Source organism: Jatropha curcas, chromosome 3, assembly GCF_041381405.1.
Source record: "Jatropha curcas cultivar XTBG-Jc1 chromosome 3, XTBG_Jcur_1.0, whole genome shotgun sequence".
In the NCBI taxonomy this organism is placed as follows: domain Eukaryota; kingdom Viridiplantae; phylum Streptophyta; class Magnoliopsida; order Malpighiales; family Euphorbiaceae; genus Jatropha; species Jatropha curcas.
The window spans coordinates 1,783,685-1,853,345 of NC_143153.1; the positions used below are offsets into that span (position 1 = coordinate 1,783,685).

Sequence of the window (69,661 nt, forward strand, 5' to 3'; positions counted from 1 at the left end):
ATTATAAAGTAATGTTAAATTATTTTGGTTTGAATGATAATAAAATTTCTTACAAAAATAAGATAACTGTGATTAGTTAAATTATGAAATAGCAAAAAATAGATTATATTACTATTTTTAGTTTGACATGTCTTTTATTTACGTAATCTACATTCTACAAGAGTACCATAAATATTTACAAAAGTATAATGCAATGAAATTTTTATAATAGCCAATTAATATCAAATACTCCTTCCGTGACATTTTATTTGTTTGTTTGTTTTTTTATATATTTTTTAAAATATTTGTAAAGTTTCTAAATTTAAATATATAAATAATTATTTTTTTCATAATAATTTTTATAATTGTTCATTGAATGAATGACATTTAGTATCTTAATAAGTTATTAAAAATAAAGAAGGACAAAATAACTTTTGTTGACTAAATTTTTAATATACGTATTTTATTAAACCATATAAATAAAATGGGACGGAAGGAGTATATTTTTCTTCAACCATACAAACAAAATGCCCTTCTATCACGCACCTTCCTCCACGCAAAACACACATTTCATCACCGTTACATCCATGCAATAAAAGGGTTTGAAGCCTCTACACTTTTTTTAGCCATAAAATCAGCTAATTCATGGAAAGAACGCAAAATATACCTAAATTTCACTTCTTGCAACGAAGATAAGATCCCGTCAAATTGTAGAATTCAATCTAATCGAGCCAATTTCAGATTTTGATCTCTTAAAAATATTTTCGAATCAGTTTATATAGATTAAAATTATATTTTTCTTTTGATATTTAAAGAAGAATAACAAAAAATTTAATCTTAATCGATGAAGACAGCATTATATTGAGTTATCAATAACTTCCATGAATCATTTCTTTAAAAAAAAAAAAAAAAAATTCCATGAATCTGATAGTTATCCATTAATAAAAATTATTAAAGTGTATAGTTTTATTTAAATTAATGGGGCAGCTCATACAGTAAACTTGATTTTTTTTTTTTTTCAAAAAAAAGCTTCTTCTTTGTAATGATAACATAGTTGTAATTTTTGACTTTGATTTATACAAGCCGCTCAATTTGGTCAGCCTCTATGGTCGGCTTCACTTTAAAAAGACCTTCACAAACTTTTAAATGAATAGACTAACCCACTGACAAAAAAAAAGGATGGTTGAAATTAATACTATAAGCTAAGAATATTGTAGGTTTTTTTTTTTTTTATACTACATGTCTCCCTGATTTATTAGGTCAAGGCTAATTTTATTCGCTATGCGTCGGGTCGTACAAGAAATATTTCTACGTCGATAGAATATTGTAGGATTTAATTAAAAAAAAGTATGGAAAGAATTATTTATTTATAAATTTTTAATTTTGATATTAATTAGAGGCAAACTTACTACAGTAAGTAAAACCTAATTCGTAATACTGTCTTACCATTAAAGTAAAAACAATTCTTTTCTTTGCTTGAGCATTAAGATATATGATTAATTTAGAAGGTTAAAAGAAGAGCTACAAATCCCCAAAGAATAAACAGATATTAATTAAGGAATTTGAAGATCCTCAAACCTTATTCTTCTGTCTTTAATTTCTTTTCCATCAAACCAGGAACCAAAGTATAAAGTGAAGAACAAAAAAAAAAGAAGAACAATCTATATCTATCCGAATTAATTCAAGATTTCAGATTTCTTCTGAGAAGAAGAATAGCATCAAAGCATCTATTTTTTGAATAGTAGTTAAAAGGTGGAATAATAATAAAGTGAATTCCACTTGGACATTCATCAAAAGAAGAGAATAGAATCATTACAAAGAATGGTAGCAATTACATTTAATAATATCAAATTTCATAACCTCTATATTCCTTTTTTTCATTACATTCAATATTATTAAATGAGAAGTTGTTTAGATTTAAATTTGTGTTAATTAATAATTAATCTAATAATATAATTACCTTCATATCCATTTCTTCCCTTTATGAGTGTTTCACGTTTTTAAAAACAAAAGGCACTTGAAAGGTGAAAAAAAAACATAAAAATAGCAAAAGCTTCCAAGAATGAAAGATTGATGCTAAGCAATGATTTTGTCCAAGAGGCAAAGTTTCCAACTTTCCTAGCAAAACCAAACCATGAGAAAAAAAAAACCCAAAAGGGTTTCAAAGAGACAGAGAAATTGAAATATGTCGCTGACCATACCCTTTCTTTTTAGGTTTGCCCTAGAAATATAAGTGCATATATGCCCTAAACCCATGATTTAAGAGGGTGGGTATTAGGAGAAAAAGCTGGTTTTTATATTGTACGAAACCCCTTTTAATGGGTGGTCTTGTAATAGCATGCTTAAGGCATCATTTTTATGGTCCATTTGGCTCGTTAATGCATCACCAATTCTATATCATGATGATGTTGCCATAACTAAGAACATTCTGAAGGCAACCCTTCTTCAATTGTTGCCTATAGGGACTACAAATTATTGTCAATCATGTAATTGTGTTTTCTTTTTCGTTGATTCATTACCTTGCACATGTAGTTTTATAATTTAACTCAGTTGTGGTGCAAGTGCAAAAAATTTAGCTTAGGTCATTTCCTATGTTTTTACTTGGTTATAAGACCATTTGTAAAAATAATAGTGTCTTAATACATTTTGTAATTTTTGAATAGAGACAGAAAATTGCTTGATTTTGCCTAACTCAATCCGATTTGATTTAAATAGGATGGTTTTTTTAACATCTTAGATGTTTTGTTCCAAATACAAAAATCGAGGATATTTCTGACCATATACTACAAAAACGAAAAAGATAAAGTTAGAACACTTTTTAAAGAATTATTAGTATTATTAGTTTGGTTCATAAGCTTGGATATGGGTCCGGTCTAAGCAAATAATTTTCAAAATTATATTAGGAGGACGAGGACAGGACGGAGTGGATATATATATATATATATATATATATATATATATATATATATATATATATATATATATATATATTATTTTTTGTTATAACTAAACAAACAGAAAGTCCACTAAATAAGATAATGGACCTGAAATCAAGCCCTTTAGGGACCAGACTGCAATTATTTAACAAGCCCATCAAAAGCCCTGTAGTTTAGTAACACAATCCAAATGGGCCTTTAAATTAGTCTCAAGCATTGGATTTCCACACTCATCCACAGTCTTAAATATTGTCTGCCTCCAATTGGTTATATTTAATAATATATTTTTAATAAAATTTCTTTATATGATTAAAAATGAATGAACTTAAAAATAAGTATTAGTATATTTCTGTTGATGCGAGAAAAGTTATGCTATGAGTATTTATAAGTTAAAATTAAATTATTTAAACATATACTTATAAGCTAGTTATAACTTTCTCAATTTAAAGGTACTTTATTATTTGTTTATTTGAAAAATAAAATAAATTAAAAATATAAAAAGCACAATATAACATATCAAAAAATAAATTATGAATTAAAGATAAGTCTTCATCCATCTCATTATTACAAGCCTAGCGCATAAAATCTTTATTCAGCTCCATAAAGCCCATTGGCCAGTAGTCCTCTCAGCCATTAACTTCGACCCATAAAAGGAAGACTGAAAAAACTGGGATTTTAGAGTTGCCATATTCCCGCCAACATCATGCACAATTGTAGTCGGATTCTTAGGAAAGTCAACCACACGCATCATGCAACCAAGAGCTATTGGACTGAGAATTCCGGGGATTGGGGAGTCTTATCCGATCATCCCACTCCGGTGTAAGCTTCTCCTTCCTCCTATGTAAGGGGTGTGAGTCCATCATTCCTACGCATGGTGCCATACCATGGTGATCCTATGAATAAAATAAGACTATTGGAGATAAGAATAGCATGTTGGATGGTATTTGGACTAAGAATATGATAGAGGGACCTGACGTAATGCTCTTCACAGTCCCGGGGCCGGTATGCTGGACTGAGCCTTAGTGAGCTAGGATGCGGGCATTATGTTCTATCAAGAGGGACTAATGTCTCCATATGGACACTATAGGCCAAAGGCCTATAGTGCGCATCTCTCCTCAAGTAAAGGTTTCAGTATAGACAGTTCTATATTGTCCAATATGCCTTAAAGCTTTGAGCTCATACTCGGTTGTGCGAGACCCTTATATATATATATTACATAATGAGTTCTGTAATCGGATATTATGCAAAAACCTCCGAATTTATATCCTTTTGAATAATAAAATTAAAAAACTAAAAAAAAAAAATATTAGATATTTCATGTTGGGATGATATTGACAAAATATATAAATGTTCATAGTAGCAATTAGTCCATTGACAGAAATAAGCCATGTGGTAAACAATAAGATTGGAAAACACTTTTGATGCTAATTTGAAAAAAACAAAAAGAAAATCCTATGATTTTGTTGTTGAAGGAATCTTTGACCCACCCAAGTTTATGATAAGATAAGGTAGCTGAATATAGTGGAACAAATAGGCAAAACCTGATTTTGAATTAACTCAAAACTTTATTCATCTAATTTAACGAACTATTTTTGAAGCATTTTACATTTTTAGTATTTTTTTTTTTTTTTTGAATATCTTAAATTTTAGTAGTTAAGGAATGAGAATGAGATTTTTATTGTACATTTATTTTTTTTTCTATTAACAAAAAGGTTGATAGTTTGTAATACGCATTGGAATAAACCATGTAACAAAAATTTTTGAATTTTTCCTCTAAATCGCTACTATGAGACATAGTTTTTTCCTATAAAATATCATTTTGGCTTTTATGTTATATATTTTCTTTTGTCTATTATATTTTTTCTCTCTCTTCTTTGGTTCATTTTTGCTCTTTAAGCTATAAAAAAATCAACTCCAATAATCGTACCAAGACATTGCATTTCCACCATACCAAATCAAGATTATTTAATGAAAATTTCAACTTCATTTTTTTTCTCTTTTTCCATTCTTCTTTATTTATATTATCGTGTTATTTATGGAAAATAATATTTGATAATATTATAATAATATTTATTTCACATTTGATTCAAAATCATATAATGTGTTATTTATTTCTAATAGTGTAATAAAGATAATCATACGATTATTATAAAGAATAAGCCTTCTTTAATAAATTAATTTATAGTAAATATGTTAATATGGATATTTTGTACTAAATAATCTGAATAGATTATAAATTTTATTCCCTATTCTATATATATATTCTAAATAAAGTTTCTATATATATATATATATATATATATAAAAAACTAAAACTAAAACATGATCTTGTGATGGGGTTTGATAAGTCTGTCGTCCATCCAAAAAAGAATAATATATTATACAAAAGTGGGTATAGACAAAATGAAGTTGCTGGGAGAAAGCAATTAGGCACTAATGTTTTTATTAATAGGATAAAAATCACAACTCGAATAATGATAATAATAATAATATATCCATCTATGACTTGTTGTGATATTGCTAATTGAGGATTATTAGCAATTAGCATTAATCTAATCTGCACATATTTTGTGCTCAGAGCATATATGCGTTTTATTCAATAGGTGGAGAGATCCATTGGAATTTGGATACTGCCTTCAATTCCTTTTCTTCATTGGAATTTGTATTTTTCATACGCTTCCACTTTGCAAGTCATTGTTTTTTTTTTTTTTTTTTTTTTTTTTTGTTATATTTGCAAGTCACTTATTGTACTTTAATAATACTGCACACTTTTCTATATTAATTGAATATATACTTTATTTGTTAGAAATTAAAATTCTTATAATTTTATTTATTTATATATTTATTTTGTAGAACCAGGAGGGAATTCCCTTTGAGCTGCAGAGTATAAAAGATTTTTTTGTCATCCCAAAAGTCGAATTTGTTTGAAGTCGTTTACTATCCTAATCAATATATTGTAGGTTTGACAATTTCCATTTTTCTTAAATGTTTTTCATATATAATGGTCTTAAATTTTTAATTAATTATACTTCATCACTAATTTTAACAGTATTGAGAACTATTTATTATTTGCATAAATCAATTTTGATTAGAATTCAGGGTACGGAACTATTTATCTTCAGCTAAGGGCACAACTGACTTTGCATATAAACAAAGTTGTGTGGGGTATTTATATCAGTCGCCAAGTGCACTCTATCACTCAGCTAAAGAAATGGAGAATCCTTTCTTAACCATTGCAGCAATTGCATTTTACTTGAGTGTTAGCAGCCACATGGTTTTCTATGGGCATGCAGTTGAATCACCCAAGTACACATTGATACACTCTGAATCAGATTATGAGATCAGGCTCTACAAAGATATCTTATGGATGTCTGCTCTTCTTCAAGGAACCTCTTCCTTCCAGTTCCAGAAATCTACCAAAGATGGCTTTCACAGGTTTACAAATTAATAATTAATTTAATATTTTCTTTAATTACACATATTCTAATATACTTGTCTTCTTCTATCAGGATTTACCAATACATACATGGAGCAAATCTGAACTCTTCTCAACTACCAATGACTGCTCCCGTCTTAACAAGCATCACAACATCAGCTTCTAACACTTTATACTACGTAAAGTTGTTTCTATCTAAAGGCAATCCTCCACAGGCAAATCCTGAACTGAATTTGCAATTAGACAGATGGAAAGCTCAGTGTATAGCAGTTAGAAAGTTTCCAGGTTTTGCTGAAGATAATAATGTTAAGAAAGAAATGGCAGGGTTAGTGGCAAGTCTAAATAAACATTTGACTACTACTGGACAGATGGCTGCTTTAGATGGTAACAGTTCCTATACCATTGCTCAGTACAATTCTTCACGAATCGCTTCGGGAAGATTAAATGAAGTGTGGATTGATGTTTCAGGTTTTAACGTAGAGGGATGTTTATATTGATGTTCTCTGCATCGTAACGTGTTTGATTGTGCATACAAGAGAAACAATGTAGGGATGAGATAGTTTCTCTGTTGTTGTGTGCCTTGTTTATCTGTTTTGAAAAATCGAATAAAAATAAATAAACATATTTAATACTAATAATAATATATTTTTTACATTTTTGAATAAAATGAAGCCAAAAAAAACTATAAATAAAAAGGTCGTCTAAGCTCTAATAACACGGCAATGGAAAAGTCCAATGTAAAAACAAATTAAATTATAAATTATTAATATTTTTCAATTGCAACTTATTCGTATCTTCTCTTTTTAATCAGTTGTCCTCTCTATGATTTTCTCATCTATATAAAATGGAATATGCCAATTGGGCAAAATTCGAAGGAGATAAAAGAAAAGAAATATGAATATTACATCTGTGGTCTTGTCTGAACCACATATAATTTACCATCCCTTATCACGCCTTCAATGTCTTGTGGAGATCCATAGAGCTCCTCAATTACACTTCCTGCACGAGCAATGTCAGAGAGTATTTTTTGTCGAAAGTTGCCGTCAGTGATCAATGGATCAGTCGAGTAATCAAGCACAACTTGTTCTTCTTCATCCATTGGAACACTGCATAGTAGATTGCTTCTAGATCAATTTGATATGGTTTTCAGGAGCCACAAACTATAATTTGGGTAATTCAACTTTATGAAACTCAATATGATTAAATCATAATTCTATCATTTATAAATAAATTCTATACTTCAAATTCATTTATATAAAGAAATGCAGATTGTAACCGATATAGCAAAGTTTCACAAAATTTCCTGCCAGTTGTAAAAGAGTTTACCTATCGTAAAGGCCTGCACCAGCATAACCTTCTAGATCTTCACCGTTGGAGTCAGATCTGAAGATGATAGAACGTCTTATAAAGAGGCCAATGGGTTTACTTGGATAACCTGATAACTGAAAATGCCAAAGATTATTAGCCCCAACGGTAGCATATTCGTAAAATATTATAAATGATGGGACTGCAGGTTGACTCGGAATTTTTGCTTTACCCAGAAATTTGAGAAATGAAATAGCTACTGTTACATATACAATGACTTGAAGGAATAAGAAGAGAATAAGCAATTTCTTTTTTTTTTTTAAGATTTCATCCTTCCCCTAGTAATTAATAGAAAGATGTTTACCTGAGGAGAGTTCAGATCTTTTTTCTTGCAGACAAAACTCAGAGCACGACCAGGATAGGCTCCTACTAGAGTTTCCCCGAGTCCCTTCACTACCTATAGTAGCATAGATTGGAAAATCAATTCCTTTCATTAGGGAAGTGTAAAAAGCACATCAGAAATAAAATACCTCAGCATATATCTCTGATGAATCTCCTGAAGATGGATTGGTTGTGTGGATAACAAATGCATAGTCGGCATTTATTATCTCCTGTACCAGGACAGCCATGCAGAGGTAATCATGGTCTAACTTTACTTTCCTTGTGCTGAAGTATGCTCTCTCATTCCATTTCGAAGCCCAGACCTGATATGGAAATATGTCAAATATCATTATCATGCACAAAAAGGAACTTAAATTTCCAAGAACTTTGCAAAGAACAATCATGGTCAGAGCTTCTCAAGGCAAAGAACAAGAAAAGCACACACGACAGGAGCAAGGAGATACTAACTATACTTTTGAATATTTGGATCTCTAGAAGGATCTTAGTATGGCAGAATCATGATGCTAATTGTAGTAACGTGATTAAAGTAGAGGAATAACTCTCACTTGTTATAAAGACATATGGATAAAAACAAACTGGTGAGGCAATCAAAGTGATGGTCATTATTTGAGATGCTCCACTCTGGTAAAGCAGTGTACCTTCTTTATAGCCATCCATGCTTGCTGCCACCGCTGTTCACCTTCATCTCCAGGCCAAGGCATGCCAGAACTTTTCATTTTTGTCTTCAGCTCTTGCACCTGAAATTAAAGATTGCCTATTAACTATCATTTCTAAATTGAACCAACCCCAATTGAAGCCCTGGTGTATTTCCATTTCATTTGACTTCCATTTCATATTTACCAATAAAAATAAAATGTTCAGAAACAACTTTGTTCTATGGGTGGTATCACAAAAAGACAGCCTCACTAAATAGGCACATAAAAACACCTGCAAGTTGAACCAAACCTGTTGTGTGTGGTCGATATCTTGGAAGGAAAGAGGATAGAGCAAGGGAGCTAGAGAACACAAAGTTAATTGCAAAAGGCTTTCTTTTAGAAAATTGCATCTCTTCAAAATAAATTATGCGAATATTCCTAGGAAATTTTAGGTTAAGCTAGTAAGAAATACGTTTCATAGATGATATCAAAGCAGGTCATACATGTTAGGTGAAATGTATATCCATTGTTATCAGTAGAAAGAACATACCAACTGAGGTGGTGCTGTTAGCTGTAAAACTGTCTTATGAATCTCCGCAAGAGCACTAAAGTCTTCCTCTCCTAACTTTTTCTTCAACTGTTGCAACTTCTTAGCCACTTCCTGCCAAGCAAGGAAAATGGTGGAGGTGGAAGAGGGAACTTGTCAGACAAGAATACCCAGAACAATTACTAGGGTGAAACCTTAGATCCCAAAATGTACACTGTCACATGCATTCAGCAAAAGCCATGTCAAAAAAAACTAAAGTTTCTGGTATAAAAACTTTCACTAATTTCATGAGAGTTGATTGTCCTAATCAAAATATGAGAAGTTGCTGACAACTAGCACGACTCAAATCAGCCAAGCTACATATTGAGGGTAGTTGATCTTGCAAATAAGCTACATATTTTCCTAGAAAATACTTTGAAGCATAAGATCCAAGCATCAAAAAATGTTTGCTCACTTTTACATGATACTTTATGGGAAACACTTACCAATTATCATCAAGAAGTGCTTGTCAAGATAACAAATCTGTACAGTATAATGAAAAAAAAAAAAGTGTAAAATGTGCATCTCACACATTGACTTCCTGGCTCTATGTTAGGCTTATTAGGTCTACCCGGTTCCTATACAGTGTCCGATTAACCCATTCCTATTTAGTTACTTAAATCTTTCCAAGAAGAATTTATCCTCATATGGCATAACCACTACAATTGGACAGATATAAGAAATAAGAAATAAAATAAAATAAAATGGAAAAAACTAATTAAAGAAACACCCCACCAGTCAAATTTGAATTGGTTAGCTATCAGCCTATAACAAACAACAAATCACATCATCTTGGAAATATTAAAACATTCTGAATTAGCATATGGTAAAAAATTGTTGCTTCACAGGAAACTAAAAATGCATTAGAGCAACTGGAAATTTCAAGATAGATTACCTGATTTGAACCATCTGAAAGAACCTTCTCGAAAACTCCAAAAGGTAATGCAACCGATGTAGGAATCCCAATCCATGATGGGACTTTTCCTTTTAGATGTGAGATATTGCGAGATTTCGCACCAACCTAAGGAAATGATCATCAGGCAAAGCATACCGATTCAGTAATTGATATTGAGAATGTTTTTTTTTATCTATTAAAGCACCCAAAAAAATAGAAAAGAAAAACGAAAAGTTGGGAAAGAAAGATATCCTAAAACATAATTTTGGATACCATTTTTCCTTACCATTTCACTGGTGAACTCCTCAGATGATATGGCATACCTGCCACAGAACTCCTTCTTGACCAGCTTTATAGGTGAAGAACCAACTTCTTTCAAGTTGGTTGAACTTGATGCTATCTCACCCTCTTTTAGTTCACTGAAATTTAACACGAAAAAGATTGAATTTCAAATCTGCAATTTCTTTGAGGGTCAGAAGCATTTATTGAATTGCAAACCATGAGACACAAAGACAGGCATCCCAAGAAAAAATAAGTCAGGGTTACCTATAGACTACATCTGCCGATGTGGGTTTCAGGGATAACAATTTCCCTTCATTTGCACGGATTTTGTCCAGAATGTTGTGATCAAAGCATGTGGCAAAGCAAACCTGTCGTTATCAACATGCACATCTCAACAGTTACCCATCCATTATTTAGAGAAATAATCACAATATAGCATGTAACTACCTTGCTATTTCTTGCTCGCACAGAAACATGGGATAGGACATCTGGCATGTCTGGTGTCAGAACTGCAACTGCACCATCTGGAATTTCTTCTTCTCCTGTTACTCGTCTTGCCACTAAAATCGTGGGGCGGTCATAAGATTTATTCTGTACTGTGAGTAACTCATCCACAACAACAACGTACCCAGCAGCTTCAACTGGACTAATAACCTGCCAACTGTTTCAGGCCAACCAAATTTTTAAGTGGCATACAGTGCTAAGAAATCCCATTATTTAGGTCCCCTTTTATACTATCCTTTATTTATATTAGTTAGAACTCTATCCCATTAATACTCGAGATAATGAATACTGCACCTACTTTCCAAGATGAGCAGTCTTCCGAAGAACTGGATCAAGTCGATTGAGAAGTGAGGACAAAGCCGCAGCTGATCCAGCACGAATAATTTCTTCTGTGAATATGTTCACCTATAATCAATTGAGAATAGCATAAAGTCCAAAATAGTTTATACACAATTAAAGAAAAGAATTTTGAGTTAAGATAATTAAAAACATACAGCCCACTGGTCCACACAAAGCCGTGATCCAAGATACTCTGCTGAGGGTTGCAAAACTTGCTGATACCACTCAGCCTTGCTAGCTAGGGCAAGGCGAGTTCTGTCAAGTACTGATTTCGCATACAATGCCCAGTGATCACTTTTACTGTTGGACATACTTAAAGCACGATTCCATCCCTGCACAAGGAAAGAAATATTAAAGACCACGGGAAGTGGCCTATTTATCAAAGAACACTGGAAATGACAAATCATATGGACAGACATAGTAAGATGTTCAACAAAAGGTAAACACTACAGCTGAGGCATCAAAGATTATTAAAATTCAACTCTACCTTCATGCAATTGATAAGATCTTCATTGTTATCCGATGAAAGTGCAAGATTTTCAAGAACCAGAGTGATGAAATGCATAATTTTCTGCAAAATGAACAACAAGAATATATAGGTCAGAGATGAAACTAAAAAAAGACATTAAGAAAAATTAAGACAATAATTGATCAAGAATAACATCAAAAAATCTTATAATTGTTGATGACAAATTTACCTCTGGCCCTGCATCATTTAATTCCTCATAACCTCTCTCGATGGCTGTCCTGACAGCAGAATCAAGAGCAATATCCAAAAATAAAAGATCCTTAAGGCGATCCTTAGGCTTAAACAGCAGTGGCCTAAGCTCCTGACGAGCTTCCAGCAAACCCTGCATTTCAAAAATTAACAACAATTGGTAAATGTTAGACTACATTTGCAAACAGTAATATCACTTCTGACTCGGCGATACTTAAATTTGCCAGTACCTCAAGAAGTGCTTCAACATTTCTATCTTCAATATGTTTCAGAACAAACTGAAGCAATTCCTGATCGAAAAGATACAGAGTATACACAGCTGGGTTTCAATAATTCTCTCTAACCAACAAATACACAAGGAAATAAAGTTGAAAACATTACTGGAAATCCAGATGGCAAGCCTGAAATGGGATTTATCTGCACTCCAACCATGAACCCTTGACCCTGAAGAGAATTGGGAATAAAAAAAAAATCTTTTAACATCATAGGAGAAAACAATCGAGTGGAAAACTTCAGCCAGGACAGGGCACTACCTCAGCTCTGTAGCCCATACAATTTGCAATAGCAGACTCAAGATCTGCACCTGAATGTACAGCCTACAATCAAATTGGAATAAAATCAACATTTTGAAGCTGATAATGAATATTAAAGGAATTTCAACCAACACCAGAAGAAATCATTTGATCTGAGGAACCATAAACAAAAAGAGAACGTTTCATTACTACTATTTCCACATAATCATGATTGATATTGCATGTTAAAATATGTGAGCTATGTATATATGCATATACATGAAGCATATGGTTTCTTCACACTATTTAAAATACATAAATAGATTGATAAGACGAATTATATCATAGTAAGCACAAAGTTCCATTTTCTAAAGAATACATGCATATGTTTCACAGAATGCTTAAATATAAAGATATAGAATACAACTGTGAACAAGTTAATGGCTGAATACATAATTTAACTGTTGAACTTTGACAAAAAAACCTTTTTGGCATTTTGAATTTTAAAAACAACCTTGTGGCACCCTAAATTTCAATTTTTGTAATAATCTCACACCTCTTTACACTAAACACAACATTTTTTAAGGTTTTTGGCCTTGATATGCAAAATATTGATTTGGTATATGGTTAATATAACTTTTGAAATGATAATATTTACATTTCTTAAAAATCCAACAAGTGTTTAATCGATCTAATCTTACAAGTTGAGGGGTTCAATGGGTCAACCAAAGTGTTTAGAAGATACAATAAGTTGAAGTGTTTAATGGGCCACAAGGTTTTTCATGAAAAGTATACGGGTGAATTTATGTATTGTGCCACAGGTTAACTACAATTTCAAGTTTAACAGAAATTTATGTAGAAACTGAGAAAATCATCAAACTTGTACTTAATGGTTTAGATAACCAACCTTCAAAGTTCTCATATAATTTCCAAGATCACGCAAAAGACCATCCTTTTGATCTCTTCTAAAGTTCGGCTCAGAATGGATAGCACGATCATAGCTTAAAAGTCGTTCTTTCGTTATTCCATTTTCATTCAAAGTTTTCCAGTATACACTGATGTCTAAGTCACTTTTAATGTAATCCATTAATGCCTGCAGGAAAAAGTACTTATGAAGCTTTTAGATTGTGAAAATCATTTAATTTAAATTTCCAAATTTATAGTTTCAATACCTGGCAGATTATGACATCATCAGGACTTGTGTTATTATGCAGCTTCTGATGCCATTCCTCCATCATTCCACCTTTGCAATCATTGTTTCTCTAGAATCAATGAATACTCACTCATATTATTCAAATGTTAAAATTCCAACACAAAGGAAATCGTAACTGTGAGCACTAGGCGATAAAGACAAGCTTAATCATTGACCTGGATAACCAGGATTTCATCCCGAATACGCTGTCCCACATCACCTTCACCTCCTCTGCCAACAGTAGACAGAATCATCCGCAAAAGCTCCCGATACTGTGGCTGACTTGTGTAAATATTCTGGAGTAAATCTGTCAGCCTATCCTGTGCCTTACTGATCTCACTGCAACCAATGAAAGAAGAAACATATTTGCATGTGAAGAATTATCATGAGTAGTTATAATAATGAATAACTATAAAATCATAACTTTTTCAGTCCAAGAAAGCATCACAGAGAACCCACTATTGGACAGGTTGAATTACTTTACGGTCATGTTTTCCAAGAATTGGAAAAAGCAAGAAATTTCACATCTCAAATGTTTGAATGACCCATAATGATTTCAAGAAAATTAATATCCCAGTTTACCGTGGTTTGACATTGTAGTTTTTGTTCCAAATAAGTTGCCTTGTGGCCATAAACCTCATCCAAACTAAGATCCCTGCAAGACCCAATTCACCAGCATCCTTTGCTGTCTCCATCAAATCTGCTGCAATATTAAATCTGAAGAAAGAAGAATACCAATTACTTCTAGACCAATCATAAAATAAGATATTTTCCAAAATCCAGATGAGCCCTGACATCAAATCAATAAATTTATGCAGCATAAACTTTAATCGACCAGAGTAAAATTGTGACAACCATCATGATGAAAGAGTTAACAGAGAGGGAGAAAGAAGAACTTCACAGTTATTAAAATAATAAAGTTCACAAAAAGGTACCCAAAAGTCTCATGAAACTTCAAAAATTTTTTCTGAAACAGTTGGAAAATAAAAAAAAAAAAGTTTGGGTCTACCTTTTTCTTATCAGCTTACAAATAGTAGTTGGGGAAAAATAAATAAAGTAAAAGAAGTATTAACTTCATCTTCATCATCGCCAACTTTTTGCACCTAGAATTAGACTGTTACCAATTCTACATTGAACGTATTTGTCAATGTGCACATAAATTTTTTATTAAACAATGTAAACCATTTTGCTATCACAGCAAGAGGGAAATTCAACCATCATAAATGAGCTAACTGATTAAGAACAAGCGTAATCCATCCTAGAGGGAAGGTTAAGGCGAGTGCATGCTGCGTCGTAGTTACTGATCTCTTGGATTAACTTGGGCGGACATATAAAGCCAAACGACATATGCCTACTTGTAGGAAAACAAGTTCAGAAGTAAAACAGAAGAGAATAATTATACGGTGATTATTTGTATAGAACTACTAGTTACTTTCAACATTTCAACAGGGTTAAGGACAGGAAAAACTTAAAGCAGATAGATTTTGATTTTCCTCACTTTCCCATGAATGTAAACGGTGCACTCATAGTATTGCTGGGAAGGGGAACAAAAACATAATAGAAGCATCTAAGACAGAGATCGCAAAGAGAGTTCAGAGCATAAAAGCTGTACAGTTTCAAACTTGAGTCCGTTATCACACAAAATGCACCATGTGGCACAATTGGAATACTCTTCATGCCATTGCAAGCTTTACTTCCTTTTTTTGCTTCCATTTGGCAAGAATCTAAGCCACAGTTCTGGGAATTGCTAACTGCCATATGATCCTAAATAACAATAAAACTAGAGACTATGAGTCCCTAGCTACTGAACGCAACGTAAATGATCCTCTGGATCACTTCCACAATCACACGCACATATAGTATTAACACCATACACAAGTACGTGACACATGAATGCAATACAGAATGAACATTTGGGATGAAGCCAAATTCTGTGCAAAAACTGTTACATATTCATATTATGGAAACTTCCAAAAAATATCATGAGAAATGAGAGGTCCTGTCAAGTCAGTAACGCTTGGTAACACAGAGAATTATGGACAGATTACTGACCGGTGCATGAAGGACTTCTGTGCCTCACTCTCCATCTCTGCAATTTTATCCAACAGCACTTTGGCTGTACCTTTTCCATCAGCAGCATCCTTTTCATTGAGAATAGTTCAGTTAATTAATGCAGAAAGGCGATGAAAGAAAAAGTAGAAAACAGTAAATTCTTGCTGAATACCAAACTGATAGGAACCTTTTGGACTGGCTTAGATCCACCGCGGAATTCAATATAAAAGTCTGAGTTTCTATTCTTTATCCAATTTCCATTAGACAAAAGCACGAAAGGCATCCCTACAAATATATCTTCTTCGATCTCCATTTCAATGGATTGGAGCTGAAAATTAAATTGAGAAAATTCTAGTGACATGATAAATTGAGAGGGTGGGTTCTGGAGCCCCATAGAACATGCAATGACATTGAATTGAATTTACATACCTGGTGAGGAAGTTCAGCGGAAGAAATATTTGCAAGTTGGGTTTCAGCAGCGTCATCTAGAGCAACTGAACCAAGAGGCAACACACTTGACGGTGGTGCCTGCAAATATACATACATTTGCAAGACAATTAATAAAAATGCTGCCAGTAACTTAATAATGGAGGAAAATGATGCTTCTAATTCAAAAGACCAAACCATCTTGAAATTAACAGTTCCATAGAAACTTACCAACCACTCTCCACTCTTTCTAGATAAAGCCCAGTGAAGAGTGACTGGATCTTTGAAATCAGTGGCAACATAAACCTTTGTCTTACCAGCAGGCTTGGTCACAAGTACCTAACAAATGTGAAAGAAGCATTAAAGTTAGAATAACTCGTGCAGGAAAAAAAACCTTGTAGTTCTTAGGAAGCAAGATGTTCATCAATAATAAATCTTTATCCGATTCTCACCAAAAGTTCTGCATCACCAAGCTTGAAGATCTTCTTGTTCAGAACAGCACCACCATCAAGTACTTCCTTTGCCTTTGCAAAAAGCTCAATTGCCGTCAAGGCCTTTGGTTCCACTGAAACTTCTTCCACTGCAGATGTAGTAGCATATTTGGTGATAACCTGTGCTAAGTCCCTCTGTTTACGCTGAATCCTTTCAGTGCTAAAATATCCTTTTTGCAGCGGCTGCTTTGAAACCTTGGTCTGGACTTCTCCTTTTGTAATCTTCTTCCTTATGTCATCAAGAGAGACACCTCTTTCCAGTTCTTTTTGCAATTCTTGTCTTGCTTCCTCAAACTCCCTCTATAAAAGCAAAAATCCATTAATGAATGTTAATGTATGAGCAATATCTCAAGCAAAATTGTGCCAATGAATATCAAAGTAATTGCATTTTCTAACAATCTCAATACTCATGCAAAACTACAAGTGGGCAACTAATAATGTTCACTCCCTCCAGCATCAGTAATTAACAAGAAACATCAGAGAATCTAACAGGCAAAGTAGAAAGTAAATTTACCTGTTGCTGCTCTGGAGAATAATTGGGTTTCCCAGCTTTTTCCCATCTAATATAAGATTGAATCTGTACTAGATCATCAGGTATCTTACTTTTTGTTAATGGTTCCTTAATTTCATTTCTATCATTTTTGTTGGTCAGCCTTGCTCGAAGGTCCTCAACAGAAATGCCCCTTGCTACTTCCTCCAATAGCTCAACACGTGCAGCTTCATATTCTTGCTATGATAAGAAAAAATTATTTGTCACAGGTAGACAATAGCATAAATTCCAAAAGATAGAACTGCAATTTACAAGCATAATAAAAGAAACGAAACTGCAATTAGTGTTTCTATCCATCCACAAATGAAAACCACGTTTTCTCCTACTATTGTCCTATTAAGACTGATGTTTAGAAAGAGGAACAAATATATAACGTTTAGCATCACAATCTCGCTATTTACCTTCTCTTGTTCAGGGGTATACATTTGTTTACCCTTTCTTTCCCACCTCAGATATGCTTGAACTTGTACAAGGTCTTCTGGAACCGAGATGTTTGGAATCATTACATTCTCTCTTGTAGGTAACTTAATATGAAAGTTCTTGCCATTATTCTTAAACCTGTAAGGAGAAACATTTGGGGGGAGGATAGATATAGCACATCAGTTCTGAGCTGTATAAGATGTATAGCCCTAGAAAAAAAGTTAGTAACAGAAGCTCACCATTTATTCCGGGCTTCATCAAATATGAGAAATTCTAAGCCTTGTATTTCAGGATCTTCAATATCTATTTTGAGGTGAGAATTGGGACCCGACTACAGAAAAACAATGCATAAAATGACAACCAGTTAATTATTCATTTATATATGTCAAACCTTTTGTTTTATTATTTGTTTGAATGAAGGACAATTAACGAAACAGCATGTTCCACTCTTTGGCACCCACCTTGACAAAAGGACTCCTAAGTGCTCTGTTCTTGTAATTTTTGGTTCCATCTGGGCGACAAGAGGGAAGTACCCAGTTTCTGAAAATATGAAAAGCAGCATAAGCAAGAAAGACAGATGCCCCAAGTAGCATCAATCAAAAAATAGAATAAATCATAATATAGATATGTGGCACTTGCTACCAAAGTCGGACTTACTCCTTCCTGTCATGTTTACCACCCCAGTGTAGGAGTAAAGAGTCACTACTATAGTTTATCTGAATATTTACTTGTGTGGGAGAACCAACAGTAGGATGGTTAACAGAAACCTGCTCAGTTAGAAAGAAGAAACTCATGTAAGTACAGCTTCTGCCTATAGCAGATTTACAATAAGCTAAAATACCAACAGTTGGAATAAATCATTGAAGCATCATTCATTTGTCAAGGGTAAACGATATTATACCTGCAATTCAACATTTCCATCAAGGTTGAATTTTCCTACAAGCTGCAGCAAGGAAAGTATTTTATTAGAACCACGTAGTGTGCAGAACAAGTAGTATGCATATGAATCATCCTCTCCCTCACTAGATTATTACATTCTTAGGCACAGAAATGTAAGTCCAAGAGGCAATATTACTCCAATGCTTTCCGAGAAAACTTAAGGTAAACAAAGCCACAAAATGACATTCATGATCAAGATAGTGCAAAGGAACAAAACAAGAAGATACCAATAGATAATGCAAAATATTTCGCACATATTTGGTTTATATTGAAAATGGAATGGAAATGGAAATGGATGTCTAAGTCCAAAAAATCTTGTTCCAGAGTTTAAATAAACTCTGTAAATTTAATGGTTGTATTAAGAATTATATTTTAAAAAATAAAATAAAAATTTCCAGATAAAATTCAAACTATTCAAATATAAAAATACAATACAAAATTTGTATTCTTTATAAATCAAAACAGAAAATTAAATCTTATTCCAAGAATTGCATTCCGTTCCCCATTCTAAGCAAATAAATCATGGCCCAGTTCATTCAATAAGATAACATCTGTGATCTGTCTGACTCTGATGAAAAAAATCTTTCTAAATGTCTACGGTCATCATTTTATTTTAAGCAGATAACGTTTAACACTTAATATTTGATGTTTCTCATCTATATTCCTAACTTTCAAAATATCCTAATTCATCAATTTTCTGCTCTTCTCGGGGTTGTTTAGCAATGAAATTGAAATTGCAGCTCACAAAAGTTATATAAAAATCCATTTCATATAAGGTAAAACACAATTAAATTCTGAAAATACTAGCACTCTTATCGTCTCTCTCACGCACAATCATTAAAATTCCAAATTAAAAACTATCAATAATAAGCATTTTTAAAAAATTACCTCGGCTGCAGGATCCATAGCTAACACAGCACGTGGAGTGACCGTAGCAGGACGAGTCGCAACGGCTAATTTTGATTTCCGCACTTTTAAACTCTTTCCATAAAAGCTCGATGAAATCGGCGACCTCCGTATTTGCGGTGGCGCCACTCCTTGAGCAGATTGGAATAAATAGTTAGCAGGAATGCCAGAAGAATTAAGCTTGCTTCGATGTTCTAGAACCGGAGGACGAACCAAACTCTGTTGCAACAATTTGTGGCCTATAGTGTTATTCATGTTCCTTGATTCACTACTTCACCTTGAAGAAATTCCAATATTAAACAATAAGAAAAACCAAAGAATAATTAAGACAACTAAACAACAACTAGAAATTCTAACAAGATTCATGAATACCAAATTCAAATACTCTGTCAACAGAAGTTACAGTGTATGTAAGTCAATCAAAACTTATAACATTCTAATTGATTTGTTCTTCCTTTCTTCCAAAACATTTTATTTTCCCGGCAAACCAAACAAAAAATAAGAATTAATCGATCAATCAATTTACCTAGATTCAGACTCCGGTGAAAGGAATATACAATCTAATTCTTAACAAGAAACTTCTGTAACTAAACTAAAGAAGTTCTGAAACTCAGGAATGGCCGCTTAATACTGTATGGTTTTTGCTGATTCAGTGAATGACTATTGAAATTAAGAGCGAAAATAAACCGAAAGATTGGCGCTTTATCGTGATTATTCGCCTCGTCTCAGCTAATTATACGGCCACGTAAGGAAAAGTAAAAAGCTCCGGGGCGATATAAATGGACAGCTAGTCACGTGCCAGAGATAGCGCGACTAAAGCATGGGATTCACCAGTTGAATAGCATGAATCTTGATATTTAATAAAGAAGTGTGGTATTAATCAATTGCCCTTCCTTTCCATTAGATTTTCAAAATTGACTGTTTCGCTTCTAGTATTTTCATAATTTTTTTTCTAATATTTTTGTTTTCGAAAAGTTCTTTATTTTAAAATTTTTGTAATTCTTAATGTTAGATATATTTTACTGTTCATGTACCTAATTTATAATTAACTTTTACTTTTAAAGATTATTACTATATATTATTATTTTATTTATCATTTATTGGTGAAAAGTATTCATACTTTTATTTACAATAATATAATTATTACATTTAGTGATAGAGAGATCATTGTTCGAAGTCCACTACCGCTATCAATCCGATTTCTCGCTAAATAGGTCTATAAAAGTAGGTAAAACGTTCCCTCTCGAATGTTTAAAGGGCTTCATATTTAGGATTTAAAGTCGAGATCTCTGATTAAAAAAAAAAAATCTCTATCATCTCATCTCACACTGAAGAGCAACATTTAACATTTAATGGAAGAGATCGTATAACACCGAATATTGTCAGCATGGCATGAGATATGATCTTGATGTCAAAATCAAGTTGGCGTTTGAATTTTGTTGCCAAATCTATTAGTAGTAGTACTTGTATATTTAGTGGCATTTAAGTAAATTCCTCGATGGAAATTTGTAGATGCACTCGATTTGTACTCATTGATAGATCCAATAAACACTAGATTCATACATTATGTTGTGACATAAAATAATAATATCTTACTGGTTTTGGAGGCAAGTAGTAGTACATTATAACACGACTTATCTTCTTAAAAAAAGGTAGTATTATTATATGATCTAACGTCCACAAAATAATGTTGAAAGGAAAACTCAGTCTTAAATATCTTTGCCTTAATTTATTATCTTCACAACTTTTATTCACAATTAATAAATTAATTCTATAAAATTAATAAAAATGAACGTGTGAGGGAAAAAAGAATACCATCAAGCAATATTTATTATTAAAGAATAATCCGCACGTGCAATAACACATGTTTTTCGTGGAATTGCCAAACTTTTCAAACAAAAAGCCGTATTTGTTTACTATATATTTTAGTTTTTCTCGATAAGTTTGAGTGCTTTTAACTCTTGTTTTCTTGAAAACTAATATTCTATAATACTATTTTTAATCAAATCTTTTATCAATATATTGAAAGTCCAACGTTGCCCACTTGAGATCCCTTGTTATGATATTATTGTATGGTGGGATAAAATTTTAATGTAGTTTTTTTTTAAGATAAATTATAAATATATATATTATTAGAAATATTATGAAGAAAATTAATTTATATGCACAGTTTAATATTAAAAGTATAGTTTTTATGTGCATATTTTTAGTATTACTTCTATTATGTAGTTTATATTAATTTCTAAAAAATTAGACATCACAATCATCTCTAAATTTATGCATTCCATGATCAAATATTTATATTATATATAAAAATAGAAATGAGATTGAGGAGCAATAATGGGATTGTCGATATTATTCCTGTGAAATTTCAGATATCTTAAAATAATTTTAATTGTAATCAATTAAATAATTTTAATCTGAAAATATATATAATATTTTTATAATTTGATTGGATTTATTTTTACTTTTTAATAGATAAATATATATAGGTAATTAAGCATTTTAAAATTTTAAATTTTTACTATTGGTATCTTATTATATCTAATTATATTATGTTATACTATTACGTAAATTATTAATAATAATTTAATAATTTGCAATAATTTATCATTATTATAATTTATAATTTAGCTTTAACGTTATTATTTTAAATATTATATGTAAATATGAGGTGTTTGAAATTTTTTATATTTTTTTGAATTTATTTTAAATGAATATATTTAGATGATTCAAATTTGGATTTACAAAGGATATGATTAAATTTCTTTAATTACAAATTACACTCTAATTTGGTTGGCCAAAAATTAAGATAAAAAAATTATTATTTTTAAATATTTTGAATTTTATTAATTATATTGATATCGTATATAATTCAAATCTTATATAATTCAAATCCTATTTTTATTAAAGAATATAATTTTATAAATAATTTTTTAAATGCTTTCATGATTTTAATTGGCTAAAAAAATAAAAGTAAAAATGAAAATTTATTATTATTTATAAATATTTAATTTGATTTATTAGATTGGTTTTTTATTTTATTGTCAAAATATATTTATTTACTAAAAGAGATTATAGTGAAAATTTTTAACAAAACATGTAAATTAATTATAAAATTTATAATAGAAGCTATGCGATGATTTTTATAAATCAATTTGATTTTTCTTTAAAAAACAGAAAATGAAAGCAATTAATGTACAATAAAAAATATATGAACCGGTACGTTGACATAAGAAAAAAATAAATATTTACTGTATCTATAAAGTGTAATGTATTTTAAAGACTCCGTCTAAATAAGAATTTATATTTTAATATTATATAAATAAAAAATTAAATGAATATAAAAAATGAGCATATAACGAGCATAACCAACGTAAAATGCACGTCATAAAAAAAATAATTTATAAAAAAAGCAAAAGGTATACCCTTAATGTCATTCAATAAGTTATAATGTAATGTAAATAAATATAGTTTTAATCACCGTTTGATAAGCAGTAATGGAATAATAATTAAATACATTTTTAATTTTTATGACTGTAAATGGGCCTAGAGTCCAACATAGACACTTGCCCAACCGGGCAAGCAATTCTTGATTCCCCTCTTTGGACTTTCTGCCTAGAACTAGAACCTTATGGCATGCAATATGCATGCTGTCTTGTATGTACACTAGCACGTGGGCCCCAAACCTTCTGGACTTTTTTACTTTCTGAATGATTGAACATTTGGAGCAATTGGATCTAAGCATGAGAGACAAAAATCACCAATTTAAAAGCTAAATAAAGGAGTTAATAACCAAAAAGATAATAAAACTAAAGTATTGCTTTGTAAAAGTGATTTTATTCTTTAATTTGATCAGGTGTTATGACAACAAGTTCAACTAATATGCAATACTGCATAATTTACAGTTGTGGTTAAATGTTAAATTCACCCTCAAAACTAATACGTTAAATTTTGTAACACTCTTAAATTTAAGAAAGATTTATCATATTTCTGAAGTTGGATTTTTCAATATCAATCATACACTTCGTCACGTTGATTATTATTCTTTTATAAATGATATGCTCTCTTATACATTTTGATTTATAATTAACTCATTTTTATTATAATAATATTATATTATCACTCATAATAGCTTGTTTGGCTGTGCAGAAAAATATAAATATATAAACTACTGTTAATTTTTTTTATGAATGTTATGAAGATTGAATTTCTTACTTACCAGGTGAATATTCTATCAGTAAATTATTGGGAGTTTGTTTGATATTAATAATTAAATTACCTTTTTGAAAATTATTATTTTAAAATTTATTAAGAAAAATAATTTTAAGACTTTTATAGTTAAATTACCATATAAAATAAATTTTAATAATTTCTAACATATATTTTTAATAAGAATATTTTTCTTTCAAAAAATTATCTTTTATTTTTAAAAAACTTTATATTTAAATATAAATTGAGTAATTGTTTGATGTTTTAAAGTCAAATACTTTATTTCTTATGCTATATCATCAACAATCAATAATTATTGAAGGGATTAGATAGAGCTTAGTCATTTCTCTAAGGTTATTTATGAGAAAAGATAATTATCAATCTCAAAACCGATTAGTTTGGTATTTGAGTCAATGGTATAATAATTTCACCATTATATTTGGCTTGAATTAATGATATCACATTGAATATAAGCAAATTAAGAATATTTTTTTGGCACACTAAGATATAGTCTAATGGTAAGTGCATATACGACATGACAATAGATTTAAGTTCGAATCCCCTCACAATACTTAAAAAAAAAAAAATTATTTTTTCTGGATGGGTGGGATATTTGTCTTTTTCTCATTTATTTTTTCTTTTTTGAATTTTTTTACTCACAGACTTAAATAGGGGTCATCTTCAACTTCAAGCATGCATGTACACATGGTTCACATTATATATTTGCTACAATGCTTTTAATTTGCTTATATTATTTTGAAAAGAAGTCTTAACAATCACATACATGCTTAATTACTGCTCACGAGAGGTGGTTTGATAAGGTGACATGAATACTTTATCTTTTAATTATAAATATTGAGTTAAAGAGCGTGTTACCTTTTATAGGTCTGCTAATGTAAATCCGAATTACACAGATTAATGGACTTTGGATTATTAAAAAAAAAGCTCAATTGTTGATTCAAAATATTTAATAAATGGTTAATTGGAATAATATTTGAAATTTTTGTGATAAACATTATAAAATTAAGACTAAATGCTAATATTTGAATTAATTTTATCCACCACCCTCTATTAATTGATAGGTGACCACAACAATTAAACCGAAAAAATATGAAGCAAGTTCCAATTGAGAAAATGTAAAAATAACAAAATATATATTTTTAGGAAATAATATTTATTGGTAAAATTAGTTTAAAATGTTACATGAACACACCATGAATAATAATAATCCATTCTCAAATAAAAAGAAATAAGAAGAAAACTTTTTTTTTGGAAAGGAAGAATAAGAATATTAATTAATAATTACATAATGAAAAATAAATCAACAATTCTAATTAATTAACACAAGGCAGCAAATAAATAAGTTAATTAACCTCCAAAATAAAAAATTAAGTAATCAATTTATTAATTAGTGGTGCAATAAAGTGACTAGGGCCAAGCAATTAGAAACCATATGTTCTAGTATGACATTAACCTTAGTAAGTGATGTCTGTTCATCCATTTCTGCATACGCATCATCGCAGGTTGTATAGTAACTAATGGCAGCAGATAAATTTGTATTAAGAGTTCCCTCATCATTATCTTCCAGGCTTTGAATGGATTCTTCAAGATCTGAAATGGCATCATCGTACGATTCTTTACAGATATCGTTAGTATCGCTCTGTTCGAGCAATCTCGCCATCAACAATGCGTGTTTTGTTTTTAATACTACAAGTTCTATTGCTTTCTTTATTGCTTTAGCTGGGTCAGTAATTCCCTTCACCGTTGCCCTGCAAAGGGGCTTATAATCTGTTGCTTCACATAAGTCGCCGGTGGCAGTGGCGGTGGCCGGAAGGAGGAGGAAAATGACGGTGGTTGTTGCAAGAAAGACCAGTGGGAAGGAGCTACGGGGATTTATATACATAATCATTGTCAAAAGTTAGTGTGAATTTTTTCCCACCTGGAGTCTCTCTGCATTCAGGGGCTCAATTTTATTTTCTTTCTTTTTTCTTTTTTTCCCTTTTGTTTTTTGTAAATTTTTTTTTTTTTGAAGAATTGAATTTGTAATATATAAAAGAAATTTGTGTGGGATTGCCATTTTTGTAGAATTTGATTAGTTTGGACTTTGTGGATAATTAAGTTTGTGTTCTGAATTTCACAGGAATACCATTAATTACTTTTTTATTTACTAATTAATTGGTTTAGGTAATTTCTTTTTTCTTTTAATTTTTGTTAAAAAAAAATTGTTTTGTGAGGTTTTCCTTGATCATAGGTAGCATTTTTCAATTCAGAAATTTTACAACTGAAAATGGAAGAGTATAATAGGATTTAGACTTTGAATATAAGAGGTAAAAATAAAATCATAAATAAGCAAATAATTAGTAATAAAAATTAAAGTGATGTTCGGTTCGGTTTTTTTTTTTTTTTTTTTTTGTAGAAAAATACAGTTTATTGGTTTTGCTCAATGACGGGCATGCAGTTGGTCAAAATAACTTGACCCAATATACGAGTCCAAGATACGGCCCATTGAAATTTTAATGCACAATATAGGCCAGGAAAAAGCCCATGTTAAGGTAACCCTTAGACAATATTTTGTACTAATCTCAAAAAAAAAAAAAAAAAAAGAAGAGCCCCATTTTATTAAATTGGTTTTTATTTTTCTCATTAATTAAGTGTATTTTTTTGCGAATATTAGAAAATGAAAGATTTGAATCTTGACCTATTCTCGCATGCCATACGTATTTACCATTAGCCTTAATGGTGTGAGTAGCTAAAAAGCAACTGATAGCCCAAAGAGGCCCTAATTTCTAATTTTGTACATGTAAATATAGTAACACAACTCATTTCTCGTTGAAAACTTGTAATCCACGTGGAATCATATGGTATTAGAAATGCGACTTTAAAAGATCCAAAAGATGATAATTATCACCACTTGACATAATTATTATTTAAACGATGTTGAATATTCCAAACCTTTTAAAATTAACAAAATGAATCCATTAAGAATCTCATTGAATATTCCAGGCCATATTATTTTCAAACATTAAATAGTTTTTCAACGGTTTTTTTTTTTTAAGCTAGAGATCAATTGTCTACTTACCTTGCCGATGTAGCCTGTTATTTTTATACCTTCTCATAAATCGGTTTTATATATGTATTTAAATTTATTCCTTGCAAGTAATGTGAAAAAGGAATATACAAATACAAGACAACAACATGTGACTGGATCAACCATAATGAATTGTAACCTGTCATAGATAAACAAAATGAAAAGCAATCAAAAGCAATGGCAAGTTGGCAACCACATGTTAGTCTTCGTACTGAAGTGTCTATTACCGAGTCAACAATGAATACTTTATTGCCTTTCGATCCAAAGTCAATGCTCAGTGCAGTTCGGTTCATGAACGTCCCTTTCCAATTACAGATTGATTGTTTGAAACTTGACACAAAACAGGCAAATAAAAAGCAACCTTTGAAGCTCATTGTTACACCCTTTTCAGAACTTTGAATTCCACGCACATTGTCACCTTCCCTCAAGTCTCCGACAAATGGGAATCGGCGCAACTGAAAGCTCTAACCTTTGTTCCCAAACGTCGCCTTTCTAACCTCCAAAGAGTTCCACGATCCACCAAGTCACAAATATGGAAGAATATTTAAACGTCGTTGAAATTTAGAACTCACCCAATTCTTCAACTGCAAAATCAGACTCTTTTTATAATTTGTTTATGAAAAACTAATCAAAGCTACAATCTTTATTAAAATTCCTTCAAAGGGTAGGGAAATGGAAGTGGAAAGTGCAAGAAAATTTGCTCTTCCTGTAGATTCAGAGCATAAAGCAACTGAATTCAGATTATTTTCTATAGCAGAACCACATATGCGAGCATTTCATCTTTCTTGGATCTCTTTCTTTGCTTGTTTTGTTTCTACTTTTGCTGCTCCACCTCTGCTTCCTATAATTCGCGATAACCTCAACCTCACAGCCACAGACATTGGCAATGCAGGTATTGCATCCGTTTCTGGTGCAGTTTTTGCTAGGATTGCTATGGGAACAGCCTGTGACCTTTTTGGTCCACGGCTTGCCTCTGCTTCACTTATTCTTCTAACAGCACCAGCTGTTTACTTCACTTCCATAGTTTCATCTCCTGTTTCTTTTCTTCTAGTACGTTTTTTCACTGGGTTCTCTTTAGCTACTTTTGTGTCTACCCAATTTTGGATGAGCTCCATGTTTTCAGCCCCTGTTGTCGGCACAGCCAATGGTGTTGCCGGTGGGTGGGGCAATCTCGGCGGTGGAGCAACACAGTTGATTATGCCTCTCGTGTTTGGGCTGATTAGAGACATTGGAGCAGTGAAATTCACAGCTTGGAGGATTTCATTTTTCGTTCCGGCATTTTTTCAAATGCTTTCAGCTTTTGCAGTATTGATCTTTGGTAAGGATTTGCCGGATGGGAACTTTAGAAAACTACAAAAATCAGGAGATAAACACAAAGATAAATTCTCCAATGTCTTTTATCATGGAGTTACAAATTACAGAGGATGGCTTTTAGCATTGACCTATGGGTATTGTTTTGGGGTGGAGCTAACAATTGATAATATAATAGCAGAGTATTTTTATGACAGATTTAATTTGGAACTTCACACAGCAGGAATTATTGCAGCAAGTTTTGGGTTAGCAAATATTATTTCTCGACCATCTGGAGGATTGATATCCGATATAGTGGCCAAGAGGTTTGGTATGAGAGGTAGATTATGGGCTTTGTGGATTGTGCAGACATTAGGAGGTGTCTTTTGTATCATTCTTGGAAGAGTGGGATCCTTGAGTGCTTCCATTGCTGTCATGATCGCTTTCTCTTTCTTTTGCCAAGCAGCTTGTGGGCTTACATTTGGGGTTGTTCCTTTTGTTTCAAGAAGGTAATTTTTACACATTCAAGTAACATGGAAACTCATTTTCTAGAAGTATTTTCTTCAATTCCATTAACATGTCTCATTTTTCAGGTCACTAGGAGTGATATCAGGAATGACAGGAGGTGGTGGAAATGTAGGTGCTGTTCTAACTCAATTAATTTTCTTCAAAGGATCAAAATACTCAAAAGAAACAGGGATTACACTTATGGGTATAATGATAATATTTTGCACTCTCCCAATATTTTTGATATACTTCCCACAATGGGGTGGAATGTTTTGTGGTCCATCATCTAAAAAGGTTGCTACAGAAGAAGATTATTACATGTCTGAATGGAATTCAGCGGAAAAGGAGCAAGGATTACATCAGGCAAGCTTAAAATTTGCTGATAATAGCAGAAGTGAAAGAGGCCAAAGAGCAGACTCACAGACCATCTCTCCTAATCTCAGTACCCCATCTACTAATGTCTAATATAGTCTATTACTAAGTTTTCCAACAATGTATGTTCAGTAATTTCAACCTCAAATGCTAAATCTACTCAAAGCTTTCATTTCTTTTTAATAAGAGGGTGAATACTTTACCTAATTTAATATCCAATGTATCAAAAATTTACATTTAAATATAAAAGCAATTATCAATGTGAACGGAAATGTTTTCCTGTTAGGCAGAAAAATTTCCCTAATGAGCGAAAATTTTCCTGCCAGTGCCAGATGAATTCTAAGTTCAGCAGAATGGGCTGGTACCCATTATTCCTCCAATGGCCTGCGAAATTTGAAATGGGCCTTTCTTTCACTTGGGCTCGGCCTGATGAGTTAATGCTTTATTGGTATTAGGCCATCTTGTGGGCTTTTTCACTCCACCGTTCGAGCGACACGAATGTGTAACGATCGCTTCTTTATTCCGGCTATAATTTAGCAACTGCTTATAACGAACGTCGTTTAATTAAGAACAAACAAACAAATTTATGACAGACTCCTTCATGCTTCAGAAGAATCAATTTCAAAATCTCTGTCGTTTTAAAATATTAAAAACAGACGACTTTATAATATTCATTTCAAACATTGAGATTTGTGAAGTACTGAGAAAGGGGGTTGTTACTAATTATACTAATGAGATCTGTATATCACTTTTTAAGTTTTACCAAATATGGACTTTTGAAATATGCTTGATCTTGTAATTCTCTTCACCCAATAATCGCCTTCCAAGGTCTCTATGTGCACGGAGCAAAACCAATTCTTCAAGAGTAAAAATATTCTGTAAGCCTTCAGGAAGAAACCTCAAGTTCCAACAGTAGGTGAATGCAAGACGTCTTAGACTTGGAAAAGCTCCATTGACTATATCTGTCCACTCCACTAGCAAATCCTCTGATATCTCAAGAGATTCAAGCTTTGGAAACCCACTTGCCTCACAGAACTCTTTGCCAATGCACCTTACTTTATAAGCATTCCGCATAAAAAGAAGCTTTAACTTGGGAAGAAATTGAAGAGTACGGGCTTGGTTCTCTAAGAGGTCGGAATAACCTAAATATAACATAGTGAGGTTTTCCATGGAGGTAAGCCAAACAGGCATTTCAAAAAGGCGACCATATAATCTGAGATCTTGAATAGAAGGTGGAGGGGAAAATGATCCCAAATCTGGCAGAAATGAATCGGGAAAGTATTCCTCTGCTTGTAGCGACAAGGAGATAAGATTTTCCATCTTCGTAATGGCTGGAAATAGCTCAGTGCTATGATCCTCAGACACTCCTAAAATCAAGTTGTTGCAATTGGGTTAAGGAGCTAAGTTCACCAAGAATGCCTCCTCCTGCATATACACCATCTAACGTACGAAGATATTTGAAAGTTCCAATCCCGCTTGGAACTCTAACTCCGATATTGTCCCTGGTCTTGGATATCATGAGGTGTCTCAACTGTTGATAATTCAAGACTTGTAATGGCAATTCTTTCAGCTGTCTACTTAATATTATATCCAAAGTTTGTAGGTTTTGAAGATTTCCTAATGTCTGTGGAAGTTCATCCAGATATGACCAATCGCAGCACAGATATCTCAGGTGAACCAAATCACCCACTTCTTCAGATAATCTCTTTATGTTGCCGCGAAAATGTAACACCAATAAATATTGCAGCTTGCAAATAGTTGCCATATAGGCCCGAGAAAGGCCTTGAGAATCAGAGCCATTGTTTGTAATCAAAAATAGAGACCGAATTTGGAGGGTTCCAAAGTCAGGAGGAAGTGGAATGTGCTTCCGATCATGTTCTATTATAGCCCGAACAGGTAAATTCGCAGCTTTAGCAAAAAATTCCACTTCATCCACCTCAACAAGACATAATATTCTAAATGGGTCAGGAACTATAATTTTATTCCAATCTTTAAATTCTGCCCATCCATAGTCCAATTTTGTTAGCACTAGTAAACCTAGATCAATCAACTCCTCAATAATGTTATTTGCTATGTTATCTATGATTTCTCCTCCTTTTTCTGGTATTAGAGATTCAGCCAATAAAAGCTGAACCATTTTACCCTTCCCTATAAGAAAGCGTCTCCAAGTAGTAACGATAGCACAATAGTCTAAACAGGACACGAGATAATCAGGAAGACTTTGATATATTGAAATGCAATCAGTTGAAGAAGAACCACTCTTACCTAATCTGTTTAGTGCTGTAGGAGACAAGTTGTTCTCTCTTCTTGGCATCTCCGCGAAATACGTTTCAGTTCGATTCTGCGATTTACGAGTGAAGTAAATTTGAGGCATAGTTATGGACAGCTAGCAACTGTAGTGTTTGCAGAAACTGAAATTTGAAAACCTAGAAACTAGGATAAGAGTGGGTTTCTCTAATTCAAAAGCAGTAGATGAAGATGCGAATGCCCAAGTCAACCGTCAACCCACCAAGTTCCTTTGCAACCGGGTCAGAACGTTAGGTGGGCAATTAGCCAATCACAGTCACAGCACGGAGCTGGACAAAATAACAATAATAAATAAAAGAACTACGCAAATTTGAATTGACCGAAAGGATTTTAGGCCCTTATATTGTCCAAGTCCAAGTACCATAACATATGGGCTTGTTATTTTAAAGTGCTGGGCTCTTCGATTGGGTTAATTTCTATTTGCAGGCTTTCATGATTCATGAATAACAACATTGTCTATTTCCACATACCAACATTTTATTTCTTCTAAATTTTACTCCTTCTAAACAAAAAAAGAAAATAAATTTTATTTTCTTTCCTTCTTTACATCCAAACACAAGGGTAGAAAATAACTATAGAAAGAAAATTAACCATTCCTCATTATTTTTCTTTCCTTATTATTTTCCCTCCTCCCCTTTCCAAACAAATTGTAAAAAAAAATTTTTTTTTTTAAAAAATTTTATCCTAAGCATTTAGTACTTAGGTGGGATACTGTCCTCTAATGGTCCACCTAATTTGACTGCTCTGCTCTTTTAGAGAGACAAATAAAGAGCTGGCTTGTGGAAATTTTGCACCGAGCAAGCCTCAAACAAATCTATGACATTCTTGATCCCTCAATTCCTTCGGGAGTACTTAGCCACTTGGTTGTCCGTTAGCTTTTCAATTTTTCATTATCACATAGATTGAATTCTCTAATTGAATAATTATTTGCTAAAGGTATCTTCGTGTAAGCTTATATAATCCTTTCTAGCACAATTATAATTATACAATTCCCAATATCCATGCACGGCTTTAATATAAAGAGATTAAAAAAATTGCAGGTGTATATATATATTAGCTTTTTTATATGTTGCCTTTTTATTTGAAATACAAAGAAAGATGTTGATGGGCATGCGCAAAAGGGTCTGGTGGGCGGTGCACGCACTGTTCTTCAACAACCACGACCACAACCACCACCACCGCCATAAACTTCATCAACTAACTCCTCAAAAAAGGTACATATATGGGGGCCATATAAAAGGAGTCGGAGAGCAGTTGCAACCAAGTCCAGTCGTTTTTAAACCAAAAAGTAAAGGAAAGTGGGACAAAAGGTTTATATGATTAAATATGCTTACAGCAGCTCCTTTATTCTTTCGCTAAAAAGCAATCTAGTTCTGCAGTTTGCTTAATATATTTAGTTCTTTTTGTTCCCTTTTATGTATTCTGTCTGCATAGTTTGACCATACAACATTGAAATAAGTTAAACATTGAGAACTTTTTTTTTTTTTTTTCCCTTTTCTTTTTCTGTCAGCTGGGGATGAAGGTTTGTGCCTCCCACAACCCTACTTATGGCTTGCCACTCTCCTAGTTTGAGCTTTCTCTTTTCCTCTTCTTCTCCTCTCCCTCTCTCTCTCTCTCTCTCACGCACACACACGTACAAGATATTCTAGAGTCAGTCATGATGCAATGTAAATATAATAATTAGTAGAATGACTAGGGAGAGGGATCTTTTGCTGATTAATCATAAAATAACAGAACTTTTTGTGCAAATTGCCTAGGAGTTAGTATAACTTTAGTTTGTTTCCTAAAGAATATGGAATCTACATTTACAAAAAACATCTACTATTCTTTGGATTTTGCTGTTATCTTTCATTATTTTACCATAACTTAATTACATTAATGGCTAAAGAATATGGAATCTAGCTAGTATGTGCAAGAAAATATAAAAATATTCATATACTTCTACTTTCAGTCAAAAGAATTTCCAAATCAGCTTACGCATACTGAAATTAAACCGAAAATGTTCTTTAGAAAAAGCAGCTAATTAATCATATTTATTAAAATAACTATTACAAATCATCACCTTCCCACATTAAAAAGATTGCAGAAGGGAAGCATCTAACAGAAAACATTCGAGCTGGAAAAAGAGAAATAAAAAAAGAAAAAGAAGAAAGAAAGAAAGAAAAAGTATATTAAATTCCTCCCTGAAACATGCAGAAATATTTCTTTTAATAATTTATAATATAACAAAAAATTGCGTATAATTAATTTTTCTTCAGTATTAAATAATGTATTTAAATTAAATTTTAGGTACCTGCCATGTTTTTATTCTAGCTCCGGCTAGGGTATTGTGCAGTGTGATCTTTTCCACAACAATGTTAGAGACACATGCAACACTTTTATCCTTTCCAAGTCCTCCTACACTGTGATTGTAAGAGAAGCAAAATAATATAGTGTTATTATTATAATCAGTTAATTTGTATATATATATTTATATAATTTGGATAATTTTTTCTTTAAAAAAAATAGAAAAAAGAAAATTACCTGATGCCATGTCCTGGACCGCAGTTAATATGATGGACATGGATATTGAAGCAACCAGTTTGTATGGAAATACAGTCATCTCCTGTCAAAAGTGAGAATCCCATTAATATATATTAGCATATGAATTAAACGCAGTAATATATTTCATTAATAAAATTCTGCTGCTAGGCTGGTCTACTTGTTAATAATTAAAAAAACTGAAAAAGTTGGCTGGTTTTGGTATCCTTTTTGTTCATGCTTGTCTCAAAAGTTAGTTTAGATACAGTTATACCGTTTAACATATATTTCTTCACAAATGGATAACCTTTTCCTGTATGTGGGCAGAACTGGATTACTTTTTCTATGCAATTCTAACGTGCCATGCACCATCCACTAACCCAACCTAAATTATGCATTATCACTCTATTAATCAGGGCATGACCTAAAAGTGATTTAGGTTTCTCTCTAGCATATATATATCTTTGAACCATAGCCTTCAAATTTTATAAATAGAACCAAAATTTTTACAATTTGATTTAATTAATAGAGTTTTTTTTTTGACATTTATTTTCAGAGTTTTATTCCTCCAATGGCCTGCGAAATTTGAAATGGGCCTTTCTTTCACTTGGGCTTAGCTTGATGAGTTAATGCTTTATTGGTATTAGGCCATCTTGTGGGCTTTTTCACTCCACCGTTCGAGCAACACGAATGTGTAACGACCGTTTCTTTATTCCGGCTATAATTTAGCGACTGCTTATAACGAACGTCGTTTAATTAAGAACAAACAAACAAATTTATGACAGACTCCTTCATGCTTCAGAAGAATCAATTTCAAAATCTCTGTCGTTTTATAATATTACAAACAGACGACTTTATAATATTCATTTCAAACAGTGAAATTTGTAAAGTATTGAGAAAGGGGGTTGTTACTAATTATACTAACGAGATCTGTATATCACTTTTAAGTTTTACGGAATATGGACTTTTGAAATATGCTTGATCTTGTAATTCTCTTCACCCAATAATCGCCTTCCAAGGTCTTCATGCACGCCGAACAAACCCAATTCTTCAAGAGTAAAAATATTCTGTAAGCCTTCAGGAAGAAACCTCAAGTTCCAACAGTTGCTGAATACAAGTCGTCTTAGACTTGGAAAAGCTCCATTGACTATATCTGTCCACTCCACTAGTAAATCCTCTGATATCTCAAGAAATTCAAGCTTTGGAAACCCACTTGCCTCACAGAACTCTTTGCCAATGCACCTTACTTTATAAGCATTACATATATAAAGAAGCTTTAACTTGGGAAGAAATTGAAGAGTACGGGCTTGGTTCTCTAAGAGGTCGGAATAACCTAAAAATAACATAGTGAGATTTTCCATGGAGGTAAGCCAAACAGGCATTTCAAAAAGGCGACCATATAATCTGAGATCTTGAATAGAAGGTGGAGGGGAAAATGATTCCAAATCTGGCAGAAATGAATCGCGTAAGTATTTCTCTGCTTCTAGCGACAAGGAGATAAGATTTTCCATCTTCGTAATGGCTGGAAATAGCTCAGTGCTATGATCCTCAGACACACTCGTAATACCGAGTTGTTGCAATTGGGTTAAGGAGCTAAGTTCACTAAGAATGCCTCCTCCTGCATATACACCATCTAACGTACGAAGATATTTGAAAGTTCCAATCCCACTTGGAACTCTAACTCCGTTCCTGTAGGTGGTCTTGGATATCATGAGGTGTCTCAACTGTTGATAATTCAAGACTTGTAATGGCAATTCTTTCAGCTGTCTACTTAATATTATATCCAAAGTTTGTAGGTTTTGAAGATTTCCTAATGTCTGTGGAAGTTCATCCAGATATGACCAATCGCAGCACAGATATCTCAGGTGAACCAAATCACCCACTTCTTCAGATAATCTCTTTATGATGCCGCGAAAATGTAACACCAATAAATATTGCAGCTTGCAAATAGTTGCCATATAGGCCCGAGAAAGGCCTTGAGAATCAGAGCCATTGTTTGTAATCAAAAATAGAGACCGAATTTGGAGGGTTCCAAAGTCAGGAGGAAGTGGAATGTGCTTCCGATCATGTTCTATTATAGCCCGAACAGGTAAATTCGCAGCTTTAGCAAAAAATTCCACTTCATCCACCTCAACAAGACATAATATTCTAAATGGCTCAGGAACTATAATTTTATTCCAATCTTTAAATTCTGCCCATCCATAGTCCAATTTTGTTAGCACTAGTAAACCTAGATCAATCAACTCCTCAATAATGTTATTTGCTATGTTATCTATGATTTCTCCTCCTTTTTCTGGTATTAGAGATTCAGCCAATAAAAGCTGAACCATTTTACCCTTCCCTATAAGAAAGCGTCTCCAAGTAGTAACGATAGCACAATAGTCTAAACAGGACATGAGATAATCAGGAAGACTTTGATATATTGAAATGCAATCAGTTGAAGAAGAACAACTCTTACCTAATCTGTTTAGTGCTGTAGGAGACAAGTTGTTTTCTCTTCTTGGCATCTCCGCGAAATACGTTTCAGTTCGATTCTGCGATTTACGAGTGAAGTAAATTTGAGGCATAGTTATGGACAGCTAGCAACTGTAGTGTTTGCAGAAACTGAAATTTGAAAACCTAGAAACTAGGATAAGAGTGGGTTTCTCTAATTCAAAAGCAGGAGATGAAGATGCGAATTCCTAAGTCAACCGTCAACCCACCAAGTTCCTGTGCAACCGGGTCAGAACGTTAGGTGGGCAATCAGCCAATCACAGTCACAGCACGGAGCTGGACAAAATAACAATAATAAATAAAAGAACTACACATATTTGAATTGACCGAAAGGATTTTGGGCCCTTATATTGTCCAAGTCCAAGTACCAAAACATATGGGCTTGTTATTTTATTTTCTTTCGTTCTATACATCCAAACACAAGCGTAGAAAATAACTATAGAAAGAAAATTAACTATTCCTTATTATTTTTCTTTCCATATTATTTTCCCTCCTCCCCTTTCCAAACAAAATGAAAAAGAATTGATGCACTTTTTTTTAAAAAAAAATTTTATCTTAAGCATTAAATACTTAGGTGGGATAATGTGCTCTAATGGTCCACCTAATTTGACTGCTCTGCTCTTTTAGAGAGACAAATAAAAAGCTGGTTTGTGAAAATTTTGCACCGAGCAAGTCTCAAACAAACCATGACATCGTTGATCCCTCAATTTCCTGGAGAATACTTAGCCAGCAGGTTACCCATTAGATTTTCAATTTTTCGTTATCACATAGATTGAATTCTCTAATTGAATAATTATTTGCTAAAGGTGTTTTCGTGTAAGCTTATATAATCCTTTCTAGCACAGTTATAATTATATAATTCCCAATATCCATGCTCGGCTTTAATATAAAGAGATTAAAAAAAATTGCAGGTGTATATATATATTAGCTTTTTTATTTGAAATACAAAGAAAAAGGTTGATGGGCATGCGCAAAAGGGTCTGGTGGGCGGTGCACGCACTGTTCTTCAACAACCACGACCACAACCACCACCACCGCCATAAACTTCATCTACTAACTCCTCTAAAAAGGTACATATATGGGGGCCATATAAAAGGAGTTGGAGAGCAGTTGCAACCAAGTCCAGTCGTTTTTAAACCAAAAAGTAAAGGAAAGTGGGACAAAAGGTTTATATGATTAAATATTCTTACAGCAGCTCCTTTATTCTTTTGCTAAAAGCAATCTAGTTCTGCAGTTTGCTTAATATATTTAGTTCTTTTTGTTCCCTTTTCTGTATTATGTCTGCATAGTTTGACCATACAACATTGAAATAAGTTAAACTTTGAGAACTTTTTTTTTTTTCCCTTTTCTTTTTCTGTCAGCTGGGGATGAAGGTTTGTGCCTCCCACAACCCTACTTATGGCTTGCCACTCTCCTAGTTTGAGCTTTCTCTTTTTCTCTTCTTCTCCCTCTCCCTGTCTCTCTCTCACGCACACACACGTACAAGATATTCTAGAGTCAGTCATGATGCAATGTAAATATAATAATTAGTAGAATGAATAGGGAGAGGGATCTTTTGCTGATTAATCATAAAATAACAGAACTTTTTGTGCAAATTGCTTAAGAGTTAATACAAGTTTAGTTTGTTTCCTAAAGAATATGGAATCTACATTTACAAAAAAACATCTACTATTCTTTGGTTTTTGCTGTTATCTTTCATTATTTTACCATAACTTAATTACATAAATGGCTAAAGAATATGGAATCTAGCTAGTATATGCAAGAAAATGTAAAAATATTCATATGCTTCTACTTTCAGTCAAAAGAATTTCCAAATCAGCTTATGCATACTGAAATTAAACCACATATGTTCTTTAGAAAAAGCAGCTAATCATATTTATTAAAATAACTATTACAAATCATCACCTTCCCACATTAAAAAAAATTGCAGAAGGGAAGCATCTAACAGAAAACATTTAAGCTGGAAAAAGAGAAATAAAAAAAGAAAAAGAAGAAAGAAAGAAAGAAAAGTATATTAAATTACTAATATCTGTGAGTCATATATGACTGGCTAGCATACATGCTCATGTGACCTTGCTGTTCTTTTAACAGAGCCACCGATATCTCTTCTTAAGCAATAATCTATACTTGAAGGAACAAGTGGTGCTTGTGATTTCCCATAAGAATTCCAGCACAGTGCCTGTTGTGAACTTCTTTGTCCTAAAGAAGGTTTCAACTGAATATCAATAAGGTCAACATCCAAACACGGTACTTTGTCACTGCAAGCTAAATGAATAGGTTGAACTGTGTAGCTCCCAATTATTTGATCGTACTTAACACCTGAAATTTCCACAGCTTCTGTTTGGTTCTTACAGAAATGTTTGTCACAATAGAATTGATCAATTATTATCGGGTACTTCACATCTATTACTTGGATGTTCGTAAATGATATATTTTTAACAATTCCAATTCCTCCCTGAAACATGCAGAAATATTTCTTTTAATAATTTATAATATAACAAAAATTGCTTATAATTAATTTTTCTTCAGTATTAAATAATGTATTTAAATTAAATTTTAGGTACCTGCCATGTTTTTATTCTAGCTCCGGCTAGAGTATTGTGCAGTGTGATCTTTTCCACAACAATGTTAGAGACACATGCAACACTTTTATCCTTTCCAAGTCCTCCTACACTGTAATTGTAAGAGAAGCAAAATAATATAGTGTTATTATTATAATCAGTTAATTTGTATATATATATATTTATATAAATTGGATAATTTTTTCTTTAAAAAAAAAAAAAAGAAAAAAAGAAAATTACCTGATGCCATGTCCTGGACCGCAGTTAATATGATGGACATGGATATTGGAGCAACCAGTTTGTATGGAAATACAGTCATCTCCTGTCAAAAGTGAGAATCCCATTAATATATATTAGCATATGAATTAAACGCAATAATATATTTCATTAATAAAATTCTGCAGCTAGGCTGGTCTACTTGTTAATAATTAAAAAAAACTGAAAAAGTTGGCTGGTTTTGGTATCCTTTTTGTTCATGCCTGTTTCAAAAGTTAGTTTAGATACAGTTATATCGTTTAACATATATTTCTTCACAAATGGATAACCTTTTCTTGTATGTGGGCAGAACTGGATTACTTTTTCTATGCAATTCTAACGTGCAATGCACCATCCACTAACCAAACATAAATTATGCATTATCACTCTATTAATTAGGGCATGACCTAAAAGTAATTCAGGTTTCTCTCTAGCATACATATTTCTTTGAACCATAGCCTTCAAATTTTATAAATAGAACCAAAATTTTTACAATTTGATTTAATTAATAGAGTTTTTCTTTTTTTTTGACATTTATTATGAGAGTTTTATTCTCCAGCTAATTTTTAATTATGATAAAATGAACTCGTGATATAAAAATATCGTTAAATGTAAAGAGGAATCTATATATCTACCAATAAAATAAGGAATGTGTACACATTTACGTGTATGTAAAAATTATTACTTAGTTCTTACCAGTGGCAATATTAGAATGCTGAATTTCTACGTCTTGTGTGTTCTGCAAGTGAATTCCATCAGTATTTGGGCTATTCTCTGGTGAAGAAATTGTAATATTATTAACTTTGATTCCCTTAGAATTATCAAATTTGAGATGGCATTGCGGACTATTTATGATTTCAATGTCACGAACTGTTACATTATAACTAGCATAGAATCTCAGAGCCTGTAATTAAAGAGAGAAAGCAATTAATCTATTAATACTTAACATTTAATCCAATCATATGATAAAAATAACAAAACAAAGGAAGAAATTAATATCTTACTGTTGGTTTCATATAAGGGACGTGTTTGGATTTCTTCTGCAGAAAATATATATCACAAAACGGCTTAAAATATCTTCTTTTTTTTTTTCCAAATTAATTTAAATAAAATTTAATTAATTTTCAAACCTGAATAAAATAGATATTAGAAGGAGTCCACCAATCAGATCCTTGACCATTGACAGTGCCAGGGCCTTGAATTGTGAAGTCATGTACCCATTTGAAATTGAACCATTGAAAAAGGTTCGATTTAGGCCATGAACTTACTTCAGGTGGAGCCAACACAGTTCCATCTATCTGTTAATTGGCATGGAATTCCACTTAGATTGCATCAGCTTGGTGTGTAAAGCATTTCATTTTTTTTTAATAATTAATTAACATTAAAATAATGCATAAAGAATATACCCTCTTTATTAGTTAATTTGCTTCTTTCATGCATATCTTTATTCAAATTAATTAATTAAAGAAGACAGATTATGCATACCTGAAGAACAAGATGAGGCATACATGGACCCTGAAGAGTTATGGGCTTGATCAGAAACTTAATTTCTGCTGGAATTTTAATGGTAGCCCTAGGCACCTTGCAGGCTGCTTTCCATGCATCTACAAGTGCCTATGGTAATTTTCAGGGAAAATTAAGCGTTGTAAACTTTAATTTATGAAGAAAATTATAGTTGACAGGCCAGCTTCTTGAAAAGCCGGTGAGAAAAGCACATAGGGTAGGATAAGAAGAAGAAGAAGAAAAAGAAATTCTTTGTATATGTTATATGTTTTATACCTGAGAATCATCAGAAACTCCATCACCCTTGGCTCCAAATGACAAAATATCGAAAATCGTGGATTGTGTGGGGTAAGAACCATAATGAGGAAGAGAGCCTGGTGCTGGTGCTGGTGCTGGTGCTGGTGTTGGAGCATTGTGATTGCCATTACCATGACTCTTGTCCTTTTGGTGCTTATTATAATTATGTTTATTTTTCTTGTAATTGTGATGCTTTCTTGCTTCTACTGAAATTATAGCAAACATAGTGAAGGCAGCTACTATAACAAATATGAAAAATACAAGAGATGATGTATTCTTGTTTCTCTTCATCGTAGATCGATCTTCGCAACTTTTTCTTTTGTTTTCCTGGAAAATGCTGTTCCTGGAGTTGTTTGGATGTTGCTGTGTGCTTGAGATAGTGGAGTAAGGTCGTTAAAAGGCAGTTTATATAATAGCATGTTTACCAAAATAGCCTCCTTTTTGCATATAATTTTCGTGGGCAGTTAATATTAAATCATAAAAAAAATTGTATATGTTTTTGTTTTGGTACTTAGATTATGTATGCCATATTAAATTCATTGTTACTTATGGTTAATCCAAGAAATGACATTTTTTTTTATTTAACCGGGTGCAACATTATACGAATCTTATTACATCCGACCTGATTTGACAAATCAACATGCATGGAAACGTCAGTACATTAATTTCAGAATCAGGCCAATTTTATTTTTAAACCATTTAAGAAAAATAAACTAAATTAAACCGATTAACTCATGATTAAACTAATCGATTGGTACAAACCTGATTAAACCATTATCCATTGATTAAATCAGTAATTCATCCATCTGGTTTTTTAGCCGGGTCAATGTATTTTGAGCTGGCTTCAATAACACTGACACAAATGTATGTATTAAATATCTCCCTTTAACAAAATTTACTAATAAAAATTAAAAAGAGATATTATGAATTATCTACTTCTAAATTTTATTACAATTTCATAATAACAATAATATTCTCGTGATGGTAAATTATAATCAAAAGGTCAAAAAGTTAAAATCTCATAATATATATGCTGCGTCCACTTTTGGATAATTTCCTTAATGATTAGACAATTGGCATCAGTTATTAATTTATTATACGTATATATATATATATATATATATATATATATATATATATATATATATATATATATATATATATATATATATATATATATATATATGTGATGCATTTCCTTAATTCAATTGAGGGGAAGCCATTATTGAGTTTTAGTGGAAGGCGGATTTAAATATTAAATATTATAACAATAATATTATGGTTTGGATAATCTTTCTTAATATAATTTCATATTCTAATTAATGGTAAAGGATAGCTTTGATGCTCTTTGGTTCGAAAGACAGTGTTACTCTTATCAAAGCTATTTCATCTCCATCATTCTCAAAAAAAAAAAGAAGAAGAAAAAGACACGTAATCTAAGGCAGAAACGGATAATTTACAAGAAAAATACTTTTTTTTTTTTTTTCGTATTCTGGGGTGTTACTTAAATTAAAATTGATTAGTAAAAGGTGGTGCAACCCATGTGTATATATATATATATATATATATATATATATATATATATTAACTTATTTGTTATCAAGAGAAGCCAAAATGAAGAATAAATTAGGAAGTGTCCAACTCACAAAATTCTTCTAGTACTAGGGCACTTGGATGCATAGTCCAAAAATACACCCCCCAAATTAGGGGCAGGTGGTCCTAACTCCGACTTATCTATATATTAATTAATTTGCTTAGCTAAAAGCGAACTTATCTATTATTAGGGCTTTGATACCTTGGAAAATCCTTAAAATACACACATTTTAAGTGGTATGAGGCACAAGGCTGGAAAATCCAAACCATCACATCCTCCAAGGCACCAAAAATAAAATTCCTGTTGTTTATTCATTTTGAGACAAAAAGAATAAGTACCAAAGAGACCCATTTGGTGGTCATAGTCTCATAGAAGTATGGGAGCCGCTTCTGCAGTTAAGAAGGACCTCCCATTTTCATAGCCCTTGAAACCCTCCCATGGCGGAATTTGGTTTAGTCTATCCGAAATAAAATGACAGGAAAAGTTCCCATACCAATTCCATTTTATTTTACGTGCAAAACAAGCATGCAATCGAGTCTTATCTATTTACAATGAGCCGATATGACATTATGAATTAAATTACAACACTTGTAATAGTTAAAAAATACGATAAATGAGTCAAATTCAATATTATAGATTATAACACTCATCAAATTAATGAAAATTTTTATGATAGAAAAATATTTGCACTCAAAACTTATATATTATTCATATACTTAAAAAGAAAATAAGAAGATAAACTAAATTACATCCATTTGGCTGCATGGATGATTTTTTTTTTTTTTCATACGTGCATGGACTCAAAGTACTAGTCATTTTCAATGAATAGTCAACACATTAGATCAATAGTTAATGATCCATTGCAATATTAGCTGCATGATTATCGGGCTAATAGATTTTAATAGCTACAGCAGTAGTATTCAGGTTAAGGTATTTTAAAACTAAATGATTTCCTAGTCAAACGGCTAGAAATGAAATGACACCGTAAGATAAGGAGAAATCAGGTTCGACGCATTGTCTTAATATCTTTAATAAAATATTAGTCTATTAGTCATAGGTAGCTCTAAATGAGATTTGCAGTTTCTAATTAGTGAGTCATATCGACAAGTATACTTAAATTGCAACGTTGTAAGATTATATCCTTGTACCATAGTACTCTGTTCACACACACACACACACACACACACACACACACACACACACCCACGAAAGCATTTCGTTTGGGCTAAAATTGTGGAATTTCGTAATGGGTTTCTATTGTTTTGGACCCAGCTCAATCTGAGCCCATTATAATCACGAAATTCGTAGCACTTGCTTGAAGCCCATTGCACTGCATTATCTGTTGAATACAAGAACTTAACAACCTTTTTAAATTGGCCCAACTAAGCTTAAGCTGGTCCAAATCAATGCACAACTGTACTGATATATTATTATATATTGGGTCCAGATGATCTCGGAGCTTTTGCAGAAGCAAACGGAAGAGCGAGTTTAGCTGAGCAAAATCAGGAAATTCAGATAGATGTTAGCAGAAATTGAAAGTTGAACGTTCAATTATTCAAAAGGTTAGCTACTGATTCCACCATTTCGGCTCCCACTTACAAGTTCCAGCCGTACAGATACCGTCAATGAGTTTCTAGTAAATGAGCATTAGCCCACTTTCCACTAAACGAGTCAAAAATAACGCGTAATTAAATAAATACAAATTTGAAAGAAATTATTGTTTTCTAGTGTTAAGGATTGTTCATAATAATGCAAATTATCAATTTTACTATTCATTTCTAAGTTAATGTACCCCGTAAAAATACGAGTCATAATATTAGTTTTGTTATATCGAAAGTTTAATGACTGAAATAATATTGTGGACTACACAGTAGGGATTAGTCCTCCTATTTGAATAATATTCATCAAATTAACGATAATTTTTATGTTGGAAATGACTCGAATTCGAGATTTCTTATTTTTTATATTTTTTATGAAAGGTAAGAAGACCAATCAAATCATACTGATTGACATTTTTATTTCAATATATTAATAATTATTTTTTAAACCACATTATATATACAAAATAAAAAATAATTTTCCTTTAATAAAATGATTAAATCTTAGCTTCATACATATTTTTGAAAATTTTAATTTAATTAATTTATAAGTCAAACCAACTAACTCAACCTATTCCGTCTCATTCTCACGAATGAAATGGTCAGCGACTCCGCGGCTTTGGTTTGGTGGTCAGCGCTCAAAGTCGTCATCATCTACGAAACCTTCTGGAACTCTCTGGGAAGTCCAAAACCTTCAACTTCAACAATAGATAGATCTAGACTATACAATATATATATATATATATATATATATATATATATATATATTTTCTAACTTTATTGTTAAGTACCTCAACGCACCGCCTGCCAAACAAAGACATCTTTCCTACTCTTTTCTTTTTTTAAAATATTAAATATCTATAAAATTATAATGGGAACATTATTTACATTAATCATATTTGATTTCACATTCTTGATTCGGATTTTTTCAAAAGTAAAAACTAACACTTATACAAGTAATTATTTTTCAATTTTATAATAAAGTTCAACTAAAAATAGTATATGCTTAATTCTCTTGCAAAGAGAATCTAACTTCATATATTCACAAAGTAATTATAGAATATTTTTGTTGATGTACAAAAGAATGGCTAATCAAATTAAATGAAGAGCATAAACTATAACTATTCGCTAGACGTCCCTAAAAGCTAGACACCATCCGGATATTAAAAAAAAAATTAGGTGGAAGAAAAATATTTTTTCTAATTTTTAAAAGTCAAAAAAACAATCAACAATTTTTAGAATTAAAATTTATTTCTATGAAAATTCAGATTTTTAACGGGTATTTTCATATTTTGAATAATCCAAACTTAGTCAGACATTATAATGATAATTTATACAGTAACAATTAAGAGTTTTTTTAGTTTAGCTATGTATGTTAACTAGTAGTTAATAACACCAATAAAGTGTTAGTTGAAGTAATAAATAATCTCAATAGCGCATTTTGCTGATATTCAAAATCTTAATTTTTAAAAAATAATTTTATCAATAATTATTTTTTAATTTCCATATAGTTTAAATATTGGGAAGAAATGCATGAATTAACTCAGCTAAATTTCCCTAATTATTTGAAATTTTTAAAAATAATTAAAAAATTGAACAAACTTTCAAATTTTATTCATTGCGCGTATTTTACATTGACCTGAAGTTCTGGTTTCCATTTATCGCCGCCATCCTGTTTATATACATATAATTATATATAACGTCGTCGTTGAGTAGTTGATAAGTTAGCGACCCAAATTGACTAATAATACCAAGGACAGAAAACCAGCATTCTGACAATAAGACAAAGTCCCTTTCACTTGATCCCGTGCATCAGCTTCATTCAATATCTATCCTGTTTATGTCTTCTTTTGACCTTAACGACAAGTCGACAATGGCGAAAGGAGTTCCACTGCTAACGCAACTAGCCATTCTCTTCAATAGAAGATAAAGCAGATCGCCAATCACCATTGATCCATCCGGTCCTACCCACAAATGGAAACAAAGACTTTAGCTTTACCATATTTTAATGGCTTCTTTCTTTTTCTTTCTTTCTTTTTGTTTTTTTTTCTGTTTCCTTCATAAAAGTATCAAAACCTTCCATTTTCCTTTACCTTCACTAAAATGTATTTGTTTCATACGCGTTAAAATTTAAAAGTCAATCCTTTGAATGAGACCATCTCAGCTGCAAAACCATCACCTTTTTTTTTTTTTTTTTTTTTTGTTGTTTCTAGTTTTCTTTCTCTTCCTGTTGTTCGGCTGCCAAGAAAATGGAGAGAAAAATTAACCCTTTTTTCCCGTATGGGTATTTTTTAATCTCTCTCCTTTCTTGCTTATCTTTCTTGGTAAAATTTTCTGTTTCTGAACCCAGAGCTACACAAGCAGCTATGATTTGCTCGAACAGAACAGCTGCAAATTCAGAGAGGCAAATTTTTGTAGTAAATTTCTTGGCTACGATGGATGTAGTGACTCCTTTGGTTGCCAGGCAACAATTTGGAGCTGTGATTAATGGATCAGGCAATACTACAGTTTATACTTTGGGTGAGTGCATGAAAGATCTTGATCCAACAGATTGCAATCTTTGTTTTGCCCAAAGTAAAACCCAGATTTTAAGGTGTCTTCCTTTCCAATTAGGCACTAGAGGAGGTAGGCTTTTCTATGATGGGTGTTATTTAAGGTATGATGACTATAATTTCTTTAATGAGACACTTAGTTCTCAAGATAGGACTGTTTGTGCAAATGGGACTTTTAATAATGGTAGCAAAACTGTTTTTAGTGCTAATGCTATGGAATTGGTGAGGAATTTGAGTGTTCAAGCCCCAAAAAGTGATGGGTTTTCTGTGGGATTTGTGAATAGAGGGAATGTTTCAGTTTATGGATTGGCTCAATGCTGGGAATTGCTAAATGCGAGTTCTTGTGAGACTTGTTTGGCAAATGCTGTTTCTAAGATTGCTAATTGTACTCCAAAGGAAGAAGGAAGGGTTTTGAATGCTGGTTGTTACCTGAGGTACTCTCCTCAAAAATTTTACAACAATTCAGGAACTGCAAATGTAGGAAATGGAGGTAAGTTGATGTTCTATTTCCTAATTGATTTTACCTTTCTTGGCATCTTTATTGTAAATCAAATTCAGTACTTAATTTGCAAGTTTGGTAATTCATCTTCAAGTCTGTAAATGGGATGGATTAGGTATATGTCAATTCAATTCAATATTATAGTGGTGCTCAGCTGGGGAAAATATGATGCACACATTTAAGCAACTTTCTTTCTACTGCCAGAACCTGAAAATCTTTTGCTTGATTATATACTAATTAGAACACTTTGACATGATATTACCTTAATGGTGGCTACTACCAGGAAGAAGCCACTTGGCGGTTATACTGGCTGTGATATCTTCTGCTGTAGCTGTAACATTGATTGTTTCCACCGCTGTATTCTTTGGGAAGAAGAGAATTGCAGAAAAGAGGAGACGTAAGTATGGTCAATTAACACTTTAAAGTTTTTTGTTTCGATGTCAGCTGTCAATATAAAGTCTAATATGCTACTTTGATGTGGATCTTGCCGCAGAAAGGAACGAACTTGGTGCTTTATTAACTACCCTGAACAATTCCAAGCTTAATTTCTCATATGAATCTCTTGAAAGAGCCACTAATTACTTTCACAGTTCCACTAAGCTGGGACAAGGAGGATCGGGTTCAGTTTACAAGGTTAATTAAGTTTTTAGCCTTTAATTGCTGTGAACCATATCCCTAATCTTGGAATTAATTCACATCTCTTTCTATTTTTTCCCAATTGGTTTATCAGGGAGTATTGCCTGATGGAACTGTTGTTGCTATAAAGAGGCTTTTGTTCAATACAAGGCAATGGGTAGATCATTTCTTTAATGAAGTCAATTTGATTAGTGATATCCAACACAAGAATCTTGTGAAATTGCTGGGATGTAGCATTACAGGACCAGAAAGCCTTCTTGTTTACGAATATGTACCGAATCGAAGCCTTCAGGATTATTTCTTTGGTAGTTGCTTTTTTTATCTCTGAACTCTTACATAAAGATTTCACTCTTATTCACAAGTGCATCTACTGATCAATCTTCATTAATTTCACTCAGACAAAAATAATGTTCGGCCTTTGACATGGGAGATGAGGTATAACATCATATTGGGCACAGCTGAGGGTTTGGCCTATCTTCATGAGGAAACTGAGTTGAGAATAATACATAGAGATATAAAATTAAGCAATATTCTGCTTGGTGAGGACTTTACACCAAAGATTGCTGATTTTGGACTTGCAAGATTATTTCCGCAAGATAAGACTCACATCACTACTGTAATTGCTGGTACATTGTAAGTTAAAAGGCCACTAATGCTTTTTTTTGTGATATTTTACATTTGAACATGCGCATTAAAGCAATTTGCTGAATTTGCTTCTGCAGAGGTTATATGGCTCCAGAATATGTCATTCGTGGCAAACTGACTGAGAAGGCTGATGTTTACAGTTTCGGAGTTCTTGTAATGGAAGTAGTTAGTGGAAGGAGGAACAATGCCTTTGTTCAAGATTCGGGTTCTATCCTGCAAATGGTAACCATTAACTGTATTTGACAGATAGCATTAAATTCTTAATTTATAAGATTACACTGTCTTTAAGGGTCTCTTTATGTTCATTTAAAAAGGTTTGGACACTGTATGGAACTGGAAGACTATGCGAAGCTGTTGATCCTAAGTTAGAAGGTGATTTTCAAGAGGAGGAAGCATCTCGGTTACTTCAAATAGGCCTACTTTGTGTACAAGCTTCTGCAGATTTGCGTCCAGCAATGTCAATTGTTGTTAAAATGCTTAATAATAGCCATGAAATTCCTCAGCCAACACAACCACCATTTCTCAATCCTGCAAGTAATAGTTCAGAAATCAGCACACTTATTAGACCTGCCACTTCTAGTTCTCAACCTGAGTCTTACACTCAGTCTTCAGGAAACAGCATGACACAAAGCTGGATTGAGCCCAGATGATCCTTCAACTTGCCAAAACTCCGTTTCACATTTGAGACCAGGCGGTTCAATTTTGATCAACTAAACCAGCTGAGCTGATTATATAATGATCCACTGCTAATATTGATTGTCGTTAAATATAAAGTATATATAGTGATGATTCTTTCTTGTAATGCTATAGAGCTAATAATGTATATAGCTTGAAATTTTCTGGATATTCTTTTTGGTGTAATTGTGATGCAAAAGTAATTTAACCATCATTATTTTATTTTTTTTCATTTCAATAAGTTGAATTTTGTGCATGTTCAAGTGGGAAAACAACTTGAAATTTGCGGTGGAACTATCTTATTAAAGTTTACTTAAATCATTTTTGTTTTAATCTACATAGTGGTGGTTTGGATTCATGGAATTTCACATTCCATTGTCCATCCATAGAATTTTGAATAAACAATAATGAAAATTGAGAAATTCCCATTTGTGATGTGGGATTTTCCAAAATGGTGAAATTAATAAATTTTAAAGATCTATTTTTTTATTTATTAAACCGAACAAAAATATCTAGCAAATATATAAAATACTTTTAAATTCCATTACTCAAATCCCACCAATCCTAACTTCCTCGTCCAAAATTCTATTCCTAATTCATTTGCGAGGTGCACCAAATATGCGCTGAATTTATCAACCTTTCTCTCTAAAAAAATTATTAGATTTCTGGTATTGATCTGTAGCTGTAGATTAGCAGATGCTTAGACTTTGAAACGCGTTTGTTAATTATCCATTCGACTACTTTATCAAGATTTGATAACCAGCTAACAGTGGTGAGCATTCCTTAATCACACCGAACTAGCTCGGTTTCAGTTTATCCGAATGTATTTTTCTAGTATTCAAATCCAAAACCAAGTGTATAATAATCGATTAAAATCAAATTAAATTAGTTTGGTTAAATTTAAATTCAGTTATTCCAAACTAAATAAGCTATTTACGGCTTTAAAAAATTTCGGTTAGTTATATATAATAATTGAACTAAAAACGATTTTATATACCTAAATTATAACCGAATTTGTAAAGTAACTATTCAAATCCAATTGAAATGAATCAGTTTAATTGAATTTTCGATTAGAAACTGATAATTGCTGACCCTGCCAGCTAACGACACACACTTGATTAAAAGAATATGGAAGACATAAGCTACAAAGTGCATAGACTCTAATCTTAACGGTGATATGGTGCGTGGTGCAAAATCAGAAATTTAGGCTTGTAAAATAAGGTCAGTTGTGGTAGGTCTTGACTTTTTTGTGCTTAATGGTCATATTTTATTCTAAAAACATTTGTTAATTTAATTGACATTAGCTAATAATAGTATAATATGGTAATTTAGCCCTTGAAATGAGATCAAGAGGCCAAATTAGTATGTGATCATGAGGATAATAATAATGCTAGTAGGTGAAAACTATGACTACAATCTACAAATAATCATATAATATTTTTAATAAATTAATTAATATATATATATATAATATGGTCCAAGTTAGCAACTTCACCCGGTTATTATGTATTGTTGTATTGAAAATAAAGAATACAAATAGCAAAATGCTATTTGTTGTAGGGATAGAAATGGTACTTCTCTTACCAACAACCTTTTGAGACTTTCCAACATCATATTCATAGTCATAAAATGAGGACTTTATCGTAAACTATTAAGGTGCTATTTTTTTGTTTTTATGATAAAATGAATAATCTAGTGAGAAATACTCTCATTTTAAATTTTTTTTTTTAAGAAAAAAGAGCTTTGAACCACTCATTCCAAATTAATCCATTGTATTTTATTTATCGTCTTTAAACCCTTCAATTTTAATTTTGATTAAAAATTTAACTTTTTTTAATCGAGAATTAAATCATACTAAGCTTAGAATGCATAATAAGCTTATAAATTTAGGGGTTCATTTATGCATTTTTCCTTTTTTTTTTCATTGATTAAATACAAAAACACATAATAGGGTAAAAATAAGATTTATTAGCTCATAAAATGATACTAATCTACATAAGATTTAAAGGATGAGTTCACTCTCGAATGACCAGAACTACAATATCTCCATATTGCTGATTTCTGAAAATTATTAATTAAAGTTAGTAAGTTTTCCTTTTTTTTTTTTTCTTTTTTGAAGTGCAAAATCTGCCCTCACTCCTAGAGCCGGGAACAAGGGGTGAAATGGTAAATCTACAATAAACGAACATGATAAGAAGAAAAACTTGCCCTCTGCCTCTAGTAAAAGTCTGAGTCTCTAACCGCGTTTTTTCACGTTTGGTTATTCAACGGCTTTGATTATTTGAAATCTCATACGTTTGAAACTGATTTTCTTCTGTCTCCCACAGTCTTTTCCTCTGCTTTTCAACTTTAATCAAGAAAACTCGAAGCTCCCATCTTCACCTTTGACTTCTGCAACAACAAAAATCTTCAAAATCTTTATCTCCCTTAAACCCTCTCTCTTCTTTTCCTTTTTAGTTTCAGTGTAGAACTCTTCTTCTCACAGACACCTCCAGAATTTTCATTTCAGCTTCAGCTTCAGCTTCCTCTAATGCACAAAAAGGTTCGTATTTTGAATTTCCGTTTCCGTTTCTAATTCTTTTTCAGATTCCAATCTTCATCTGATATAGTAATATCTCTGTTTCAACTTTGATCAAGAAGACGACATGGAAAACGTAATAATGATAGAAGTTTACGATGTTTACTTGATCCAGAAGGAACTAAAACCCAGAATAGCTTTTAAGATGATGAAAGAAACTAGCTTGTTTGTTATTATTTTTAAATTTATTGCCTTTCGTTACTCTGAAAACAAAGAAAATTCAATCTAGATGACAAAAACGGATACTGATATCCTGTCCATGTGATTCGAATTATATGCTTAGCTGTTTAGAAATCATTGGTCAGTATATGTCTGTTTCATCACTGCTCAGTAATAGTTCAAAGGATATGATTTTATTTAGTATATATAATTGTGAAGTTAGGAAGTAGAAAATTAACGCCGCTGTTATCTTGAATAATTCATTTATCTACTAACACTACAAATGGAAATTTAAATTGGCGGTGGCCGTTGGTGGTGGTGGCCACAGCCCCCACACCGTGGTCCATTTGAATTGGATAATTGAAGAGGTTGGTTGAGCAGACTTTCATAATTTCATACTTACCGACAACATTTTTGGAATTTCCTTATCGAAATGTCCCACATAGACGTGGCCTTCTTGTCCGGATGTTTTTTCAGTTCCGTTATTTTCAAATGTCAATTTTAGGGGCTGCAAAAAACTTTTTCACCATTTATTTTTCCCTTTTCAGTACTGTTAGGTGGCATAACGGCGTTGATTGAAAAACCCCATGCTCTTAATCTTTCGTTAAACTTTTTTCCTTTAACTTAAAGAATCTTAATTGCTAATTTTGGTGGCCTGCATACCGTGTGAGGTAATGTTTGTTTGAATTTGGATTTTGGACTAGAAGTGTGAAACCAAGAAACTCTTAAACTGGGTTGCTGCAAATTATAGCACTTTGTGCAATATCCAATCCAAGACTCGCCTTTTTTGACTTGAGAATCTGAAATATCAAAATAAGCAATCATCCTTCCAAGTTTCTACTGCCAACTCCGTACCCACTGTGTCGTATCTGTGTGAGTGTTATACTCTTCTTTTTGACTAGACGTTGGTCTCTCTCCTGAATTTTGTATATCCGATCTTCGGTTAGTTGATATGCCTAGAATAATTGCTCAGCTATAGAAAGAAATTTTTAATTCTTTGATGAAATTGAATCCTTCTTTCCATGAACATGGAAGAACTTTCTTCCAATTTGTTGCAGAATGTTCCAATTTTGTCAAATTAATTTCTGTTCTCTAATTCCTTGTTTCAACTTTATTATCTTTGAGTACTTTGATGGTTAACTAGGCTCCATCTTGAACAGGTAGCCTGGTAATTTCAACAGCAAAATGAGGAAAAAAATCCTTTTGGTCCATCATCAATGCATATTCTTCTGTTTAGTCGGTTTTTTATTAACATATGAGAAAGCGATGGGGGATCCTAGAGCCCAGCAAGTGAAAGTTACATGTGGACGCCAACTTGAGCACAATGCTTCTATCTTTGTACCCAATTTTGTTGCTACAATGGAGAATATCAGTGAGCAAATGCGCACTTCAGGGTTTGGAGTAGCAGTTACAGGTTCAGGACCTGATATTAACTATGGGCTTGCTCAATGTTATGGAGACCTTTCTTTACTTGATTGTGTATTATGCTATGCTGAGGCACGTACAGTTCTACCCCAATGCTATCCTCATAATGGAGGTCGGGTTTTTCTCGATGGCTGTTTTATGAGATCTGAAAACTATAGTTTCTTTGAGGAGTATAGAGGACCTTTAGATGAAGTTATCTGCGGAAATCAAACAAGGAAGAATTCTACATTTGAGGAATCAGCTAAAGTGGCTTTATCGACTGCAGTTTCAAGTGCAATGAATAGTCGAGGCTATGCAAGGGCTCAAGTAGCAGTGCAAGGGACAAATGAATCGGCTTATGTGTTAGCTGATTGCTGGAGGACATTGAATGCGAGCGCTTGCAGAGCGTGCTTGGAGAATGCTAGTGCATCCATATTGAAATGTTTGCCTGGGTCAGAAGGGAGGGCATTGTATACTGGATGTTTTATAAGGTACTCGGACAGAGACTTTCTCAACGAGCTAAGAAATGACAGTTCACGAGGTAAAGAAAATGTATTTTCTTGTGTTAATGTGGGAGATCAAGATTTTATTCTTTATTAATATGGCCTAATTTTGGAATTACTAATTGCAGGGAGCATTATTGTGATAGTCGTTTCAATTGTTAGTTCTTTGGTGGTTCTAGGAGTTGGGATAATTATAGGAGTTTATATTTGGAAGCATAGATATGTACAGATGAAGAGAAGAGGTAATTAAACTTTGTTTTATTTGCTTCTGCCAAGTGAAATCTCCAGCATAGCAGATAATTGTCAATTAATGGATGGTTGTCCAAGAAAATGGCTACTAATGCATGTAGGTATTATGTATTATCCTTTCGGTTTTGCTCATTTTCCGGAATGCTTTTATCTTGATTTTCCAGGTTCAAATGATGCACGAAAGTTGGTTAAAACCCTTAATGACAGTAGCCTGAACTTCAAGTACTCTACACTTGAGAAGGCTACAGGATCTTTTGACGATGCCAACAAACTTGGACAAGGAGGATTTGGATCAGTTTATAAGGTTTTCATTTTTTTTTTTTTTCTGTTCACCTTTTCAAATTTAGTAATTATGCAAACAACTTTTGCCCTTTTTCTTTCAATCAGGGAGTGTTGCCAGATGGAAGAGAGATTGCTGTAAAGAGACTTTTCTTTAACAACAGACACAGAGCAGCAGATTTTTACAATGAGGTTAACATCATAAGTACTGTGGAGCACAAAAATCTGGTCAGGTTGTTGGGATGCAGTTGTTCTGGTCCTGAAAGCCTTCTTGTCTATGAATTCCTGCCAAACAAGAGTCTTGATCGTTTTATATTCGGCAAGTACCTGAATTTCACATATAAAGCTTATCTGAGATTGCAAAAATTCCTATATCACACAGCAAATAAAGCTACTCTCTGCATAGCCATTCTTAGTTGATATTTTATAATTCTAAGACCATAGACTACTAAGTTGAGCTTGAACTTAATGCTTATAATGCTTAATATCTAAATATGACAGATCAGAACAAAGGCAAAGTGCTAACTTGGGAAAAGAGATACGATATTATTATTGGAACAGCGGAAGGTTTAGTCTACCTTCACGAAAACTCGAAGATCAGGATCATTCACAGAGACATAAAGGCCAGCAACATATTATTGGATTCAAGATTCCGTGCTAAAATTGCAGATTTTGGCTTGGCCAGGTCTTTCCAAGAAGATAAGAGTCACATCAGCACAGCCATTGCAGGAACACTGTGAGTATATCTATTGTTTGTCAGTCAGTTGAACATGAATTCCAGTAACTTGCAATGTTTCATTTGAATATTTACATATGAACATAACATTATCTTATATATATACACATTCCATCAAGCGATAATTTCAATTATATATGTGCAGTGGATACATGGCCCCAGAATACTTGGCTCATGGCCAGTTAACAGAAAAGGCAGATGTCTACAGCTTCGGTGTGCTTTTGTTGGAGATCGTCACAGGAAGGCAGAACAACCGGAGCAAAACCTCAGAATATACTGATAGCCTAGTTACACTTGTAAGTTCCAAGAATCTCACTTTTTCTTGATTCTTTTTTTGGTTCCATTTAATCTTTACACAGCAATGAAGAAATTTATCTTTTTAATTTTTTGAAAAATAGACGTGGAAGAAATTTCAGACAGGGACTGTGGAGGAGTTTTATGACCCAAACCTAATGTTACATAACCACCATAACAGTAATATAAAGAATGATGTTTATAGAGTAGTGCAAATAGGACTACTCTGTACACAAGAGATGCCATCACTTCGACCAACAATGGCAAAGACGCTGCAGATGCTAACAACAGAGGATAATCTCCCAGCACCTTCTAATCCCCCTTTCATAGACGAGAGGACTATGGAACTGAACGACACATGTGAGGATCCATGGTACCCACTTAATTCTGGCCTTTCTGCATCAATTGCAACTGTCACCAATAGTTCCTTCTATCCAAGATGACCTAGAGGAGGGGTTTAACAGGGGATTATCAAATTTATAATTCTGAGACAAGTAAAAGAAGTTGAACATCTTCAGTGACTGTAACACCTCACTGAAGCACATGCCACAGGCATTTTCAAGAAGCTGTCAGGGCATTTAAGCAGTCAGCAATAAGATGCAGATTGGCAGGCATCGGATGACTTGTAGATATGAAATTGAGGATAGTAATGTCAATGTTTAAATGTTTTTTGTGAAATGAGAGAAACGTATATCATGCTGTAAATATGTATTTCTACTAACTTACAAATTTTGTTTTAAATGAATAAATCTCAGCTTGTCCAACATTGAACATAATTCTGCAATTTCAAAGTACCTAAATTTTTCTTGAAGATTTAAGAAAGAGAGTTCACTGCTCAGGAGAGAATGGATAAAGATAGAAAGAAACTATTCAAGGAAAACAGGACTCATTAAATTATTAGTCGCGTAGCTAAAAATTCTGCAACGTCAAAAAACATCGATCCCTAAGCTCACAGTCAACAGTATAGACCACAACTTTTTCCCCCTTTACAATATGCCCTTCATCACTCCAGCAAATAGCCACATGCCAAGCACCGACCTTGTCTACCGTGTGGCTACTAGGTTCCCCATTAGGCCTCCACTAATCTCATAATGTTTGGCAGTAGAAAACCCTGCTTCCAGAGCAAGTTCCTCCAATTCCTTGCCTGTGTCAAGAGTATGCACCATTACCACCCAGTAAACAAAAAGGAAGTCGCAAGGGTAGATGTGCTCTCAGGGAATGTAATGTTACTAGTTTTGCACACGTTCTAAGAAGTTTTAAACATAGCAGGTATGAAAGTCTGACACAGCAGACAAATAGAACTTTTATCATAGCTCTTGGCAACGGTAGCAAAACCAGTAAAAATGATCTTTGAATGGAAATATAATACATGGAGAAAAATAAAAGCAACATTGCATTTTAAATAGGAGTAAGGTTTGGTTGGCATTCAAGAATTATTGTTTACAATCATACACATCAATCCACTGGAAAAAAAAAAAAAAAAGAAAAAAAAAACTGAACAAGAAGTTATAGCAGGAAACGTACCTGTTAAAAATTCTCTGATTGAATTCTTCAAGTATTCATACTCCTTTGCAAGGCCATAACGAGATGCCATAGGGACAACAACATTGTCGATCATGCAATTCTTATGCAAAGAACATGTAAAAGATTCGACTTGTCATATGTTCAAATGTATAGTAACAATTATCAAACTATAAGTCAGTTGACAACTTGACATGATAAAAAATAAGTTTCCTAAGAAATATCCATTTCCCACAACTACAAAGTCAAAAAATAAACAACATCAGGACATTTTCAAGAAAAAAATGCATTGATAACCACTGAATTTCATTTATTGACGTACAATTAGAAACATCATATTCCTAGAATTTTAATAGCAAAAAGGAAAAGCCTTTTATTTTGTAATTCTATACCTGAAAAGAAGAAATAAATGGTTGAGTACCCTTATTGAAGTCAAGAACAGATACTTTTGCACCTGTAAAAGCAAGAATGATAAGTTTAATCAACTTTCATTTTGTTGGATATATTTCAAGCTGTTGCAGAGAAAATAGGGCACCTGGTTTCAAAACTCGAAACATCTCCTGCATGGCCTTATGCTTATCAATCACATTTCGTAGTCCATAACCCATAGTAATAGCATCAAATTGACAATCAGAAAATGGCAAATTAGTTGCATCACCCTCAATCCACCTGTGATTATTACAAGAAACAACTCATTTTAGAGGTTACCATATCATTCAAATTACTGTAATCATAAAACTTGATGCTTCTAAATGAATCACAAAGAATTTAATAAAACATTATCCAATGAATTATTTTCCCAACCCTCTAAAGCGTCCTCCTAAATCACTAAACATTAAAAATTTTCCTTCACCTAAATGATATATACCAATGCTCACTCGATGTTCTTGTAGAAGTCCCTTGAAAGCAACTGTTGCCGAGATGAAGCAATCAATAATTGCTCCTTTGAGAAATCAACACCAGTCACCTACAGATTGTCACCCAAAAGAAATGGTAATGTAGATTGTAGAACATTGTTATGCTGCATAAATTTACAGACAATGGCACAATTCTAACGACAAAATAGACTCCTTTCTTCATTAGACCTATGCTACTCAACAAAGCAGCCTCTTTTCTCTATAATCATACTCCATCCAAATCACAATTAAAGGTTCATTATAGTACTTCACTAATATTATCATTTCCCAAGAAATAAAAATGAATATTGAACATAATCCATCTTAACAACTTGGCTCTACAAGCATCAAAATCTCCCTCTCAAAAGAAAAACTCATTAAATACACTTAATGATCAAGGAACATTATTAACAACATAGAAACGCTAAAATGAGAAAGAACAAACCTTGCCATAGGAGCCAACTTTCTCAGACAAAAGAAATGCCAAATCTCCACTTCCACAACACAAATCCAAGGCATTGTCTCCCATTTTTGCTCTAATATATTCAATGCATGATTTCTTTAAAATCCAAAAACATCATAACAAAAAATTTAAAAATAATGATAAAGAAGCATACCCAGTCCAGGATACAGCCATTCGTTTCCATATTCGATGTTGACCCAAACTCAGCAAATCATTCAACTGTTTGTTCCGAGTTCAGACCAAAAAACGAAAAATTAAAAGAATTACAAAAGAACATAAAATGGAAAGAAACAAAAGGTGAAAATTGCTTGCACATTATCATAAACAGGAGAAATGCGGCTAAAGAGCTCCCGGCGTTCGTTAGCGCATCGAACCAGCCGGTAATTGAACCGAGAAATGTGAGGTCGTGAATTGTATGTTGAAGGTAAACAGAGATGAAGACAAGCCATGTCACCTCTCTTTATCTTGAAAATCTTTCACCCCCGATTCTCATGAACGTTGTATATATCAGATCTAACTGACTCAGGGACATTCATATAGGCACGGCCCATATTAAGTCCATCAGATCCAATGGGCTTAAAAAGTAATGGCAGAAACCACATAAGCCCGAATGAAGCCACAGCAGTTTAACTGTGATAGAAATTCGTATAATGTGGGAGAATAGAATCATACTGAAATTGAACTTGTTTAGGAATTAAAATTCTAGTTATTTGGATGAGTTCAAACTTCAAATACTATGAGCATCTATAAATACCCAATACGCTAAACCATAAAAGTTCAAATTCTATATAAGAAAAAAAAAAATGGGAACTCAGAATTTCATGGTGGCGCTGCTTCTGTTGATTTGCTTGACAAGAAGCTTAGCAATTGCTGATTCTGAATCTGACTGCGATTGTGTTTGTTTTCCAGAGTGCAGAAAGTCTAAAGTATGGTTGCCATTAAACGTATTCCTAGGAAGAGGAGAACCGAGATATGATCCGCATGAGAAACGATGTTTATGTCGATGCATTTGTCCACCCTTTCTTCCACGTATCCACATCCACCAACCATTTTCCCTACGCCACCAACACCTCAATTACAATTTACAAGAAATACCTCGTTTTAGAGGTAACTCATGACCATGAGATTGGACTGATGATTGTTTTAGTGGAAGTCATTGATACCTCCTCTTGATCTTGTTCAATTTTGCTATACTCATTAGAATTTCTTATTGATTAGTATTTTAAAATTACTAGGATTTGTTTATATCAAAATTTTATTATTATTTTCAATTTTAGTATTATTATTGTTTTTATTATAGTGTTCCCACGAGAGAGCTCGTGGATACGAGGCAAGTAATGAAATTTCATGAAGTCTTTATTATAGTGTTCGATAATATATTTTAGATGTTAAAGATAGCATTTTACGTTTAACTTGTGATATAAACTTATCTAAATGATATCAAAATAACTAAAAGTTACTAGCAAATCTCAAGTGATAGAGTGGACGGCAAATAGAAAGGCCAACGAATCACCTTAGACAATAGAGTATTATCTTGTAATAATTAATTAAGTATATGATGGTTTAGGTCAAAAGATAATGGGAATGTTCCTCATCATGTAAGTAGATTAATAAATTAATTAGCAGACATGAAATTGTAGCAACACCTTCCAAGTTGATCCCACTTACAACTTTTGTCTCTAAGAACTAGGGTTGGAATTTACAAAAAGATGACTTTTTCTCCTCCTAAAATGGCTATTACAGAATCTTTACTTCCTTTTGACCAGAAATAGTGTTTTTCTGGTTTTTGTCTTGCATTATATTATACCATATTGTACAGTGTGCTGGAGTTTGCTCTATTTTTTTATTTTTCAACCACTCCGTTCCTCTTTTTCATTAACATTTTTCAAATAATACTCTGGATTTTAGAAATATAACTCAACCCAAAAACAAATTTTATGAATCCTCATTTCCGGAATTTTATTTATAAACCTCGTCTTCTTTTTTTTTTTTTTTTCTAATTTTTCTTTGTTCATATAAAAAATCTCATATTTATTAATAAATATTTTTTTTCTCCAATAAATTTTGTAGAAATATTATATAAGAAATAAAAACAATAAACTATTTTGGGGTTTTGGCCCGTAAGGCAGACGAGAATTTCGAAATCATTAGTGTCTTCGTGTAAGTCTATTAACGTTAAACGGTAAACAACATATGGACCATCTTTGTCTAATTGTTTATTAGCATATTGGAACTCTAAATAGCAATTATCTTATTAGTTTAAGAAGATCTTTCTTCTCTCTTCTACCCTACCTTATTATTTTAATAGAGACACACGATTTTTCTCGTTAAGCTTAAAATAATTAAAATGTTACTATATTCTATAAAAATTCAAGGAAAAAAGTTAAAGTTTTAAATTTCTTTAAAAAATAACCAATATATATATATATATATATATATATATATATATATATATATATATATATATATATATATATATATATATATATATATATTGGTTAAGCTTGGTACCGCAGGTAATTGTATGGTCTGTGTGGAAAATGTATTGTAAGTGTAATTGGGGTAATGAAACTTGCTTTCTAAACCTCCTTATACAAGATATCAGTAAGCTATTATTACACTGGAGTATTGCCAATTTTGGTAAAAGATTTGCAACAACTTGGTCGACAAAAATTGATTGCCACTTCATTTCAGCTTCTTTTGGCAAACAAAAATTAAAGTCAATGATTATTACTTGGATTCGGCCTGGGCAAGATTGCTATAAATTGAATATTACTACGTCTTTCAACAAATTTTCAGTAGTGGGGTGTGCTATCCTCCGAAACAGCCATGGTAACTTTGTTGCTGCAGCTTGTTTTACAATAGCTGCCGGGACAACTTATGATGTAGAGCTTGAAGCATTGATATGGGGGCTCTCATGGAGCATTGATAAAGGTTTTTATCCCATCCAGTTGGAAATGAATTGTCAGGATCTAGTTGTTTGAGTTAATCGGGCACAATGGACTAGAGCAGGTCCTTCGATTTTGCTACATGTTGCTAACCTATTGCATCTCCACTCCTCTTTCATTCATCGCATATATCATGAAGGAAATCAAGCGGCACAACTTTTGGCCACTCATCAAAGGCTACATCATTTTTCTCTTTCTTTTACCTCTTTTAATTCTTTGCCTCATTTGATTAAAAGTATTGTATTATTGGAGGCCATGAGGACTTCATATTTGAGATATAAATAAAAGGATCATTTTCAAAAAAAAAAAAAAAAAAAAATATATATATATATATATATATATATATATATATATATATATATATATATATATATATATATATATATATATATATATATTATTTGAAGGAGGGTTAACCTCTCAAATTGCTCGTTCTAATAATTTTGACCAACAGTAAATCTCATCGCAAATCTAAATTCTAAGTTCTATTCATTTATTTACATTTTATTTACATTACGTTAAGATAAACTTACAACTATAAAATTCACATAATTTTAAATTAATTAAAAAAAGTTTAATTAGCGATTCAACTGTAAAGTAGTAAATAAATTGCTATTTTGTGGATAGTTAATAAAATTAGCGACTGAATTGGTTTTTATCGTTAATTTGTGTTTTTCTTATAGTATTAAAAACATGAATTTAGTACTAAAAATTTTATAATGCTAATATTATTAAGTTAAAATATGCATATTGATATAGATTAAATTTTGATTTTCTCTCTCAATACGTGCACATTTTCAATCAATATGTTTCTTATGCATATATTCTTCTAACTCTAAGCAAAGGTCAAAGGATACATTTGCATGTGATATTATAAACTAAAGAAAGAAAATATAATATGCAAAGTACAGCCAATCCCATTAACAAACAATAATTGTGCCAATGAAGCAAAAATAGAGAAAGGGGAATTGATGATTAAGAGCTTAAAAGTGTAATCTCCAACTTTTATTCCTTTGACTACTACTACTTAAATGAGTCAACTTCCAATTATACCCAACAAAATATTAGTATGATAACATTTTTTACTGCCTTTGAAACAAAAGAATAACAATTTTTCAAAAAAATAAATAAATAAATAAAAATTCCAAAAGCCAAGGAACATGCATGAAATAATCATCTTGCTAATGTTGTGCTTTAATTGGACAAATTATCAAGAAAGCTAAAAGACAATCAAAGACTCTCCCTTGACCCACTAATTTTATTTTTTACCCATAATTAATTAAATGCTTATGCCTAATAGATTGCATGAAAAAGGAAAGATTAAGCTAGGATTATGGAAGATCAAATTCGATTACAAGCATTTCTTTTGGTTGGCTAATAAGCCAATTAGAGTTAAACATGTGAACTTATGGACCCAAAAAAATCCACAAGCATAAACATTTTGTCGGGTTAAAGGTGCTCTTTAATCTTTGGTTGGTGGTAAAAATTAATTAATTACGGTTGTTTCATAAACGTGGCTTAAGGTTGGTCGTGTTATGTGCTTAAAATTTCAATTAGTAAAAAAATTTATCTTACTAGCAACTAATTAATCATAGCTAGGGCTACATATCTTCAAATGGGTATCTCTTGACAAGGACTCCAATGCTATTTTGAGATAGAAATTTGTGCCACGTACAGTTGACTTGCAATTGTTTTTAATGATATCTTTTCTTAAAAATGCACCATTTAACGTTGTGGTGATTAGTGAACTTTTCCTCTCTCTTTCTCTTTTTTTATTTTTTATTTTTTGTTATTAAATGCCATCTCTAAATGCAATATTTAGACTTTATTTTCGTTTGACAAGTTAAAATGTAAAGATGATAGCTAGCCAATGCGAATGCCAATTAGTTTTCATGTTCTCTTCAATGATTCAGTGTTATTATAAACAATCAAGTATAAACCGCCATTGCTTTTTTTATTACATAATTTTAAAGTAATGTTATCTTTATATACCATCATTAGTCAAAACAAAATAATAATAATAACCATAGCAGAGCAATTAAAATAATTTTATAGTCAATCTGGTATGATTTGATCGGTTTTTTCACATATTTAAGAAGTAAAAGATCTCGAATTTAAGTTCTCTTGACCACAAATTTTCACCAATTTAGCAAATTAAAAGGATGATTATTTCTATCATTTAATATGTTGTGTTATTTCAATCTATAAGGATTCCCAATAAATAAATAAATAAAAAGATAAAATAATCTAGCGTGAAAAATCTATGGAATCTTAAAAGTCGTTGCTCAAATTTCATCATTCCAGTTGTCTCTCCTATTAGAAGTGTAAACAAAATAAAGCGTATTATATATCCTTGGCCAATAGTTTAATTATCTTCTAATGCATTAAATTATGGTTTTTTTTTCCACTTATAATTAGAAGTATTTTGTAAATTCAGTAAAAATTTTCAACAAATTAATAATTATCCTATTCAAAAAATAGGGTGAGTTTTAATAAAGATTTTGAAAATGATTAATCAAAACATTTTGTGGGTTTGGATTTGGATATGAATAGGCACAAAGGAAGTTATCGAACCATTTTTGGTTTTGTCCTTTTTTATTATTTTGGGCATTTTCATTATGTAAGACCTGTACAGAGCCAGTCCAATTTTGGACCACAACCTACTTCAAAAGAGTAAAAATCAATCAAAACAAAACAAATTATGAAATCGTTAAGGGAGTCAGTTGGGAACACACGTGCATACTTGATGCCAGTGTAGAATTTTAAAAATAAGAAATGAGCACATGCGTGCATTACAAAAATATAATTCTTTTTTTTTATTTTTATTAATCATCCCGTTTTTAAAAAATAATCATATAACTCTCTCTGTTTTTAAAAAATAAAAACCAGAAAGAAAAAGGAGAGACAGGCTTAAATAAACTTTGAAGTGTTGACCATTTTGTATGAATTGCAGCAATATGATCCAATATTCTTTTCAACGGCAAATCATGCTTTGCCACTAAATCATATGGTTAGTACAATCACTTGGTTTTTGATAAAAATAACTTTTAAAATTTTGATTATTATTTTTAAACAGACATGCTTTTTTTTTTTTTTTTTCCTTTACTTCCAAAATAATAAAAAGAAAACTGACCAAAAGAAGGCTAATTAGCATATGATTCTCCTATATAAATATACACTATATGCTCTCAATCGACCTTGGAAGTTTGAAGCATAAAACAAAAAACCTTATCAATAGAGGGAAGCATTTCCAAAGGGAGGGAGGTGGGTTTTTGTGGGGATGGTATTTTCTTTCTTTGAAAATTCTTCTATATAAAGGCTTTAAGCCTTCAAATTTGGCCTTGAGCACCCATTTTTGCACTCAAACATCTTTTCCATTTTTGCTATATACTTCCTCTGAAAATGGCAATCTATATCATATAAAAACAACCAAATTTTGTCCCTGTCGATTCCCATTAATTGCTCTCAACGACATGCCTATTTGAAGTCTTCCGGGTACGAATTATTTCTCTGTTGCTTTACTTACAGCTTCTTTGGTTTGGTGTATGATAGGGATAAAGTCATCTTCATTTCAAGCTAAAAGGATAAAGTTATAATTAATCAAAACAGAGGGATCAACAGTTTTTAAATAGTTTTACTGTTTTGACTAACTTTTATTATGTTTTACTGTGTTTGTTAACATAATTTTTAAATTAATTTTTAAAATTTAAAATAATATTTTATAAAAATTTAACTCTGTCGAGCTTTTATGGATTGTTTGGATGAAGGTAAAATATATAAAATAAAAGTATAAATGCCTTGGATTCTCAAAATTTCTTGTTTGATTTGGGTGAAAATATTAAAAAAGATGTAAAATTTTATTTTTACTCTATTTTGAGAGAAAAGAAGAGAAAAATTTTACACTCTTATTTTACTTTCATTTTTTTTTTTTTTTTGACATTTTTTTACTTTCATTTCTATTTTACTTTCTCCCTCTTTTGAAATATAATATTAATAATTTATAAAAAAACTAATAAATCAGTTAACAACCGTTAAAATAACTAATTTTTCAATAAAACTTTTAACTTAACACAGCCTACAGGCAAACTACAGTTTCGTTGGTTGAAACTGGAAAACACAAATGATAGTGCAGGGGTAGGCAAATGGGGCTACCTTGAAATAATTTTTATTTTTCGTGAGTTTTAATATAGACCGTAGGATTGGTATTGGAAGTCGCGCCAGAATGAGATACGAAGCAATCAAACGGTGCATGATTAATAAGGGGTGAAAATACAGTAGTTTTAGCAGTGGGAGGAAACAAAAAATAGTTTAATTTGTCAGTTAAATTGCCCGCTAAAATGACCCAAAATTGATAAGTCAATCAATCAATCCATCAATCAATCAGTCAATTTGACAAGAACCAAACAGTTGCTTACAAGCAAAAGATCAAAAGCGCCGAAGAGCCGGGCACTATGTTTCAAACCTTTGTGTTCTTCAAAGCTGGTGACTTATTTACCTTGAGCAATTATTACTTTAAAAAGAACAAATAGTAGAAAAAGATTTACTGCGGAATCCTAGATATATTTTTTCAAAAACAAAAGATGAAAAATACTCGTGTTGTTCAATTATTGCTGATGAAATTCAAAGTAAAAAAAAAAATTTTAGTTAAATTATGAGATAAGTATTATTTATCTTTTAAAATTTGACCTAATTACTATTTCATTCATCTTTTTTTCTTTTTATTAAAATGTGAGTGATCAAATAGTCAATTATTATAATATATTTATTATTTAGGGGTTAAAATGATATGTTTTTATAGAAAATTTGAATTTAATCTCATGGATTACTCAATGTATTCATTAAAAAAAAAAAAAGAATGGAATTGTAATTAGAGCTAAAACTTTAGAGACTAAATAATATTTGTCCCTTTAATTAATAATAGATTATGAAAAACAAAAGTGTAATTTAAAAAATAAAAGTAATTGGCGTAATTTTTAACATGTTATTAGGAGATTTAAACTCATATATACCTTATAAACATATTTATAAAATAATAATTCAATTTACTAATTTAAATTAATTGTTCGTTTTTGTTTTATTTTAATTAAAAGTCTGAAGATCGAAGTAATTGTTTTTATAAATTCACATAAGGATATAATTTACTTGCTAGCAAATTACAATAAAGTTTTAGGTTTAGCTGTGATTTAATTTATTATCATATGCAACAATAATTTAATTTCACCAACTCATTTTTCTTTTACTCCGATTTTCTCCCTATTGCAATAGTTAAATTGTTAGGTCAAGTTGGGTAGTGCGGAAAAAAAATGGACCGTTCAATTTTTTTCCTTTTCTTTTTTTTGAAAATGACATGATTGGCTACATCTTGATATTGCAATTATGGTCTTAGGGTAATATAGTTAATTACTTCAACCATGTTAAGGTGGCACTAGGACCAGTGATATTTCATCATTTCTACTTGGAATTTGTCAAGTCTTGTTCCTCATCATTTGCTTAGAATAAACAAATATCACATCTCTTTCCTTTTTTTTTTTTTTAAAGTTCATAAATACTATTTTTAATCTAACAATGCTACAGTAGAATCACTGTCTATAAAGCTATTCTCCGGTGGAGACATCGTCTCCTCTTACTAGGGTTCAATGCACACGATCTAATTCACTTAAAGCTCGATTCTGCATACCGAACTTTAAGATGATAGAGAATATTTCATCAAGTCTCCTCTTAGCATGTCCTTCGACCATCTACCATACATCATATTAATCTCGCTTCTTATAGTGTTATAATTGTCTTTAAGCCTACCGTAATATGATTCTACGGACCACGAGAGGTTGGAAATAAAATCTCAAATTAAACATTAGAATGATGAGAGGTAGGAAATCATATTTCAAGAATCACTTGCATTTTAAATGGGATTGAGAAACGATAGTACAGTACATTAGGTAAAGTGAAAGGGACTCGGTGAGTCCAACAATAGCCTATACTTTACCCTTTTTGGCTATAGATTTGTTATGACAACTTGTGGTTCTTTCTCATTTATACTCAAACAAAATCAAGCATGATATTAACTTGCTTATGCATATTCGCACGTGACTACATAATTAGTTTTTATTATATATAGTCTTTTCCTTTTCATATTAGGATAATCTTAACATGTTTTTACAATTTTACACCAATAATTATATTCTCTAATTTTTTTTTTCTTTTGCCGGTTGCAACTTGTGTTTCTCTTTCTTTAATTATTAGCATAATCAATCACAATCACAATAAAGTAAAGAGTATAATCACCCCAAGTAACTCCTTCAATGGGAATATTTTATGGATTTAGGCACAGTTTAATGATTAACAGTTATTTTTACTGAATATTTTTAATTTAAATTATTATAAAAAATAGTTAATAGTTAATAAAATAATTAATAATATCAATTAAGTATTATAGTAGTTGTCAACTGTTTTACTAGCTGTTAGCTCCAAATTAGGAAATAACGCTTTATTGATAAAACGTCATATATCAAAAAATTTGAAAATAAATATCATTGTTAAAGTATTAATTACTTTAATACTGTGGTTATAAAATTTTTTGATAATGTTAAAATATAAAATTATTCATTCATAACAATGTGGTTATAAAATGTATGTTTGAGACATGGTTTTCAAAATTATGATAATTTAATAAAAAGTTTATTCTATCTCTGTTTCATGTGTGTATATATATAATATTTTTTGTTGTTAAAAAAAAGGGTGTTGGTGTGCGGTGGATATGCTCTTTTATTTAAATAATATCTAATGCAATAAAATATTATACATTCTTTATAATTTCAAAATAACATCTGAATGGAAAGGTACCAACTTTTCCGTTGTTTCTTTTAATTAGGAAAAAGCATTAGCTTTGCTTAATGGCTCCAACGTTAACTTTTTTATTTTTCTATTATTATATATGTTTTTTCCTGCGTACACTTTAGGTTTAGTGTTGGATTGCGCATTATAATTACATTTTACTAAATAACTACTACAAATTACGTACCGCAAACCTTATCATGAAAACATTTTGTTTTTTAATATTGGAGAAACCAAATTCAAATATGAATATATCGGTAGATATAAATGTATTTATCATTATATTATATCTTAGTGTGTAATATGGAAAATAAATTTTAAGTATATTATTAGTGTGTAGAATTTAAGGGAACTGTCTATCAAACTTATTTCTTTTAACATTTGACGAAATATTAATAAAATAATAAAAACTATTGAAACAGTTAATAATTATTAAAATAAATAATTTTAGCCAATGAAAGTAGACTGTGAATTTGTACTGAAATTTTCTCCTCTAATACTTATATTTATTTATCTACTGGAACAGAATAAATAAAAAAAATTATTTTATTACAACTTTTTTACTCGTGTGCCGTACAAATTGGGTAAACAGTAAACTTGTCAATTGAAATGATAAGTTGAGGAGCACATATAGAAATTTAGGTTTACTCTAAATGTGAATAATTTTAGCTTTTAAAATTACCTTTATGAAACATCCTATGCAGCAGTACTGACTTTTGGAAATCAAACAAAACCCAAAATGAATAGAACGTACATTCTTAACTAATATATATATATATTTACTTAGAGACCAACATTTTTCAATCTGTATTTTAATTAAAAATAATATAAATTATAAAAAATGTAACATTATCCACCAAATTTTTTAAAAACAAAAAATATCAGTTTTAATAACTAATTAATTGGGTTTATAGTTTTGGATTGTTAGTTGGCTTGAACTCATGGACATCCTCATTTTACTATTATAAAATATGTTATTTACTTTTTATAAATTTACATATTTAATACATCCGCTGAATTTAACAATTCTCAATGGAATTGAATCTTAAAACCATTTTCATTTTAAATATTTTTTTATATTTTTAAAAAATAAAACCTATGTGCCAATATTAATTGGGAATTTCGCTGTATGAACAAGTTAGATTAATTTTGTGATTCTAATACTATTATTTTCCGAAAATAATTTTAATCTACCAATAGCTAGTTAAATTATTTCTAGAAAAAAAAAAAATTTCTTGAGTATGTGAATATGATGGCATTTAGCATACATAATCCCTTCAACTGCATATCACGATTGGAAAAACTGTAATGTATCACCATTTATCAAGGGAAACGGGAAGAAGAAGAAAAAAAAAAAAAAAGCCCTAAAATCAATTACTGAAATTTTTTAAAATTTTTAAATATTTTTATCTTAATAAATTATTGGGGATCAAAAAAAATAAAAAAATAAAAAATAAAAAAGAGAAAAGAATGGGAGTTTCTCACTCCTCAAAGCATAAACATCTGTCCTTTGCTTGTTTGCCAAAAGATCACTCTCCATAACACCACTTGCAGTTCCTCTCTGCTCCTCCAATTCCAGTAAATACACACTACCTGTTTTTTCTATCAATAATTCAAAAAAAAAAATCTTCATATATACTCTACCAGTGAGTGAGTTTGTTATCGTTTCTCAATTCCAGAAGAAGAAGAAG

At 31.9% G+C, this 69,661-nt stretch overlaps 10 protein-coding genes and 1 pseudogene across 14 annotated transcripts in view; 5 read left to right on the forward strand and 6 right to left on the reverse strand.

Moving 5' to 3' along the window:
* The first annotated feature begins 6,089 nt into the window (after window positions 1–6,089).
* Window positions 6,090–6,983, forward strand: LOC105644640 (uncharacterized). The gene is made up of 2 exons (XM_012230059.4): window positions 6,090–6,350; window positions 6,425–6,983. Exons 1-2 carry the CDS (start codon window positions 6,127–6,129, stop codon window positions 6,846–6,848), a joined length of 648 nt encoding a protein of 215 aa, XP_012085449.2. The 5' UTR covers window positions 6,090–6,126; the 3' UTR covers window positions 6,849–6,983.
* A 93-nt stretch (window positions 6,984–7,076) lies between these two features.
* On the reverse strand, window positions 7,077–20,310 carry SEX1 (Pyruvate phosphate dikinase, PEP/pyruvate binding domain-containing protein). 2 transcript variants are annotated; one of them, XM_012230058.4, is made up of 34 exons: window positions 20,032–20,310; window positions 19,488–19,782; window positions 18,562–18,603; window positions 18,318–18,427; window positions 18,122–18,200; window positions 17,900–17,991; window positions 17,642–17,798; window positions 17,205–17,420; window positions 16,652–16,990; window positions 16,431–16,538; window positions 16,203–16,301; window positions 15,961–16,101; window positions 15,774–15,862; window positions 14,304–14,438; window positions 13,898–14,060; window positions 13,702–13,791; window positions 13,437–13,622; window positions 12,551–12,613; window positions 12,399–12,461; window positions 12,248–12,307; window positions 11,998–12,150; window positions 11,787–11,870; window positions 11,455–11,631; window positions 11,259–11,365; window positions 10,904–11,117; window positions 10,721–10,824; window positions 10,461–10,593; window positions 10,175–10,300; window positions 9,244–9,354; window positions 8,697–8,795; window positions 8,187–8,360; window positions 8,021–8,113; window positions 7,678–7,793; window positions 7,077–7,457 (listed from the first exon to the last, which is right to left on the reverse strand). In XM_012230058.4, the coding sequence occupies exons 2-34, from the start codon at window positions 19,758–19,760 to the stop codon at window positions 7,253–7,255; spliced, it is 4,401 nt and encodes a 1,466-aa protein (XP_012085448.1). In that variant the 5' UTR covers window positions 19,761–19,782; window positions 20,032–20,310; the 3' UTR covers window positions 7,077–7,252. The 2 variants fall into 2 exon arrangements, with proteins under 2 accessions (XP_012085448.1, XP_020539096.1); XM_020683437.3 differs by having other exon boundaries at window positions 15,946–16,101.
* A 4,688-nt stretch (window positions 20,311–24,998) lies between these two features.
* On the reverse strand, window positions 24,999–25,708 carry LOC105644638 (uncharacterized). Its single transcript, XM_012230057.4, has one exon. The coding sequence runs from the start codon at window positions 25,624–25,626 to the stop codon at window positions 25,126–25,128; it is 501 nt and encodes a 166-aa protein (XP_012085447.2). The 5' UTR covers window positions 25,627–25,708; the 3' UTR covers window positions 24,999–25,125.
* Window positions 25,709–27,106: 1,398 nt separating this feature from the next.
* On the forward strand, window positions 27,107–29,181 carry NRT2.5 (nitrate transporter2.5). Its single transcript, XM_012230056.4, has 2 exons — window positions 27,107–28,604; window positions 28,689–29,181. Exons 1-2 carry the CDS (start codon window positions 27,478–27,480, stop codon window positions 29,065–29,067), a joined length of 1,506 nt encoding a protein of 501 aa, XP_012085446.1. The 5' UTR covers window positions 27,107–27,477; the 3' UTR covers window positions 29,068–29,181.
* Window positions 29,182–29,579: 398 nt separating this feature from the next.
* On the reverse strand, window positions 29,580–31,527 carry LOC105644971 (putative disease resistance protein At1g58400; annotated as a pseudogene).
* A 1,736-nt stretch (window positions 31,528–33,263) lies between these two features.
* LOC105644636 (putative disease resistance protein At1g58400) lies at window positions 33,264–36,558 on the reverse strand. Of its 2 annotated transcripts, XR_016319890.1 has the most exons (3): window positions 36,260–36,558; window positions 33,805–33,886; window positions 33,264–33,683 (listed from the first exon to the last, which is right to left on the reverse strand). XR_016319890.1 is itself a non-coding variant. In XM_089718680.1 (2 exons), the coding sequence occupies exons 1-2, from the start codon at window positions 36,366–36,368 to the stop codon at window positions 34,752–34,754; spliced, it is 1,542 nt and encodes a 513-aa protein (XP_089574806.1). In that variant the 5' UTR covers window positions 36,369–36,553; the 3' UTR covers window positions 34,577–34,751. The 2 variants fall into 2 exon arrangements, 1 of the variants encoding a protein (XP_089574806.1); XM_089718680.1 differs by lacking the exons at window positions 33,264–33,683; window positions 33,805–33,886 and adding an exon at window positions 34,577–36,184 and having other exon boundaries at window positions 36,260–36,553.
* A 1,589-nt stretch (window positions 36,559–38,147) lies between these two features.
* Window positions 38,148–41,270, reverse strand: LOC105644635 (Pectin lyase-like superfamily protein). The gene is made up of 8 exons (XM_089719462.1): window positions 40,890–41,270; window positions 40,596–40,724; window positions 40,241–40,408; window positions 40,115–40,150; window positions 39,807–40,014; window positions 39,096–39,177; window positions 38,859–38,967; window positions 38,148–38,749 (listed from the first exon to the last, which is right to left on the reverse strand). Exons 1-8 carry the CDS (start codon window positions 41,199–41,201, stop codon window positions 38,345–38,347), a joined length of 1,449 nt encoding a protein of 482 aa, XP_089575588.1. The 5' UTR covers window positions 41,202–41,270; the 3' UTR covers window positions 38,148–38,344.
* A 4,556-nt stretch (window positions 41,271–45,826) lies between these two features.
* On the forward strand, window positions 45,827–49,341 carry LOC105644634 (cysteine-rich RLK (RECEPTOR-like protein kinase) 3). Its single transcript, XM_012230053.4, has 7 exons — window positions 45,827–47,144; window positions 47,437–47,550; window positions 47,647–47,786; window positions 47,884–48,094; window positions 48,188–48,422; window positions 48,512–48,656; window positions 48,749–49,341. Exons 1-7 carry the CDS (start codon window positions 46,352–46,354, stop codon window positions 49,082–49,084), a joined length of 1,974 nt encoding a protein of 657 aa, XP_012085443.1. The 5' UTR covers window positions 45,827–46,351; the 3' UTR covers window positions 49,085–49,341.
* A 2,004-nt stretch (window positions 49,342–51,345) lies between these two features.
* CRK2 (cysteine-rich RLK (RECEPTOR-like protein kinase) 2) lies at window positions 51,346–56,077 on the forward strand. Of its 2 annotated transcripts, none has more exons than XM_012230047.4 (8): window positions 51,346–51,651; window positions 53,007–53,791; window positions 53,882–53,995; window positions 54,167–54,306; window positions 54,390–54,600; window positions 54,783–55,017; window positions 55,163–55,313; window positions 55,416–56,077. In XM_012230047.4, the coding sequence occupies exons 2-8, from the start codon at window positions 53,032–53,034 to the stop codon at window positions 55,752–55,754; spliced, it is 1,950 nt and encodes a 649-aa protein (XP_012085437.1). In that variant the 5' UTR covers window positions 51,346–51,651; window positions 53,007–53,031; the 3' UTR covers window positions 55,755–56,077. The 2 variants fall into 2 exon arrangements, with proteins under 2 accessions (XP_012085437.1, XP_012085438.1); XM_012230048.4 differs by lacking the exon at window positions 51,346–51,651 and adding an exon at window positions 52,405–52,719.
* MENG (S-adenosyl-L-methionine-dependent methyltransferases superfamily protein) lies at window positions 54,415–58,696 on the reverse strand. 2 transcript variants are annotated; one of them, XR_005178855.2, is made up of 9 exons: window positions 58,506–58,696; window positions 58,346–58,410; window positions 58,174–58,264; window positions 57,711–57,799; window positions 57,368–57,501; window positions 57,225–57,286; window positions 56,836–56,935; window positions 54,860–55,755; window positions 54,415–54,608 (listed from the first exon to the last, which is right to left on the reverse strand). XR_005178855.2 is itself a non-coding variant. In XM_012230049.4 (8 exons), exons 1-8 carry the CDS (start codon window positions 58,638–58,640, stop codon window positions 56,355–56,357), a joined length of 777 nt encoding a protein of 258 aa, XP_012085439.1. In that variant the 5' UTR covers window positions 58,641–58,694; the 3' UTR covers window positions 56,179–56,354. The 2 variants fall into 2 exon arrangements, 1 of the variants encoding a protein (XP_012085439.1); XM_012230049.4 differs by lacking the exons at window positions 54,415–54,608; window positions 54,860–55,755 and adding an exon at window positions 56,179–56,455 and having other exon boundaries at window positions 58,506–58,694.
* A 10,760-nt stretch (window positions 58,697–69,456) lies between these two features.
* The window catches only part of LOC105644630 (homeobox protein knotted-1-like 6), a gene marked incomplete at its 3' end in the record, with an annotated part of 1,341 nt that continues 1,136 nt past the window's right edge, over window positions 69,457–69,661 (forward strand). The window contains 1 exon segment of the mRNA XM_012230046.4: window positions 69,457–69,661. This exon segment is cut by the window's right edge and continues 319 nt beyond it.

Coding starts and splice junctions, on each gene's coding strand:
- LOC105644635 (XM_089719462.1), bottom strand. CDS start 41,201: ATGAAGAGAAACAAGAATACATCATCTCTTGTATTTTTCATATTTGTT. Junction 38,968..39,095: donor GGTCCAGGACATGGCATCAG/GTAATTTTCTTT, acceptor TTACAATTACAG/TGTAGGAGGACTTGGAAAGG. Junction 38,750..38,858: donor CTAGAATAAAAACATGGCAG/GTACCTAAAATT, acceptor TGCATGTTTCAG/GGAGGAATTGGAATTGTTAA.
- LOC105644640 (XM_012230059.4), top strand. CDS start 6,127: ATGGAGAATCCTTTCTTAACCATTGCAGCAATTGCATTTTACTTGAGT. Junction 6,351..6,424: donor ACCAAAGATGGCTTTCACAG/GTTTACAAATTA, acceptor TTCTTCTATCAG/GATTTACCAATACATACATG.
- CRK2 (XM_012230047.4), top strand. CDS start 53,032: ATGAGGAAAAAAATCCTTTTGGTCCATCATCAATGCATATTCTTCTGT. Junction 53,792..53,881: donor AAGAAATGACAGTTCACGAG/GTAAAGAAAATG, acceptor TACTAATTGCAG/GGAGCATTATTGTGATAGTC. Junction 55,018..55,162: donor ACAGCCATTGCAGGAACACT/GTGAGTATATCT, acceptor ATATATGTGCAG/TGGATACATGGCCCCAGAAT.
- MENG (XM_012230049.4), bottom strand. CDS start 58,640: ATGGCTTGTCTTCATCTCTGTTTACCTTCAACATACAATTCACGACCT. Junction 58,411..58,505: donor TTTCTCCTGTTTATGATAAT/GTGCAAGCAATT, acceptor CGGAACAAACAG/TTGAATGATTTGCTGAGTTT. Junction 56,936..57,224: donor CATTTATTTCTTCTTTTCAG/GTATAGAATTAC, acceptor TCTTTGCATAAG/AATTGCATGATCGACAATGT.
- LOC105644636 (XM_089718680.1), bottom strand. CDS start 36,368: ATGCCTCAAATTTACTTCACTCGTAAATCGCAGAATCGAACTGAAACG. Junction 36,185..36,259: donor TACAGCACTAAACAGATTAG/GTAAGAGTTGTT, acceptor TGTCCTGTTTAG/ACTATTGTGCTATCGTTACT.
- NRT2.5 (XM_012230056.4), top strand. CDS start 27,478: ATGGAAGTGGAAAGTGCAAGAAAATTTGCTCTTCCTGTAGATTCAGAG. Junction 28,605..28,688: donor GTTCCTTTTGTTTCAAGAAG/GTAATTTTTACA, acceptor CTCATTTTTCAG/GTCACTAGGAGTGATATCAG.
- LOC105644638 (XM_012230057.4), bottom strand. CDS start 25,626: ATGATTATGTATATAAATCCCCGTAGCTCCTTCCCACTGGTCTTTCTT.
- LOC105644634 (XM_012230053.4), top strand. CDS start 46,352: ATGGAGAGAAAAATTAACCCTTTTTTCCCGTATGGGTATTTTTTAATC. Junction 48,423..48,511: donor ACTGTAATTGCTGGTACATT/GTAAGTTAAAAG, acceptor TTGCTTCTGCAG/AGGTTATATGGCTCCAGAAT. Junction 48,657..48,748: donor CGGGTTCTATCCTGCAAATG/GTAACCATTAAC, acceptor TCATTTAAAAAG/GTTTGGACACTGTATGGAAC.
- SEX1 (XM_020683437.3), bottom strand. CDS start 19,760: ATGAATAACACTATAGGCCACAAATTGTTGCAACAGAGTTTGGTTCGT. Junction 18,604..19,487: donor CTATGGATCCTGCAGCCGAG/GTAATTTTTTAA, acceptor TCCTTGCTGCAG/CTTGTAGGAAAATTCAACCT. Junction 17,992..18,121: donor TTAGGAGTCCTTTTGTCAAG/GTGGGTGCCAAA, acceptor GTTTTTCTGTAG/TCGGGTCCCAATTCTCACCT.